This window comes from Kogia breviceps, chromosome 3 (assembly GCF_026419965.1).
Source record: "Kogia breviceps isolate mKogBre1 chromosome 3, mKogBre1 haplotype 1, whole genome shotgun sequence".
NCBI lineage: Eukaryota > Metazoa > Chordata > Mammalia > Artiodactyla > Physeteridae > Kogia > Kogia breviceps.
Window position 1 is genome coordinate 51,280,656 of NC_081312.1, and position 72,089 is coordinate 51,352,744.

Genomic DNA, 72,089 nt, shown 5'->3' on the forward strand with positions numbered 1-72,089 from the left:
CACACCCACACACATACACTCACATGCACCCTACTGGTTCTGTCTCTCTGCAGAACCCTGACTACATATAGGTTAGAGGGTTAATTGGAAGGAAAACAAAAAATAGAATGAGAAAGAAATTTTAGTGAAATTGTCTCTTAATGGAGAAATTAGCAAGTGTTATGTAGAGAGAAAGCAACTGTGTCACCTTTCCCAAGGCTCTTCTACTCTAGAATTGTAGCGAGGAAGATATGAATGAAGGTGCGATAGCTACTATTCAGTTAACTAATTTTTATGCCAATAACTTATATAGTTTGGAAATGATAGAAGAAAGCAAATTACAGGTTGATTTGCAGATGTTTGGCAATACCCGCAACCAAACGGGGGAAGGCATGCAAATAGCAGCAGTTAGTGGGGAAGCCCAGCAGGATGGATGGTCGGGCGGCTGCAGGGCAGGACAACACAATATATTCAGGATCAGCTTCTGCATAAGTGAGAATTGGCCTAATGGTAAAATCTCCTAAATATTTCAAAGAAAATATTAACTACTGGGGAAGCCAAGCTAACTCTTGGGCTTAAGGAAATCGGGAGATAGAGAGAATTAGGAGTTCCCTTTTAAGGGTGGATATTATCTCAGAAATGGTAGCTTAAATGTTTCGGTGTCACTGTTGTTCACATTAGAAACTGCCTTGAAAAACAGGAAATAATTACAATTTTTTTGTGTGTGTGGTTGTGGGAAAAATCGTAGAAATAACGGCTCCAGATTTAATGAAGGAATACACTTAAAGGCAAGTTTTGATGCAGTGAGCACACAGTTATGACAGAGGGCTCTTTTGTTTAATTATCCTGTTCATGGAGAGTGTTTGTGCCTCATATGTAAGATGAATATGGACAGACTTTACAGATTATTTTGGATGTTCCAATAAAGAAAGCTGGAGGACAATGGTGATGAGAAGTTTAATAGAATTTATATAAATGGAGTTTGGAGTTCTTATAATTAAAATATTGATATCATATAAGAAATTTGTTCATATTATAGAAGACTTAAAAATTAGGGGAAAAGGCACCAACAGTCCGAAGACCTCAACTACAATCACTATTACTATTTTGATGTATTTTATTTCTCATATTAAAATGTATTTTTAAGCACAGTTCTAGTTGTAGTCAACTGGCTTTTGTCACTAAACATTCTGTTATAAACATGCAACAGGGATTATAATTTTAAAATATTCAACATCCTTTTCTCTTGTTTTGCTTTAATGGGTACTCAACTTGTGTGCGTAACCTCCCTAGGCACGAGAAAGTCTGAGGTTGCTACAGAATAAATGCCAGGCCCCAAGCCAGGAGGCCAGACGCTTGTTGGTTGCTTACTCCATGTCTATTTCACCAGTCTTCTTTGCTCACAGAACCCTGATTTTGTCCGGGTATTGTCTTCCCTTACATGATTCAGGGGAGGGTGACCCAATCTGTGGCTGACGAGTCAATCCTTAGTATGCCTCATAAGGTGTGATGGTGGGGAGTCTTTTCTTGCTCTTATGAAGATACCAGAAGAAATGGTCCTTTTACATCATGTCCAGCGTTGTACCTGTGGATGGCAGACCCAAGTTATGAAAGAAACCTGGGATGGTGTTGTTGAGCCACTAAATCAATTAGCTCTGAAACCTCTGGCTTCTTCACTGTTGAAGCACATCTGTTTTTTTATTTTATAAATTTATTTATTTATGTATTTTTGGCTGCGTTGGGTCTTCGTTGCTGTGCGTGGACTTTCTCTAGTTGCGGTGAGCGGTGGCTACTCTTTGTTGCGGTGCACGGGCTTCTCATTGAGGTGTCTTCTCTTGTTGCAGAGTATGGGCTCTAGGTGCACAGGCTTCAGTAGTTGTGGCTCGCGGGCTCTAGAGCGCAGGCTCAGTGGTTGTGGCGCATGGCCTTAGTTGCTCTGCGGCATGCGAGATCATCCTGGACCAGGGCTCGAACCCATGTCCCCGGCATTGGCAGATGGATTCTTAACAACTGCACCACCAGGGAAGGCCTGTTGAAGCACATTTGAATTGGGTTTTTGATATTCAAGGATAAAGGATCCTAACTGAAAGCTGAAGGTCATATTTTGGTTTGACATTCAAAATAGAATTTTGCAATAGGTCAAGAACAGTGAGAGACTGATTACATTCTCTAGCTCCCCTCACTCTCTGTGTGTCCACCTCCCCCCCACCCCCCCCACCCCCCCGCCAGCACATCGACAAGTGAATCTGGAAGATTTAGCTCGCAGTGTTCTCCAACTGTATAGTGGAGGCATTCCTGCCAACCCCTAAGCCTTAATTGGGAATTAGAAGAAAGAAGGTATATTTTAGGGACAGTAAAGAAAAAGGTAAACCTTTCTGGGCTCAGGAGCCTGTGAGACTGTGGGAGGTATGAGCAGGAGAGAGAGAGAGAGAGAGAGAGAGAGAGAGAGAGAGAGAGGGAGAGGGAAGGAGCGAAGGAGGGAGAGAAGGGAATGAGAGGACAAAGCGTTTAGATGAGTTTCCTGAGCTCCTTTTTCTAGGTTAGTAGTGGAGATACATTCTTCAGGGTAATCCTGAGCAGAAAGAAGGGGATTATTGCCTTTTCTCCCCTTGGCTATAGCCAGAGAGAAAAGTAGTGCAAGATGCTCCAGCAAAGGGCAGGGAGCTGAGATTAACCTTTGGGGGAATAGTTGCTATGCAGCGCAGATACTGAAACACGACCAGCGGGCTTGCCACAGCCCCACTCAAGGCAGAGGCTGGGATGCAGGCTAGGCCAGTGGGCTGGGTGGGGACCCAGCTGAGGCTCAGAGTTCTGCAGCGGTGCACACTGAGGTGAGGCCAGATTACCCAGGGGGTCCTAATGCACTGAAATAAGAGAGACCAGGCTACGTGTTGTACCATCCATGAATGCAAGCAGGGCAGCGTAGAGAGCAGAGGAGGCGAGGCAGCAGTTAAGGAAGGTCCAGCCAAGGCTAGGGGCCCCATTTGCTCCCTTCATTGCCACCATATACCCCAGTCCATTCTCTTATAGAGAGAAACAGGCTGGCTGAGAGCAAGAAATTTTATCTAAGAAAGCCTGAAAAAAACCTGAAGGGAATATTATCATTGTTATTATTAAATTATTACATTGGACAAAATCTCAGAACTGGACAGAATAGAAAAAAGTTATTTTTTTTCTCATTTTAATCAATGAGTGGGAGTTCAGTAGGATGACCAAATTAATTGTAGACAAAATAAAGATATTGCATTTTCTCTGTATTTCAAAACGAAAGTGTGAGTTAAATTATGTTTTTTCTGTGCTTCAGCATAGTCTTCATCACTGCAGTTTACAACAGTAGCACAATAGTTCATTGATGTTATATTTTATGATTAATTTTAATGACTCCCAAGCACTTAGGTTAATGTAAATAATACGATGACACACATCTTTGAGCATACAGATTTTTCTGCATTTTGGATTAGTTCTTGAATTAGATTTCTGCAATGGGTTTGCCTTTTCCAACAGAATGATCTTTTTCTTTTTATGCCGAATTACTCTCCATAAAAGCAATTCTAATTTACATGGCTATGAGCACCAAAGTGTCAATTACAGTTTCACATCTTCTCTGGCATTTAATATTGTTAAATATATTTTTTTAATATAGTAAATGAAAAACATTGGTGTCATCTTAATTTGTATTTCTTATTAGGTCAGTAGAATATATATTTTAAAAAATTCATTTTCATTTGTGGTGATTATTTAATGCTTTTAATTTATTATTTCCTGATATGCAATATCAAACATTTTGTACCTTTAGAAAGCAATGCTTGTTTACTATAACTTAGTTAGTAGATTCAATCTTAGTACTGTGCACCTGTTGGAGGACTTTAAGAAAGACGGCAAATGGGTAGAGCTTTTCAGAAGCCCATGGTGCAGCTCAGTTTGGGAAGGGTTCACTTGGTCTTGTTCTAAAGCCCATCCATGAGCTTTAGAACATTTCTATCCTGAGTTGCCCCAGTAGCCTGGCACCGTATTCTCATTTTTAAGTTTCCTGGTCACAACTTATAAGAAGGAAGTTTTATAAGACAAACAGTATAAGCTCCCAGTCTTGAAAATCATCCAACAGCCAATATTGTAAAGTTTCATGGCTTTGATCTCTTTTCCTTTGCTTCTTTGCCTGCAATGAGTGTGTCCCAGCAGGCATGGGCTGCTTATTTGACCTGCTCTGTGTGTTCCTGTTCTTCTTATCACATCACACCACACGGTGTGTGAGGTGCCTGTGTCATCTGACAGTGTCACCACTCTCCTTTGGAAGTCAGCATCTGAGGAGACTATAGGGAAGTCACAAGGGTGACTGAGACCTCTCCCTAACCCTGCCATCCTTCTCAACTTTCCACAAATAGTGTGATGTGACCTGTCCCCACTTATCTCAGCGACCCTCAGATCTCTCTCATTGGACAGTGACAAGAAAAGTAAAGTTGCTGTCAGCGATTGCCAACCAGGGAGCTTACCTGCAGCTTCTTCTGGGACACACCTGCCCTGGGAAAGACCATCCAGATCCCCAGGTATTCAGTGCTGAAGGGAGAGATCAGAGGTCCAAGTTTTGTGTCGAGTTAAACTGGGCTATGTATGGGAATATTGAAGTTTATCAGATAAAACAAATTCTAAAACAATCTTATAATATTAAGGAAGAAAGTGACAAGAAGGAAAAAGAACCTTTATCCTCACCTAACAAAGCTATTTTAATTAGTGTATATTCCAGGTCTTTTTTTTGGCCAACTTTTATAAATCTGAATTATAATATACACAGAACCTTGCAGCTTGCATTTTTGTTTCTGTGTCTATATAAACAAGATTTCATGCTGTTACGCAGTGTGTTACACAGATGTGGGTGAGTTCACAGATCTGACATGGTGACCCTGCTGTGGCCAATGTGATGTGACAGGGGTCTGCTGGGTGTGCTTTTAGGAAAGTGGAGATGCAGAGGAAGAGCCAGGCCTTCTTCTGCAGGGCACAGTTGTGTTTGCAAGTGGTGTTAGTTACCGAAAAACCATTTGTTACCACGAGGCCAACTACAAAGCCAGCAAACACACTGAAGATGGCAACTATTTCCTAAGCAGTGTTATGTCCAAGATGTGCTGCTGTGATTAAAACGAACACACCATGGTCCCCTCTTTCCCGAATGTTACAATCTACTGGCAAGACAAAGAGTCCCAGAGAAAGATAATACAAAGCCAGTGTGACGCTTCCTTTAGTGCTGTTATTATTGACTGGTGCATGGAAATAAAATTTTCCAATGCTTTGCCGTTAGCAGTTCTAGGTTAGTTAGAGCCACCTCTCTGTGATCTGATTGGGTCACCATATATCACTGGCTTAGTCATCTACTTATTTGTAGAATGAGGAAGCTGTGATATTTGAGCTCTAAGTCTCTTTTAATTATTAATAAAATAGTATTTTATATTTCTCCCAGACTGGTAATAATAACCTGGCATGTGAACAATTGAATGATTGACTCCCCAGAGGTTTTTTTTTTGGGGGGGGAGGTGTTGTTTTTTGAGTGGGTCAGGAAATTATATAAATGTAAAACAGAACAATGAGAGAAAAAAATGTAAGGTGCATAGATGTTTGGTAGGCAGGTGGAATTAGATATACTTTGCAAATCGATAGAACAAAACCCAGCCAGTTTTATTTTGGATTATAAAAATAAGATAGACAATGTGTTCGGTAATAGAAAAATTATGTGTCCGGGAAGAGAGAGGAATTGGAGCGTGTCCTGACTGACATCTTTTTTTTGTGTGTGTGTGTGGTATGCGGGCCTCTCACTGCTGTGGCCTCTCCCGTTGCGGAGCACAGGCTCCGGACGCGCAGGCCCAGCGGCCATGGCTCACGGGCCTAGTCGCTCCGTGGCACGTGGGATCTTCCTGGACCAGGGCACGAACCCGTGACCCCTGCATCGGCAGGCGGACTCTCAACCACTGCGCCACCAGGGAAGTCCCTGACTGACATCTTTAGGATCATGAAGGGCACAGAGCTAACTGATCGTCTTCTTCGTTTTGCGTTCCCTCCCATCAGTTCAGTAGGTCAGTGGTGCTGATTGGATGGTGAGTCGGAGCAAATGGAAGGAAAACGATTTCTACTCTGGGCTCTCAGCACATAGATTTGTTGTCCCTGTATTTATTTCAGCAACAAACATAGAACCCAGACTCAAAATGACAAGTTTACAAGCCGAGCAGGGCCTATAGTTGAACGCATACCCCAGAATAATGAAATTTCCTCCTTGGAAACCAGCTGTTACCCAGAGGGTTAAGGAAGAAAACCTCTGTGCAGCTTTGTCCGGTTGGCTGGATACACACGTTAGATGTATAAACATGGCTTTGACATACTCTAGTTTCAGATCTTTTGATGTATCAGCTGTCGTAAGACTATCCCAAATTGCCTGACCTTGCTTTGAGAACACCGCATTCCTCAAATTACTTATTGGTAATTTATTAGAATAAAGAAAGTAAACCAATCAAACACTCACCATAAAAGCAGAAACAGAAGGAAGAGAATTTAAACTTACATTTGAAGATAGCCTTCTCTCTGTGGTGGCATGGTGGCATTTATCAGGTCAGATACTACTCTGTGCTGAAGTATGTTTCTTTTTTGGTGGAAAGTTTGGAAGTTGATGACTGACATTTGGAAGATTTCCCTTATTGAATGTTTTATGATAAGCCCTAACCAAACCCTGCTGCTCTCTGGCAAAATGGAGGGTCTTTCCCTCTACAGAGCTGTTAGAACGTTTAAGCCCTTTTAGGCCACAATATATCGACCAATGAAATTTGTGCTTCAGTTATGATTGGGTTAAGAGTGAGCTTGAGTGCTCATCTGGATTGGAAACATTAAGACAGACTGAATTTAAATCATTGGATGTGACTAGAGATGAACAAAATGACAACATTTAAAGTACCACGGGGAAAAAAAAAGTACCATGGAGAAAGCATCTTGCTCTATGCCAATACTGCCGTGCATTTTCAAACTGCCCTGAAAAAGTAGCTTTTTTCATTTAAAGAAAGCAAATGCAAAGACACGTGAAATAAAACAAAATGTTAAAATAAATGCTAATCAGAACAATAATGCTTCAAGGCCCCCAAAATGCCCTTTAAATTATGGCCACTTTTTTGGAAACAGTGTTTTGTTTAGTCTCTGTATTCACTAGAAAACAAAACAATATAAAACAGAACTTATTTTTTTCAAATTATAAAAATAACTCATGCCTGTATAAAATTTATATTACACAAATACATAATGGAGGAATGAAAATACCTCATGTCCTCCCCTCGGAGGTAATCGTGATTGTCAATTTGCTGTGTATTCCCTCATAATTTATTATTATGTATTCTTTTCACACTTTGTTTTTCAACATATATGTTTCTTTTCTTTGTTTTATCTTTTGTTCAACTCTCAGTTTTTTTCATGTAATTCTTCTTTTTAATGGCTGAAACTATTTCATGGTAAGTGGTCTGTCAGTTTTGGTAGCATATATGAAATTGTTTGTTTACTTTTAAAAATAAAACAGGGGAGGGAATTTATGGAAATATGGAGGTAAGTTCATGGGTCTAGGAAGAATAGTCTACAATGCAGTGTCCTCTTTCTCATTGCTCTTTGTGTTCCCACCTGGTTTTTGCTAGAGTTGCTAGTGACTGTGCAGAAGCCAATGAAACGTTTTTCCAATGTCTGGTTACTTGCCTTCCACCTAGTTGTTTGTGCCTTCCTTCTCATAAAATTCTCCTTCCTTGGGTTTTGTGACACCACCACCCTTTCCTGATTTTCTGCCTTCCTAGCTGGCCTCTCTGCTCTAATCAACCCCTACTGGAGGTCCTCAGGGCTGGATCCTGGATCTTCTTCATGTCTTTACTCTCTCCCTTGATGATGTGATCCTTTCCATGATTTTAAGTATCATCTCTATGCTGATGACTCCAAACTTTTTATCTTTAGTTGGATATTTCTTCAGGGCTCGGGGTTCATATGTAACTGCCTTCTTGTCATCTCCCTTTGAATGTCTCACAGGCAACTTAAACTTAGCATCAACACTGAGCTCTTGAGACTCCCCTCCAAACCTGGCTCTATCCAGTCTTCTCCATCCTGGCAAACGGTTTCCTTATCCACCCGGTCACTAGAGCAGAAATCTGGTGGTCGTCCTTGACTCTTCCTCTAAAATGTCTTGGATCCATCTACTTTTCCTGTACCAACCCCACGTGGTCCCAGTCACCATAACTCTCTACTTGTCCTTTATATTCTGTCCTAACTCTATTCTAATTCTAACTGTGGTTATCAGAGTTAAAGCACAAATCAAGTCATTGTACTGCTACAAATCCATCAGAAGCTTCCCAATGTTACCAAGAGTACAGTTCACCTCTTTACCCTGGCGCACAGGATGCTGGGTTACCCGGTTCTTGTTTCCACCTTCACCCTTGTCTCACAGTACTCTCTCCCTTGCTCACTCTGCTTTGTAAAAAGGAACCTCCCCAGCTCCTTTCATTCAGAGGGCCTTTGCAAGCATTCGTTTACTTATTCATTCACTCAAATCATCCATTCAGTCAACAAATATTTACTAAGCCTTTCCTAAGAAGTGCCAACCACTGTTTTAGTTGTGGCCACATAGGGTGTGCACCCTGAGATGAATTTATCTACAGAGACTGCAGAAATATCTTTCTATCACTCCAAGTTTGTCAATTCATTTTAAGATAATAAAGAATTGGCATATCCTGTTACCCTTGGTTTTGTGGTATTAGAGTCATAACTCTATTGTCGAAAAAAATTGCTTTCACAAAAACTGTGATTTCAAGAGGTAACCTATTTTCATGCCAGTTTTCTGTGCTTTAACATATGATACATATATCATAATGGCTCATGTTTATGTTTTCTGCATTTTTAGGAAGTTTTCATTAGGGGGAGAGGGACATTTTCTGTTTATCTTCAAGGGGACATCTTGATTCTGTGCTTCACAGTCACCAACAGAAAGTCACTGTTACACTAAGAAAGCAAATGAGCCAGGGCCAATGTAGAATTTTGGCAGAATCTGAATACAATAATTACACATTCAAACCTCATCGGCTGCTGAGGTATCATCTAATAATGCCCAACAGTTGGCTCCCCGTCAGGTGCACTCCAAATGCAATGATGTTCTTTAAGCTTCTCTTTATAGAATCATTTCTCAAATGTGTACAAATTGCCTTGTGCCAGCATGGAGAGCCCTTTTAGCATTTCAACTCAGATTTCAGAGAAAGACTCATTAATTGGGACTTTTTCAGACAAATTCCCTCACTGACAGGGAAAATTGTTGACACATTACTGAGATGATACTAAAGTTCAAACCTCGTGTGTGTGTGTGCGTGTGCGTGTGTGTGTGATCTCTCTGAAGCTGAAATTTTCATTCAGAAGTTTATGATCTTTCATTTTTGTTGATTTTATGTCTGTGTCTCCAACTAGGTTGAAAAAATCTTGAGGTCAGGACAATATCATGGTGCATTATTTTTTCCTTCCTTCCTCCCTCTCTTCCTCTCTTTCTGCATCTCCTCAACTAATGCACCCACAGTTTTTAGCATGTAACAGGAAAGAACAGATACTTGATGTAATTTTTCCTGTTAGACTATAACCTTGAGAGGAAGTACTGATTATATTTTTCATCATTATAACCTCAGTGTCCAGTGCCTGTATATAGTGGATACTTATGAAATTTTCTGAATAAATAAGTGAAGAAGTAAATTCTGTTGGTTAGTTGACTGATTAGCTGTTTATCATAAATATTGCTTAAAAAGCACTTACTAAAACCCCTAGAAACCCTGGAGAAGCCCCAAAGAAGTGGATACTAAATACATAAATGGCTGCTTCTATTTTACAGGGAAGACAGATTCTGGCTCAGTTGAACAATTAAATTAAGACATTTGGGTATAATTACCTTCTGGCCCAACTATTTGTATAGAACTCCCCTGGAGAGAGCCAGGAAGCATCACCATATATGGGTTAGATTGGGAAGCTGTTTTTATCCTGAAGCTCTTTCAGACTCTAACACTGGACCTACCTATGCTGACACTTTCCCTTCTTATGCCCCTTACCTTGGCAATGAGCTTGCTGTGCTGGTCTCTGAATGTTCTTGGGCATGTGGATCTGGCATAAAACTGTGCATGTTCTTAACCTGGGTGCAACCTGTTGCCAAAATGAGCTGCCCTATGAGAATAAAATGGGGTTGTCTGCTGCAGCATCACTTTTGTGTCAAGTTAATGTATCCCTGGTTTTGTTCCTCAGGTCAATTGAGTTTCTATTAAAATTAGCTAAGCTAATACACCAAAAATTTAAAAACATATAATATGGTGAGCTCATTGAGACTGGTACTATGAACATCTCCTATGTGGATTTTAAAGGCCATTCAGTATGTGTATAAACATAGTTCATCAGAGTTTTGGTGGAATTTTTGGTGGTTCTTTTCTTCAATCATCAGTCTTTTTTTTTTTTTATAAAGTAACATTTATACATTTAGTTACCTTAAAAAGAATGTTTGCTATGAGTAAAAAATACAAACAAATAAAAACCTGGAAAAAAATCTAAGGCTCTCATAGGGGTAAACCACAGGGAATTCATGTAAATTTGATTGAAGTTTATTACATGGCATTAGACCCATTTTTTTAAACATAGAAAGTTAAGTTCCTCATGTTATAATCATATTTTAATGTTGAATTTCTTAGCTATGGTTCATAAAATAATGTCCAAATTCCTCACTTTTAAAATCTGGGCTCTTTAAGATTGGGTCCAAACCTATCTCTAGAAACTTATTTCTCATTACTCTCACTCATGTACTTTTCATTTTAGCCCAAACCTTTACTCTCCATACATATACCTTTGACCATGCTATTTTCCCTACCTGGAGCTGTGTCTTTCTTGGCTTTCCTTTTTCCTATTCCTGGACCTGGAAGCACTCTTACCTTTTCCAGCTTCTCTTTTGCTGTCTGTGCTGTTTTACCTTTATTCAGTTCCTTGCATATATCTTATCCCCACTAGACTGTAATGAGCCTTTTCAGGGGAAGATGCATGTCTTGTTCTGACTGAGGCCTCCCAAGACCCAGCACAGCATCCTGCACTTAGTAGGTTCTCAATGAATCTTTGTAAATAGATTAAACTTCTGAGCAGTTGGAATTAATGTCATGTGCAGGAAGCATCCAGGGAGCTGCCTGAGCATGAGGAATCTGAGCTGGAAATGACAGTACAAATTCCTATATTTCCCATTATCCAAATCCCAAACTATAAACAGCTCTGAATTAGTGACATAGTTTCATCACTGACCAATTCACCTTTTGGAAGAGGTATTTAGTATAGAGTTTGGTGTCAGAAAGCCCTGGGTTAGCCTCTTGGCTTTGTGAAAATTACTGAAACCTCATTCCTCTTATCTGTGAAACTGGAAAATAGTAGTTCCCACCTAACAGAGTTCTTGTGATGACTAAATACATATGTAAAGACTTTCACAGTGTCTGCCATTGTAAACAGTAAATGTCAAATAGACAAGACTTAGAATAACAGTTCAATCTAGTCCTTGGAGAGACACTAATGTCTTTGGGGCTTCTACATCATCATCTGAACTTTGACTAGAGTTTTCATGGATAACATCCAGAGCTTCATGGGCTACTTTTACCTTGGTTTGGATTGGGGATCAATCTGATGACCAGCTGTTTTTCACTTAGAAGTGTTACCTTTTATCCCTGTTTAGGATCAGTGCCCTAGGGAATGACTGTGGTCTTTCTCAGTGGGCACACAAAGCTCTGCAGTCTGGTGCTTCTGTCTGGTGGGATCATGGGACTCTGACCTTGATCCACTGCACCCTACTTGTTCGCCCAACCCTGTGCAAGAGAACTCATGGGACATAGGGAACTCTTCCTGACAAAGGACCACACTCTTCTAGGGGATGCTGAAATGTGCGTATGGTGTTTTCATGAGGCACTGTTATGTAGCAATCACATACACAGAAACAATCATAATGGCTGATGTATGGTTCTATATGGGCTTATTTTATTAATATTATTCTATATTATTATATAGAATACATATTATATCATATATTATGAATAATATGTATTCTGTTAGCATTATAATATTATTCTCTTTCTTCTTATTTTATTATTTCCTATCCTATAACATTATTTATTGTGCTAACAAAATATACTTTATTATAGTTTAATATATTCTAGTTAAATAGTATCATTTATTATTATTATTCATCCTTATATTTGTGAGAGATAAGTTGGTATTCCATTCATTCTCAAAAGATGAAACAGAGTCACAGTAGTGAGATGAATTTTTGTGTGAGAAAAACTCCTTCTGAAAGGATTATAGCTAGGAGCCTCCTCAGCTGAAGGACCATGCAGTTCCCAAATCCTCAAGCTAACTTTCTTTGTCATGAATTAGATCTGGAACATGGACAAGAGGCTGTTATTACTACAGTGTGGAAACATGAGAGAATTATCACTTTAAGTGACATTCACTTCTCATGCACTCAACATTTTCATAACAATTTCTTCAAACTCTACAGAAAAAAATGCTGAAATGTGAATGCTCTGAATAAGTCATGCTGCACTCAAGGGAATTCAGTTATCCTTATTTCTGTGGGTTATAGAACCCAAGCATTTGATTTATTTGCTGTCATCTGTTCTGTATATTGGAGTGAGTCAGGGGAGTAAATTTTCATAACACCTTAGAGTTGGAAAGAACATTAGGGATTGTCCCCAATACAAGAAGCCCTGCTATACTCTTCCTGACAGGTGGACCTGAGCTGCACTTTGCACATTTTCAATGATGAGCTAGCTTACCACTTTGACCTATTCAGTTTTCAAAAAGTTGGAATTGTTAGGAGATTCTTTTCCTTCTTTCCCTCCTTCCCTTTCTCTATCTTTTCCTCCTATTCCTTCTTCTGTTGTAAGTGAAAATCTCGACTTATTTATACTTCCATTCACTGGTTCTCTAAAGCTATATAGAATGATCCAGATCTTTTTTTTCCCACAAGTTAGCCCTTTTTGTGATCGATGCCAACCACCATGCTGGCCCCATGGGGTCTGGTGTCAGGGATAAATATCTCAGTTTCATCAGTCGTTCCTCAAGGACAGGATTCTTGGCCATTCGCGCTCCTGGGAACACTTCTCTAGATGAGCTTTAGTTTATCAATGTCACGCTCAACACTTGGAATCCAGACTGGAAGTTAGTGTTGTGAACAATGAGCTATGCCTTCCAAGTCCTCAGTACTATATTCTATTAACTAGTGATAGAACTATTAAGCACTATACTACTAGATTTACATTTGCATCACTTACATCATAGTATGATGGCAACTGAAATCCATGGGTCTCTTTCTTTAAGAAATAACTTCATTCTTATAAAAGATATAGAATACTGTTATTGTAGAAACCTTAGGACATGTAGGTAAAAAAATAGAAAAAAAAATCACCTCATTAAGTTCTTCATACTTTTAGAATGTATATTTTCTTAAATATATCCACACAAATTTGTATATTTTACAAAAGTGAATAATACTAGACATATCAATTTATAATCTTCTTTTTCAACTTTTATATCATAAAAAATCTTTCTGTTCGAGTCAATATGAAATTACTTTATTATATTTAATGTCTTTATAGGATTCCATTATGCAGATGTACCATGGTTTATTTAAACTTTTCCCTATTGATGGCTATTTAAGTTGTTAAAATTTTTATTTTTGTAATAAACAATGTTGTAATGGGTATTCTTGTACATACATGTTTGCATATTTATTTGAAAATTCCTGGCAGGGGCATTGCTAATTCAGAATATGCACAACTCCAGAAACGGTCCACCAGTTTACACTTCCTCTAGCAGCACAGGGGATTGGGGTCCCGGTGATTCTGATGATAAGAAGGGTTGTTGGGGGCCAAGCATACTACAGGAACTTGGAAATGTGGAAATGGGGACAATGTGTTTGACAAATGCTCAGGTTCACTGTTGTTGGTGTGTGTGCGTGTGCATGTGTGTGTGTGCATGTGTGTGTGCGTGTATCTGGCAGATTTCCATGCACGTGGAAATAGGCAAACACCTAGCTAAGTACATGCAAATGAGAGACAGATATGTACCACGGTTTAGGGGAGGAAAGGAGAAAGAGGACAGGGTTGGTGATGCCATGTGGAGAGCATGGATAAAAACCACTTTGATACAAAAGAGAAATAGACTCACAGACATAGAGAACAGGAGGGGAGAGAGAGGAATGTACTGGGAGTTAGGGCTCAGTAGATGCAAACTATTACATTTAGAATGGATAAACAACAAGGTCCTCCTGTATAGCATGGGGAACTATATTCGATATCCTGTGATAAACCATAATGGAAAAGAATATATAAAAGAATGTACATATGCATATAACTGAATCACTTTGCCGCACAGCAGGGACACAACATTCTAAATCAGCTATATTTCAGTTAATAAAATGAAAAAGAAGAGCACTCTGAGGGGATTCTTTTAGGTGTGGGCAAGTGTCCCGTAGGATCTAGTTTGTGCATCTGGATTCCTTGGTCAGTCTTAGGCTATAGGGTTAAAGAGCTTTTCTGATATTAACATCTCTGCTCAGTTCCTTCTGTTGTTCCAACGGCTTTAGCGGCCACAACTACTGGAGAGCCACCTGCCACTAGCCAGGCCATTTATCAGCCTGCCTAGCTGAACTTGCTCCTGAAAACTGGTATCCTGTTTTCAATACCATGTTCTGGACTCCTGGATTTCTGCAGATGACCATAACTTCTTGATGTGAGGTTTTACTCCCATGTTCTTTTAAAAATTGGAGTTTTGTCTCTGGGGACAAGAACTATCTTTCCATTGTCACATTCCAGAAATTAATATGGTATCTGTATCACAGATTTTTTTAGGGTATCCCTAAGGATATGAGAAACAAATATGACATTAAAAAATATTTGTAAATATTTTGTAGCAATTGATTTAAAAAACAGGAAAAATTCTTTGTTAGGCTTTCCAAGAGGCAATCCTTTGTCAGGCTAAGTAAAGCACATTCTTAGTTTGTTTAGCATAACCTGTTATTCTTAAGTTTAACACCCCTCAGTAGCATGCTATCACTCTTAGGGGAAAATACACACTGCTCAGTGCCCTCTTCAGTCCTATGTCCCAGCAAACCCTGCCTTGTTTTTATTCCTGGTTACTCCATACTCCCTTTATCTCAAATATGTACCTTTTCTCTGTCTGGATGCTCTGCTCTTCTTTCTTTGCCTGCAAATTATTACTTAGCCTTCTAGATTGGGTTTCGACATTACCTCCTCCAGGAAGGCTTCCCTGATTTCCCCCTTACTCCAGGCCAAAGGCATCAAGTGGTCCAGGGTGTCTAGTGAGACCGAACTGAGCACACACTCCTCTGAGTTGCCTTAGCTGCATGGTCTCCCCCACTCCACCATGACGATGAAATCATGGTAAGAAAAACCACAAGTAAGTAAAGTGAATATTTTTTTTTTTTTTTTTGTGGTACGCGGGCCTCTCACTGCTGTGGCCTCTCCCGTTGCGGGGCACAGGCTCCAGACGCGCAGGCTCAGCGGCCATGGCTCACGGGCCCAGCCACTCCGCGGCATGTGGGATCTTCCCGTACCGGGGCACGAACCCGTATCCCCTGCATCGGCAGGCGTATTCTCAACCACTGCGCCACCAGGGAAGCCCCGTAAAGTGAATATTAATCAGAGGAGGAGCGGCTGTGGTTTAGCTAGCTCCAACCAGTGGTAAGGTCTGGGAAGGAGTTTTGGAGGGGTTTGAGCAGCAGACAAATGAAATCACAAGGGAAGGGGTATTGGTTGTGTGTATAAAATGATAAAACAATCCTGCTGGACTTAGTTGTGGTCAGTGCATGTTCTGACCACATGTACCACCATTTAGTTGTGAATATGTGTGTGTTCACATTACCTCACATGCTCTGTCTGATGCCACTGTGCCTGGTGGGGAATCTGGAGGGAGAGGGGTCGTGAATCAGCACTGCTAAGGCCTGGCTGTGACATACAGTAGGCTCTCCTAGAGGACTGGGGATCCCAGAGGGCTAGCTCAGAACAGAATGGGAAACTATTTCATATTGGTTTCAAATGTCTGTGTTGCTAAATATGTTGCCATCATTCCCCACAACAGGCATTCTTTCTCCTAAGTCCTTTCTTGGGCTCTGCCATGTTGCTGGACCCCTTCTCTCTTTCCATGCTGATTTTTCCTCTCCTTTTGTCCTTTAAGTCTGGACACTTCAAACTTTCACTCCTTTCTTATCCTTCTGAGCTTGCCAGTGAAAAGCTCATAATTCCTCTCAATCTGTACCCTAGACTGGTGTCCTATCTTTGCACAACCAGAAAAGATCATTAATGAGCTTTCTCAAACAAAGGACTTGGTTCTCCTGTTAACCTATACAGCTGCTTCAGAAGCAATTGTAGTAATTTATTTCTAAAGGCAAATTTTCTTGGGCCCATTAGAGTGTTTTTAGGGGTGGGGTATACAGAGAAATGGGAGAGGAATCTGGTATAGGAGAAAGAACCTTGGTTTCTGAGTCGGAAGACTTGGTTTTAAATGCCCATTGAACTGTTTGCAGTTGTGTGACCCCAGGCGCACCATTTAATCTCTCTGAGCTGTAGTTGCCTTATACTGGTTACAAAGTGGGATAACAATAATGGTTGTCACAAGGATTAAAGAAGATACGGCACGTTAGGGTGAGCAGGACAGGGGCTGACTCAGAGCAGGTGCTCAAAATTGCAGTAAAAAAAAAATGTCTAATTTCTATGATATCATTAGCCATTTTTGTGGCGATAGTCTTATTTATCTTTTTTTAAATCTCTTTTGGGTCTCATAGTCTCACACCCCAGCCAACATTTGGCATTATCCAGCTTTCTAAATTTTAGCAGTCTCATTGTAAAGTTGCATTTCATTGTTGTTTTAACTTTCCTTTCTGATTACTTGTGGATTTGAGTGTCTATCCTTATGCTCGTTAGCCTTCAGGGTTTACTTTCCTGTAAATTGAATTTTGTAATCTTTGCCTATTTTTCCTTTGAGACTGCTGTCTTTTTATTTTGGATTTAGGAGTTTTTTAGACATTCTAGGTATTAGTCTAGAACAGGTAAAGCTTTGTGAGTGTCTTCTCCTATTCTGTCAGTGCTCTATTAATTTTGCCCATGGTATTTTTTTTAAACATCTTTATTGGAGTATAATTGCTTTACATTTTTGTGCTAGCTTCTGCTGTACAACAAAGTGAATCAGCTATATGTATACCTATATCCCCATATCCCCTCCCTCTTGAGCCTCCCTCCCTCCCTCCCTATCCCACCCTTCTAGGTGGTCACAAAACACAGAGCTGATCTCCCTGTGTTATGCAGCAGTTTCCCACTAGCTGGCTATTCTACATTTGGTAGTGTATATATGTCAATGCTGCTCTCTCACTTCATCCTAGCTTACCCTTCCCCTTCCCCGTGTCCTCAAGTCCATCCTCTACATCTGCGTCTTTATTCCTGTCTTGCTCCTAGGTTCATTAGAACCAATTTTTTTTTTTTAGATTCCATATATATGGGTTAGTATATGGTATTTGTTTTTCTCTTTCTGACTTATTTCACTCTGTATGACAGACCCTAGGTCCATCCACCTCACTACAAATAACTCAATTTCGTTTCTTTTTATGGCTGAGTAATATTCCATTGTATATATGTGCCACATCTTCTTTACCCATTCATCTGTCGATGGACACTTAGGTTGCTTCCATGTCCTGGCTAATGTAAATAGAGCTGCAATGAACATTGTGGTACATGACTCTTTTTGAATTATGGTTTTCTCAGGGTATATGCCCAGTAGTGGGATTGCTGGGTCATATGGTAGTTCTATTTGTAGTTTTTTAAGGAACTTCCATACTGTTCTCCATAGTGGCTGTATCAATTTACATTCCCAACAGTGCATGAGGGTTCCCTTTTCTCCATACCCTCTCCAGTATTTATTGTTTGTAGATTTTTTGATGATGGCCATTCTGACTGGTGTGAGGTGATACCTCATTGTAGTTTTGATTTGCATTTCTCTGATGATTAGTGACGTTGAGCATTCTTTCATATGTTTGTTGGCAATCTGTATATCTTCTTTGGAGAAATGTCTATTTAGGTCTTCTGCCCATTTTTGGATTGGGTTGTTTGTGTTTTTGATATTGAGCTGCATGAGCTGCTTGTAAATTTTGGAGCTTAATCCTTTGTCAGTTGCTTCATTTGAAAATATTTTCTCCCATTCTGAGGGTTGTCTTTTCATGTTGTTTATGGTTTCTTTTGTTGTGCAAAATCTTTTAGGTTTCATTAGGTCCCTTGTTTATTTTTGTTTTTATTTCCATTTCTCTAGGAGGTGGGTAAAAAAGGATCTTGCTGTGCTGTGATTTATGTCATAGAATGTTCTGCCTATGTTTTCCTCTGAGAGTTTTATATTATCTTGCCCATGGTATTCTTTGATGAACTGAAAAGCTTAATTTTGATGAAGCCTAATTAGTCAATGTTTTGCCTCTTGGTTTGTGCTTTTGCACTTTGTTTAAGAAGTCCTCTCCCATCCTTATGTCATTTTAGGTATTCTACATTTTCTTCTACTAGCCATTGTAGCATTTAGGTAATTGTTATGGGATGAATGTTTTTGTCTCCCCAAAATTCATATGTTAAAGCCCTAATGCCAATGTGATGGTATTCAGAAGTGGGGCCTTTGAGAGATAATTAGGTCATGAGGGTGGAGCCCTCATGAATAGGATTAGTGCCCTCATAAGAAGAGACATGAGGGAGGTTGCCTCTTCTCTCTCTACTCTCCACCACGTGAAAATGCAGTGAGAAGATGACCATCTGTAAACCAGAAGTAGGCCCTCACTCAAACACCAGATTTGCCAGCACCTTGATATTGGACTTCCCAGCCTCCAGAACTGTGAGAAATACATATTTGTTGTTTAAGTCAGGCAGTCTATGGTATTCTATTATAGCAGCCTGAATTAAGACAGTTCAGTTTGTGGAGGGCTTTGCATGTGGTATTAAGTACGGATCAAGTTTTATTTTCCTCCTTATTATCCTCTTTATATTTCTAGAACTTAACTGGTACACAGTAGTATTCAGTAAGATCTGTTGAATGAAGGAATGGAGGTTTCCTCAAATGTAAGGGAAAGAAGTGTGTGTGTGTGTGTGTGTGTGTGTGTGTGTGTGTGTGTGTGTGTGGTGAGTGTGTGTGACTGTGTGAATGTATGTGTGTGTACATCCTGTGAAAGATATTTCCCTCTGACTGAAGAGGAACATGGTTAGAGCTGGTGGGCAGAATCCTTCCTCCCTGCTCCAGCCCAAATATTGACTTAGGGTGTGTGTAGGAGGATGGAATGGGAGGATAGATTTAAGGAAATACTTATCTGTTGATTGACATTTACTCAGATTTCTCCTTTCAATTCAGTTTTATTGGAATCAGAATGTGATAATCAAGGTTTATATTAAAAATGCCTAACAGATGGTACCGCACAGACACTTACCAATTAGAATGACTGCTTTTAGTATGTCTTACTGGTGTGTTCTGGCTAGATATTAACCATGGAAACAGTAGTTTCCTAGTTATTATTAAATATTATTAAATAATAATACATATAAAAGTGCTTCGTGAACTAAAGATTCACACAAATGTTAGGCAATACTATTTTTACCTCTATTTGACTGTTTAGAAATATAATTTTAAGAACCCTGTTTTTCTATATAATGTGGATTCTGGTTGCTAAAATACAACTCTTTGGACCAGTGGTTGAAAGAAGGTAATTAACTAAAAAAGTTTCCTTTGATTTTCCTGAAAAATTCCCTGCACCTCAATGTTACCTGACATCAGGGTCAACCAGCACCTGTTCTTTGACCTCTGTTGCTGTTGAAGTTTTAGTTCAGAAATGTTTGAGGCACCTTTGTGGTTCTTCAGTCTGATCTATGAGTGTTTTCCTATTTTTAGCTGGATTTAGGGAAACCGGTTCCAGTAGGTGGAGCTCTTTCTCAATGTTTGTTCAGTTTTCACCAAGGTGGGGACTTGATTCTTTTTCACCTTGCTTTTCTGCACTGGCTTAGTCATAACTTGGTACAGATACTTAAAACAGCATCTGAAATTAGCATCAAATGTAGGTTATGTGTTTCTGTAAAGTGAGTTTTTCCCCAAGATGTTTAATGGAACAGCTAGGGTTAATTTCCTTCTGAGCTCTGATCAAACACCATTGGCTTTTTTTTTTTTCCCCTTTGATTATCTGCATCAAAGACCCAAAATATCTACACTTTGCTCTGAGGCTGTGTCCAGGTCCAAGATCAAATATGGCATCTTTTGATGTGAATTCTAGTTGTGCATATCAATGCTCTTGTCTTACATGGTCTGTGTTGCCTCACTCCTCCTGTATATTAACAGTTTTGAGTGTGGGGTTTAGAAGCTGCAAATGTATTTGATCATAAATATGCATATAGCAAGAGAGTTCTTTCTGGTCTGGATAATGCATTTAGTGCCACATCTACAGGCCTCTCTATCAACTGGGAATTATTCATTGAAAACAGAATTAAAAAAAGAAATGTCTAGAGGTGGTCACTTTAAAAGCAATAGTCTAAGTTGTAAAATGGACATCCATGAAATAATGAGCCAGTTTCAGGGCTTAGTAGAATTTTAATTTTTTGAAAAAGATAGTAATGTATTTACTTTAAGAAATGTCATCTGAACTCTAGACTTTGGAATGTAGCTTGGACTAATTTATTAGTAAACATTAACAAAATTTAAAACTTATGTATGGAAATCTATAGAAAAGTTATGATATTGTTTCTTCAGTGAACCTTCAGGAATTTTGTGCAGGAATAAAAAAAAAAACCTCTAGCTAAAGTATCCAGCATCTATGACCACAGATGTGATGTGAGACCAGAAAATGTAACACATTCTGTTTTCATTTGTCCTGTTTTCTTTTTTCCCCTTTCCTGCTGTTTGACTTGTGGGCAATACAGAAAGCACATCTCAAATATGTGGTATTTTTCTACTATTAACCTTGAAGCATGATGAGTAGATAGTAACAACGCATTAGTGGGGTGTAGTGGATCAGGTATATTAGGCTGTCTGCTAAGATGCTGAGAGATGTTTAAGGAGATTAAGATAAGGAGGAGTAACTGCTGCTGTAATGCACTGAAGTTTCTGGATATTAGGCAGGAAGACTGGATAACACCCCAATAATCTCACTGCTGCTGTCCACTCTTCCTGCTTCAAGGCTAATAGTAGGAAATACAAGTAAAACTAATTCAACAGTTACTAAGCACTCAAAAAACAATGATAGTAGCAAGACACAGGAATAAACATGGATTTTGCCTTTATGAAGGGTACACACAAATGCATAATTATAATTGTAACTATTGTGATAAGTGTTATAATAAAGATCTCTATCTCTATCTGTATCTATATATATGTATAAAATTAATTCATTTCCCTGACTCTTGGTCTTCTCATATACTCTTCCCCACCTCATATGCATCTATTATGTTCCAACCAATATGCCAGAGACTTTTCACATATTTTAAAAATAACTTAATTTAATCTCCACAACAAGCTTTGGGGAGGATATTATTAATCATAGTTTACAGATGAGGTTTGAAGCAGCTAGAAAAGCAGTGTTCCATTGACCACATCTTATTATCTGTAATGTTCTTTTCCAGTGTCACATACTGGGACCTAGAGAGTCAGAGGCTTGAGTATTCAAGACACAGTAGGAGCTGCCCCAAATTTTGGGTCTCTAATTCCCATGAAATTTTTGAGTGTAAGACTGTCCTTTTCCTTCAGTGAATTTATCAGAAGGACTTCCATAAACATATCAAAAGAGCAGTGATCTCCCATTTCTTTTTTTTAATTGAAATAGATATGACGTTATAATATTGTGTAAATTTAAGGTGTATAATCCCTTTTTCTTTTGGATATTGCAAGAGTGTTATTGCATTGGGGTGGCATGGGGAGCTGCAAAAATCCCTCAGGAAAAAGTTTCCTCTCCTTTCTTCCTTAGCCTGAAACTGCTACATCCAGGGACAATCATGTCTGTGGGAGTTCCAGCTGAGGGTCCTGTCCCATGATTCATTGGCACTTGTTCCCAGTGACAGCAGCTCAGTGGTGAGTGGTGGTGGCACTTTTTGATCATGGCTCCTTTTGGAAACCTCTGTGGACTATAACAGCAACTACTCCTCCTTATCTCCCATCTCTTTCAACATTGCTTTTGTGTCTTGGCATGCAGCTCTCATATTTCAGCACCACCAGTGGAGGACAGCTCATGGCACCTTCAATGCTTACTGAGTTCTCCACGGGCAGATCTGAGAAGGAAGATGGGTTTGCCAGGGAGGCGAGCCTAAGGTACAGATCTACTGTGAGGTTTCCTTTTAGCAGTTTTGAAACTCTGAGGCCAGGCATAGGTCTTCAGATTTCCTTAGTTCAGAGTGAGCTTGTAGGCTGCTCTGGGTTACTATGAAGTATCTACAATTTCCTCCAGGCAGTATCTGAACTAAAATTCCTCTTCATAAGCCTCCTCAGTAGGTCATGAAAGCTGGGAGTAGCCATAGGGAACCTCATAATTCTCCAAACTGGGTGCATAGCACTAAGCTTCAGAAGGGTTTCTGGGTTAGGTAGATGGAAGCGGCTGTCTTTTGATTCTTGGTGTATGACTTCTGAGTTGTTTGCTCTCATTGACTTAGAGAACAAGATTAAAAAGTAGCTTTCTTTTGTAAACAGTTCTGCTGTGAACAGTGGGGTATATGTATCTTTTCAAATAGAGTTTTTATCTTTTCAGGATATATGCCCAGGAATAGGATTACTGGGTCTTATGGTAGCTCTATTTTTAGTTTTTAAAGGAAACTCCATACTGTTTTCCATAGTAGCTGCATCAATTTACATTCCCGCCAACAGTGTAGGAGGGTTACCTTTCCCCCACAGCCTCTCCAGAGTTTACTGTTTGTAGACTTTTTGATGATAGCCATTCTGAATGGTGTGAAGTCATACTTTACTGTGGTTTTGATTTGCATTTCTCTAATAATTAGTGATGTTGAGTACCTTTTCATGTGCCTGTTGGCCATTTGTATGTCTTCTTTGGATAAATATCTATTTAGGTCTTTCTGTGCATTTTTTTTTGATTGAATTGTTTGTGTTTTTTTGATACTGAGTTGTAGGAGCTGTTTATATATTTTGGATATTAACCTTTTGTTGATCATACCATTAGCAAATATTTTCTCCCAATCTGTAGGTTGTTTTTTTGTTTTGTTTATGGTTTCCTTTTGCTTAAAAGCAAAAGCTTTTAAGTTTGATTAGGTCCCATTTGTTTATTTTTGCTTTTATTTCTATTGCCTTGGGAGACTGACCTAAGAAAACATTGGTACGATTTATGTCAGAGAATGTTTCGCCTATGTTCTCTTCTAGGAGTTTTATGGTATCAGGTCTTATGTTTAGATCTTTAAACCATTTGGAATTTATTTTTGTATGTGGTGTGAGGGAGTGTTCTTCTAATTACATTGGTTTATATATAGAGGTCTAGCTTTGCAAACACCACTTGTTGAAGAGACTATCTTTTCTCAATTGTATATTCTTGCCTTCTTTGTTATAGGTTAATTGACCATAGGTGTGTGAGTTTATTTCTAGTCTCTCTATTCTGTTCCATTGATCTTTATGTCTGTTTTTGTGCCAAGATGTGGCAATAACCCAGTGTCCATCAATACACAGTTGGTTTAAGGTTGGTATACAAATGCAATGGAATATTACTCAGTCATAAAAAGAGTGAAATACTGCCATTTGCAGCAACATGGGTGACCTAGAGTATATCATACTAAGTGAAGTAAGTCAGACAGAGAAAGACAAATATTATATGATATCACTTATATGTGGAATCTAAAAAATAATACAAATGAATCTATGTACAAAACGGAAACAGACTCACAGACATAGAAAACATACATGGTTACCAAAGCGGAAAGGGAAGGGGTAGGGCTAAATCAGGAGTATGGGATTACCAGTTACAAACTACTATACATAAAATAGAGAAGCAGCAAGGATTTACTGTATAGCACAGGAAACTATATTCAATATCTTGTAATAAAATATAATGAAAAATAATCTGGAAAAAATTAACTGAATTACTTTGCTGTATACCTGAAACTAACACAATATTGTAAATCAACTGTATCTCAAAAAAAACCCCAAACAACCAAAAAACCAGAAACTAGCTTTCTGTTGGTGCAGCTCTGGCTTTTCCTCCTCTCTCTTCTCTCCTTTATCCACCAGCTCAAAAGTTTGAAAGACATGGCTTTTTCTTAGGAGTTTATCTGTGATGTTCTTGTTTAGCCCTCCTCCTCTTCATTCCTGGGGAGGAACTTCTTTTTCTCTTCAGTTTAGCTGAAGAGATTAATTTTCATGTTATTGTTTTATTCCATAGTATTGCTAGAACCCAGTAAATAGTAGGTAACTATTTAACCATTTCATGTTAAAAACTATTTAACTATATAACTATTCCATGTTAAGAAACCCCACAAAGTGAATATGGCAGTTTCATACAGTGTTACCTGTAGATCCATATATAATTGCACTTTGTCAATTCCAAATGAACAGGTAGCTGTGTGAGGTGTTGCTAATAGCATTGGCCCTGCGGCAATTCCACTGGTCAACTTCTACAGGCCATTTAAGTTTGGGATTATTTATAAGGCAGAGGGAAAGTCGTCACAAACAGTCTTTCAAAAAGCCTTGTGAACCTAAGGCTCTGTGGCTCCAGAATCTGCTATCTGAATTAGGTTTTAAATTAATATTCAAATTGAAGAGGTATGTGCATCTGTCATGAGGCAGGACATAGACCATAGGAGATTAGGGGTTGTTTGCTTAAGTTTTGGTTATTTGAGAAAAGGTGACCCCAATGGGTTCAACTATATTCACACATTTGGTCAATCTTACAGTTAAGTTCCCTTATTGGTAAAGTAGAGAGAATCAGTGCCCCCAGGGAGCTTTGGGACAGAACCCAATGCAGAGCTCTCCTCTGCTAGTGCCATAATTTTTAGTGGGAGTTTTGAATTCTGCTGTATAATATATCTAGGATTGTTTTAAAATAAAAATAGCACTTGAGTTATCCACCTAGGACTATTGGTATTCTATGTGCCATGTTTATCTTGGGGTTTTGTATATTCCTTGGCACACCAGGCACACAAACACAATTTGAGAGTGTAATGTTGGGCCAGTCCTGGGCTGCATCCCTTGGCCTAAGCCTCTTGGGAGGGGACCCAACCTGCATGGTTCCTAGGAACCACCATGGTTGGACCATATGAAAACAGCACTTCTGTGGTTCCTGAGCTTAGTTATGATCCTTCACTCTGGCCCATCTCAGACTTAACTTGTTGACTTGCTCTTATCACTGCTGGCTTTTGTTGAGTCATTTGTCTTCCTGGTTTCGTCCTTGCCTCTGTCTTCTTGCCTGGGTTTAGGACTGCTTCCTAAGCTTGGCCTTTTCAGCTCTCTCATTGACTTCAGTCTTTCCTTTGCATACCATTCATTGGGCAACTAGGCAGTCCATCCCTGCCCCCAGGATACCCTATTTCCACATAGCTCACTCCCAGCAACATCTCCTTCAGATTGGCTAATGTCCCAGGTAGAGGGCCAAGGGTGGGTTCCACTCTCTCAACTAGGAAGTGGACACACAGGACAAGAATTTGTGATTGGGTAATGCATTTTAGCCACAGTTTCTTTCAATATGTCCTGGAGCATTGAACTAGACTAACTTTTATATCATTTTTTCCAATTAGAATACTGTTCTCAACCAAACATTAGTCTGTGATAGTTTTAAATTACCATGCCTGATTCACAGTGATTTAATATTAACAAAATTCCTGCCATCTTACTATGTTCTGGAATAGGAAGTTGATTGGGAGTCATTTCATGAGTGGTGGAGAGCAATTTAAAATTGTTAGAACGCTTCACGTATCTTAACACTTGGTTTGGAATGGTTTGGTGCCTGCTTAATATAGAAGAATGTGAAATTTCTGGGCAATGAAATTTCAGTCAGGGGCTCTGTATCTGAGGAGAACTCTCCAGCAAACAGGCAGTGAGTTTTCTCACCAACGGCTCTCTTTGGGAAATCTCTGGCCCTCCCTTTCACCTTGTTTGGGTGTTTTGTGCACATTTCCAGCCAACATTTAACTAGGCTTAGAATCAATCATAACAAGCTCCACAGTGATCTAGTCTCTCAGTTTTCAAACCTCAATTCCCTCTGTATTTTCTGTTATTTCAGAAATGGAAAAGGTCATAACCTACAATTTTGCCAAAAACCAACTCCATTTCCCAAACTGCAGAATAATTATTTATTTCTCTGAAAATTTAAGCCTTTTTTTTGGGGTAGTATGTTGAGCATCAGTGGTATAAAGGTGTTTACACAACACCTGGGAAGCAAAGGGTGGGCAAGCATGAGATTTTCTTCAGCTTGCACATTACTAAACATTTTGATATCAGTTTTAAGTTTATCACAGTGAGCTAAAGATTTCCACATAGCTCCAAACTGTGTGAAAGGTAGATTCCTGTAGACTTGAAAACTAAGGGGCTTGTTTCTCAGTGGCCTTTGAGAAATAAATCCCTGACTTCAAAACAAAGTTCTCCCCCTGGCAGCTCATCTCTGTCTGGTATGTTAAGACCTACCCGGGTGGAAGTATTAGCACCTTAGGTAAAATTGAAAAATAGATGAGGATATTTTTAAGATGTCTCCATTCCCTCTTCTTTTCCCTCCCCTCCAGTTTTAACCCTAACCCTAACCCCTCGCCAACTTCTCTGCCCTTTGAAATGTCATCTCAATCTTTCCTCTTTAAGTCAGTCCTCCTTCGTTCCTGTCAAAATATTTGGTTCAATACTTGTCTTCTAGGAATTCTGATTCCTCTTAGTACATTCATGGGTACTAATGGATTAATCTCTAGTCTGTAACAGCCCACTTGTCTATTTTATTATTATTTTTAGATTTTATTTATTTACTTATTTTTAAAAAGGTATACAATGTGATGAATTAATATATGTATACATTTGGAAATGATTACCATAATCAAGTTAACAGACCTATTACCTGGTTACCAATTTTTTTTTTCATAGTGAAAACACAAGATTTACTTGCTTAACGAATTTCAAGTTTCAGTGTTATTAACTATAGTCACCATGCTATACATTAGATCCCCAGAATTTATTCATCTCATCACTGAAAGTTTATAACCTTTCACCAATATCTCCTCATTTCCCCCACCCCTCAGTCCCTGGTAACCACCATTCTCTCTGGTTCTATGAGTTCAACTTTCTCAGATTCCACATATAAGTGAGATCATACAGTATTTGTCTTTCTGTGTTTGGCTTATTACACTTAGTATAACGTTCTCCAGCTTCATCCATGTTGGTACAGCCATTATGGGAAATGATATGGAGGTTCCTCAAAAAATTAATAATAGAACTACCATATGACCCAACAAATTTGCTTCTGGATATGTGTCCAAAGGAAAAGAAATTAGTATTTCAAAGAGATATTGAGCTATTTGCACCCCCAGGTTCATTGCAGCATTATTCACAATAGCCTAGATATGGAAACTACCTCAGTGTCCATCGATGGTTGTCCATCATGAAAATGTGATATATTGATATATATATATGTGTATATATATATATATATATACATACACACATATATATACTCACATATACAAACACATACACAATGAAATATTATTCAGCCATGAAAAAAAGGAAATCCTGGTGTTTGCCACATGTTTACTTTTTACAGTCCTTTGGAGACAAGGTGTTAATTCCCAGCAGTGACTCTGACCCTAGTAGTGGATATTCCTGCCCCACAGTAGTTTGAGTGATATTTTTGGGAAGGTGGTCTTTTCCTGTGCCTTCCAAAGCCTTTGAAAAGGTCTTTACCCTTCACTGTTGACCTCAAATAAAGTCTGCAGGGACTACTAGTGTTTCTCCTATGTTTACTGAAGGACAAATCTCAGAGTACATTAACTTGTAAGAAATGCATGATAGGGCAGGCATGTATTGTTTATTAACTTGTTTCAAAGGCAATTTAAGAAAGCTCAAGTCTGATTAAATGATACAGAAATGATGTTTCTGGAGAGAAGATCTAGTTCATTAATTTTTAAAATCTCTGCCGCCTCCCCCATCTTTTAAACTGCAATGTTTAAAAAAATTCAATTATTTATTTATTTTTCCCCAAAGCTGTTTTGAAGTCTCTGAATTTTCCTCTTGGGTACATTTCACTCCTATTTCAGTCCCTCAACACTATTATTCAGATGTGACTAATATTATTCAAATGTGATTTAGAATCACTAAATGTCTTTCCTGGGATTATAACTTTTATTACCAATTATCTAATGAATGCAAATCAAATATTTATCACATGATTGTGATTAAAATATATAAACCCCCAAAGATGTTTATATTAAAGCAGTTCTTCCTGAAAAATATTCTTGTGTTTTTAACTGTTACTGAACAATTGTGAAGTGCATATTTTGATGTACATTGATATTGATAAAATTAAATCTCTATAAAAAATGATTTCTCATTAAACCCCAGGAAGCTATTTATGTACATCAAGATTTCCTCATTTTAGTGTTGAAGACACATTTATTTATTTATTTATTTTTGGCTGCGTTGGGTCTTTGTTGCTGTGCGCGGGCTTTCTCTAGTTGTGGCGAGCAGGGGCTACTCTTAGTTGTGGTGAGCGGGCTTCTCATCGCAGTGGCTTCTCTTGTTGTGGAGCACAGGCTCTAGGCACACGGGCTTTAGTAGTTGTGGCACATGGGCTTCAGTAGTTGTGGCTCGCTGGCTCTAGAGCGCAAGCTCAGTAGTTATGGCACACGGGCTTAGTTGCTCCGTGGCATGTGGGATCTTCCTGGACCAGGGCTCGAACCCATGTCCCCTGCATTGGCAGGCGATTCTTAACCACTGAGCTGCCAACGAAGCTCCAGTGTTGAAGACATTTTTAAGTGACCTGAGGCCAAGTACCTGCTTGGGGTCTCACTGTGAATTAAGGAGGGTGCCGTTGGAACACACAGCCCCTGATGACACCTCGCATTCTGAGCCACATGCAGGAACTACACATAATGATTCTTGAAAGGAGCTGCGGTGAACACAAGCACTGGCTACACAGTTGCAGCAAAGTGGAATGTTTGTGTTATTTAAGACAAAAGACATTCTATCAATGAAAAAATATTTTATTTGTCAAGATTAGTTATAGTGCATTGATCTGGTGTTTGAGAAACTGCTCTGGGAAGCTAGGGAGACCCAGAGGTTCAGATGTTTAAAGTGTGATGCCAGGAGCTGCCTTGACTTTATGTGGGACAGTGGGCTTCTCGGGGCTCTTTGAGGAAACAAAGTTGAGTGCATCCAAGTTTAGGTGAAGCTGTGGAGAAAACCAAAGAGCAGAATAGATGTTGAAAGGAAGGGAGATAAGGGAAAGTGTGGCACATGTTTGCTGGAAAGAAGGGAGGAGAGGTAAAGCTATGGGAGTGAAGGAGGTGCTGAGGCTTTGGGGTGCAGGGAGGACCCCATGTCTGAGCACTGGGTTAACACTCTACATCAGGCCACCATTCAGTCTCACAGCATCCGCAGGAGGCAGGTGTTATTGCCCCAACTGACATGTGGGGAAAATGAGACACAAGAAGAGGTTAAAAGCAGCTGCAGGTCACACAGCTAGAATGTTTCAGAATTAGAATTCTGACCCAAGATTTTCAATTCATGATTCTGCTGATTCATAACAGAAAGGTACCAGAGAAGTTTCTTTTCCTTAATTTGACCACATCTCCAAAGGATGCTTTTCTCCTTTACCTATTTATCCCTTGAGATGTTCACACATAGTGACCAGGTCTTATCTATGGGCTGTTCATGGAGCAGTTTCCTGATTTCTGTTCATCATGATGCAGGTTTTAGCTCACCTGGACTGTACTGTTCCTCATTTAGATTCCAGGGAGAGGAGGCATCTAGCTTTTGGCAACCCCAGATTGGCAGAAGCTCTGAGGGGCTTCTGGAGAGAGACAACTTCAGAAACATCAGCCATTCTCCCAGAGGTTCAGGGAAGGTGACGTGAGGAGGTCTAGAATGTGCATTCCTGTGACCAGCTGTGACTTCTCCTGCAGCTTCTTTCTTCCCCTTGCTGCTGCTTCCTGCAACAGGCAGGAGCCATGGAAAGCCAGCTTGTGCCTGCCGCTCTTGACAGGGTGAGTCTCTCCATGAGGTGGGGCAGCCAGAGCAGATCCACCAGGCTGCAGGCTCCTACTGCCACTGGTGTCCTGCTCCCAGAGCTCTCCAGAGAGGGAAGGGTGGGAAGAGAGCAGCTGATGTACTAACGAGTTCTGATCTTGCAATTTCTGTTTGGAAAAGGCCACTAGGGGATGAACATGTTTAGAGCTATACATGTTCTCCCAGGTGGGATGGTTTCAGTGCTGCGGTTGCCACCACTTTACCATGGGCTTCTGCTCTCTCCAAGAGCTAACATTGTGGACTTTGGTCTTTGTGGTTATAGGACTGTGAGGGGAATAAGGACTCAGGGACTGAGTCTTGTTTCTGTGTCCATAATGTCTGGGTCATTGTCAGGCACATGCAGGAGTCAGGGAGAATAGTAAATATTTGTTGAATGAATGAATCAAAAATGAATGGCAAACACCATTCATTGGGATTTATTAAGAAGTGTTCTTGCAAAAAATCTTGTAAGAGAATAGTGGGGGAGGTTGGACAGGGAATAGAAGGAAACCAAGCAAGCAAGGTCCCACAGAAACTGGCTAACTTTGGCTCAGTCCCACGGAAGAGCTCTTGAGACAGCATCAGACAAGCATTGGTCATTCATCAGCGTTGTCCATATCAGGGCTGAGGTCACTGAGGTATTTATACCTGTATCACTGATTAAGAGCTGCCCCCAGGGCATAAAGTCTCATGCCCTCAAGGTCTCAGTGTGCTCCTGCAGCTCAAGGGAAGTCTGCTGATAATGAGACACAGGTACTGGCTGTTGGAAGGGAGTGTGCTAGGGTTTGGTGTGCACAGAAGACTCGATACTTAAAGTTTTGTCCCTGGACTAGCAGCACCAATACCACTTGGGAGTGTGTTCGAAATGCAGAGCTTCGCCCCACCCCAGAGTTATGAAATCATAAGATACAATATACCAAGATTCCCCAGGTGGTTTTAAAGCATAAAGAAGCTTGAAAAGTGCTATGGTAAAGGGATCTGAGAGACTGAATGGAATGCCAACTTTGCATGCTATAAAGCTAGGCTTAACAATTCTCCAAACTTTGAGAAATTCCCTGCCAACTTCCTCCTAAGGGGAGAAAATATGCTCCACACGTGCCTCCTCCCATGGTACTAGCAGTAGAAGAGGGGTTGATGCTTAAAAACCAACCAGCCAACTAACCAACCACCCCAACAAAATTCTTATCCTTGAATTGCAGTTACTAGGAAATCAGGGTTCAGGTCTCTAGGAAACAGAATACTATATGTGTAGCAAGTTTTACTTGTCTGAAGACCATAAACTCTATAGAGGCTAACCCATTCAATCCTCATAAGAACCTTGAGGTGGGTACTTTTATAATGATTACCTACATTTTACAGGTAAGAAAATAAAAATACAGAGAAGAAACTTGCTCTAGTCACCTGGCATGTGGTGGAACTTGTGTTACCAAGTCCAAACTCATACTGCTCGCTGCACGTCAGGCCAGTAAATTAAGAGATGAGTTGTTGGGGCAAGGAATAGCACTTTATTCAGAAAGCCAGCAGACGGAGAAGATGGTGGACTCATGTCCCAAAGAACCATCTTGCCTGAGTTAGAATTCAAACTTCTTTTATACTAAAAGGGGAGGGAGTAAAGTCCAACATTTCCTGGTTCCAGTCACCCTCTGGAGGAGATGTGTTCATTTCTTCTTTGCTACAGTCATTCACAGGTGGGCCTGGTTAGGATATTTCCTGTGAGCTAAACAAAGGGATTTTAGCTTAATGCTCATTACCTGGGAGGCAGGGTTCCCAGAGATGGGCCATTATGTATAATTTAAGCTTATAGGCAACATCCCCTTAGTGATTAACTTGTAATACTGATAGAATATAAAGGTACTTTCCTGTTACACTTGGAATCAAATTTAGGTCTTCTGGCTCTAAAGTCTATTTTTTGGCCACTAATCTATGCTGCCTCTTGGAGGAGGGTGGGGGCTGACAGCAACCTCTTCTAGAATCCTTATGGTCACATACACTAGTTACCTTGGCTGCCTATGGAGAGTCAGTCTTGAATTTTACTATACATTCCCTTTCAATGGCTTCATTTCAGGAGGTATTGCTCCACTTTTGAAAATTCTCGAAAGTTCTTGAAATGGAAAATCATTCAAGGCTAAGATGACTGACATTGATGCCGTTGCAGCTGGAGCCTTTTTATGCTGCACCTGGAGGTCAGGCTCATGCGTTCATCTGGTCAGATCCTTCTGGGCAGAAATGACCTGTCTCCAAGCCTTGGTGGCTCCCAGGGGAAGCTGTCAGCGGAGGGATTCAAGTCCTTGTGGAAAGGTAGGCTCATCACCCTCACCCCTCCTTTCAGAGCTCCAACGCAGCTCCCCCACCAGGTGCCCCAGAGGCATAGCATTCTTCAAAACACCATGGGACAGACATAGAGAACAGACTCATGGTTGCCAAGGGGGAGGAGAAGTGGGGGAGGGATGGAATGGGAGTTTGGGGTTAGCAGATGCAAATTATTATATATAGAATGGATAAACGACAAGACCCTACTGTATAGCATGAGGAACTATATTCAATATCCTGTGATAAAACATAATGGAAAATAATATGAAAAAGAATGGATGTATGCATAACTGAATCACTCTGCTGAAATTAATACAACATTGTAAATCAACTATACTGCAATAAAATAAATTAAGAAAAAAATCATGGGAGAGGCTCCCTGACTGTGTAGGCATGAGCCATTTCCTCATGGGCCAGGCTGACTTGCAGCTGGCCTGGGTGGCTACAAACCTAAATGGGAAACACAGGTAAAGGGAGTAAAGCACCCGCTGACGGGGGTGGTGATGGGAGCCTCTCCTGTCACCTTGGTTTAATTAAGTGTGGCTAGAGGAGGACTTTCTTAAAGGAGATGCTGTGAGTGTCTAAGGGATTTTTGAAGTAGGCAGCTCATTTGCAGCGTAAGGAAGGATGATTTCATTCCATTGAGCAAATAGGCAGGGACATGAAGAGCGGTGGTGACTTTTAATTTCCTTTCAGGAGATTATGGAAAGCAATATGGTAATGATTCCTGATAGGCAGCCATGAGCCAGCAGACTCACTGTTAATGTCAGGTACTTTTGCTTACATTTAAGTCTTGTTATTTGTCTCTGTTCTTCCACTTATGGGTTGTGCAGCCTTGATCCCATTCCATTGCCTCCGTTCTTCCATGAGGAAGATGGAATTATTTCAGTTCCTGGGGATCTGGTGATTCATGGGGTTCATCTGGGGAAGAAACTGGAGAATGTTCCTTCATAAACATTTCCTGAGCCTTGCAAATATAGTAGGTTGTGGCCTTTGGTCTGGAGGCACTCCCAATCCAGCCTTGCCCACTTGTTTGATTTTGAAGACAGGAAGCTAATTTTAATTAGTATTCTTTTTTCAATTAAATTTTTGCTGCTTGGCTTAAGGATCCACCCTGTTGATGAAAATCTATGCTTTCTTTAGAGTATGTGGAAATCCCGGAGATGCTTCTAACTCTTCTCCATGAATGGGGAGAAGAGGTTCTATTGCCTACATAGTTTTCTATCAGTAGAATAGCTCTCTCAATAGTCTTCTCAAGTCTTCTCTGGAGGGAAAGGAAAGTGGAAGGGCTTTGATTTTACAGCTGTTTTCTTCCCCAAAGGCCTGCCTGGGAAGGGTATTGCTCCTAGTTTTCTTGAGTTCCTAGGTTGCTGGATGGATAATAATGCTGTGAATTCATGTAAATCTGGGCACCTGGATCTTCAGTCACTTTTCCATAATGAATTACCTCCCCCCAACACAATTCATTGGTAAGAGTGAATTATTCTGTTATATAGATTCCTGAGGGCTTTCACCTGTGGCCTCTCCAGCTCTTATTTCCTATGTCACTCAAAGTCCAAAAAGGAAAACATAAATCACTCTAAGTATCAATATTTAAAATAAAACTAATTTAGTACAAGGTATTAGTTATTATGTGTTAGGGAAGACATGGGTAGTCAAGTGGAGGACAGTAGGTATTCAAGGGATTAGAAACAACCAGAAGCTTCCCTATCCTTATGTGGAGAAACAAAGGGAGAAGGTGATGGTATTGGAGCCCGTGGGCTGGGGTCACCCATAGCTGTCTGTCCAGTGTGAGCCGGGATCAAGGCAAAAGCATAGCTTCTGCTGGAGATGCTTCTTAAGACAGACAGGGAGTGGGAGAACTTCTCTGGCTTCTCCCTTCCCCCTGCCTTCCAGTATTTTTAGTGTTCCTGTTGGCCAAATCCAGCTGGAAGCCAGTTGATGAGGAGGCATGGGAAACAGCCTACAGGGACTGGTCCCTCTGCATCAGAGTAGAGCAGAGGAAGGCTGAAAAGGGTCTCACCCATAGGGTCTTCCCAAAGTCCCTAAGCAGTTCCAGCCCTCTGGATTTTGCACATGCTTACTTATATGTGTTTGGGAACTTGACGTAAATGTCTGTGTGAGATCTTCCTGGTTGCTTGTTTGGAGAAATTACAGGGTCTGTCACCTCCCCAAGCACTTTCACGTTCTATTTCCTATTTAGTCTTATCTTCCACTCCACCTCCACATCTTCCTGCTTACTCTGGCCACACACTTCCTACTAACTAACCCAGAGCTGATCTGCCAGTCTTTAGAGGATTCAATTTCATCCTGACTAATTTGGCCCTGATTTCTCTCTGTACTCCCCTATCCCCTCCTTGGTCATTAGGAATTATTTTCTTTGATAAGGTAATTGAGATGCTGGGCATAATTTATCAGCTAACATAGTTATATAAGGATTTCATATTAATGAAGACACAGTGGTAAGACTGTGATTCTGGTTCCTATTAAATACAAATGCATCCATGGCATTGACACTGACTGGCAGTAAACTACCATTCATTAAACACACCAAGCTTATATTATTCTCTGTAGAGACAGCTGGAAAATTATCCTTGGGTGCCACAACACTAATTTTAATTTTAAAGAAATGAGTCATGAACTACTGAAAATAATAATTCTCAATGATGACACCTGAGAGGTTGTTGTGGGTATCAAACAATATATTAATTTTATCTCTGGTTTCCAAACTGCAGAAATCCTCTTGTGCTATTACGCAAAAAATGTGTTAAGGCATAGTCCACACAGCTATAAGCACAAAAAGGTTTTTTTTTTTTTTTTTTTTTTTTTCTTTTTTAAAAACAGCTCTCCACCTTGCTGAACAAATCTCTGCTTCTCCTTTATGGGGTCTTCCCATTTGGGATGGTAGGGAATTGACCGGGTACCTGTCTTTCTGATAAGCATGTTACAGTAACAGTGCTAATATTCTTGTTACAGGAGAAATGTATTTTTAAAAGATGCCATTCCTATTTAGAGAACTGTGTTTCTTTGTTTGGTTGACTCGAGCAGTTGCTCTTAGAGACTGAAAGAATCTGTTTTGCAACCAAAATGAATATCCCACAATATGTTACTACCAAGTGCTATCCACTTCTAGTCTCTGAAATAGTTTGAGATACAAAAGCTAAAAAGAAAACAACTTCTGAATTCCAAAGGAAAATGAGTCTGCCTTACATTTTAATTTCAACTCATCATCACCATCAGCATCCAAACTCATTTGCTTCTCTTTTTACAACTCCTATCAGAATTTGCCCTTTTTTCAGACTCAACATATTGGAATGGTTTCTTCAATTATCCTCAGGGTAATGAATCCTGGTACCAATGTCTATAGCTCCCTGTTCAACTGAACCATAAACTACAAGATGGATCTTATTAGGGAGTCAGTGCAAGCCCTAAACAGTGAGAGATGGGCCCTGAATGGTTGCAGTCTTGGTGTACCCCATGTGGCTGCTTCCGAGGCAGGAAGGCTGAAAATCGAATAAGCGAATCCCCTAGGGCTGAAGGAGAAGAAGCTGCAACTGCTTGTTCTCTTCATTAGTTAAATGTCTGACTTTTCCCATCTTGGAAGCACCATCCATGGGACTAACAGTTGAACCACCAAGGAGAACATTTATTTCTCTTCCCAAAGATCAGGTGGTTTACTCAGAAGCAAGTGGCCACTGGAGATTTGGATGAGTTTGGTCAAAAGCTCCCCTTTGAAATCAGTGCTTTGGTCCTCCTGCTTCCCTGCAAAGTTGCACTGAAGAGATGGGATTTTGCATGCAGAGTTTGATTTGCTTCAGAAATCATGACTTTGCAGCTATAGATGATCTTATAAGAGTTCCTTTGATTACCCTTTATTCAGCCCAGCAAATAGTTCTAGAAACATGACTTTTTTTTTCCATATTAGGAGGCCAAAATCTATGCTAATGCCCAAGATAACTATGATCAAAAAATTTCCACCCTAACACAATTTTTATCTCTTTGCTTGAAAACATGCTTTTTAAAAAAATAAATAAACCAGACAAAAAGGATATATATTATTAGTGTGCTAACTTACTTCAAATCTCTCATGCCCTGTTTCTTTTAGATTCCATAGGTCAGAGTTTTAAAACTGTTATTTTATAAGTTTTTTCAGGATACAGGGAATCTAACAATTATTAATATCCTCTATAGTACCCAGGACAGTTCTGGGTAGAGTGGACCTTGAACTATGTTGATTCACTAATTGGATCTGATTTCATTGCAATGATGCAGATTAGTGAGAATGCCTCCTTCTTGGAGATCAGGATTCAGTTGGTTAGTGTGCTTCATTTCGTATGTAAGAAAAGATCCAACTCAAGTTAGCTTAGAGAATAATGAGGCTTTTATCAGCTTTCATCCTTGAAAAGGCCGGAGTCAGGTGGGCAGGGGCTTTAGCTCTGAGATTCTCTGCTCTGTTTCTAGTTGGTCTTGTAAGATGGCTGCCAGCCTCAACTGGGACTACAAGGAAGAGAGAGAAAGCACTGCTTCCCATAGTCACTGAACAGAGTCCTGAGTTCACCAAGTCATCACCCCAGAGATTCAGTTTCAGTTGATCTTAGGTGAGGCTCTGGAGTTTGGATGCTTGAAAAGCTTCCCACGTGATTCTAATGTGCAACTTGTAAGCCACTCTCTAGTAGAGGTATATACCCGAGTCAAGGTGGCTTAAAAAGATTTTTGTCTCCTTGGAATTTGACATATGGCATGGAAATACCCAGAAACTTAATGTTGCTGGGACTGAGTCATGTTGATGATAGTGATAAATTCTCCTGTTGAGGTTTCTGGATTTACTGTGGTACCTGCTTTTCTCAGTTCTTTCTCATTCTTTGGTCCTACTTTCTTCAGTTAAAAAAGTATTAACTTCTCCCTTTGATTCTGTGAGATACCCTAGTTTTCTTCCTTCCATCCATCATCTGTCTATCCATCCATCCATCTACCCATCTATCGATCTGTCTATTCATTTTCTGTCCAACCATTATCCATCTACTCATTTATCCATCTACTCCTCCATCCATCCATCCATCCATCCATCCACCCATCCACACATCAAACATTTATTCAGTACCTAGCTAGTTGTTCTCTCTTTCCTGGATTTCATGCAAGGAATCTATGAAAGTGGTTTAAGGTTTGACTTGAGTAAAAATTTACAGCCTGCTCTCCAAGCTCTTGTCTTGATTAACCCCAATACTTTCTCATCCTTTGGTCCTACTTTCTCCAGTTAAAAAATGACATTCCTTATTTTGTTTTGCACTATGTCCTCCCGAGGTCCAATTTCTTGCCTACCAGAGTATTAGCATCCCCAAATCTGGAGACAGCTTGGAGAAGTGGTTATTAGTGTGTGCTCTTGAGCTGGTCTGTCTAGGTTTGACTCTGGCTGCTCTTACAAGATACGTAGTGTGTTTGTTTCATTTCAACTTTATTGAGGTATAGTTATATTGACACATAAAATTGTAAGATATTTAAAGCATACATCATGGTGATTTGATATAGGTATATACTGTACCTAGCTTCTTTCTTAAAATGAAATAATAAAAGTGATTATAACTCATACGTTGGTTGTGACAATTAAATGAGATAATACGTGTAAATCATCGAGCATCTTTTCATGGTAAATATTCAGTGAGTAATAGCAATTGTTGGTATAATCATCAGGTGTTGTATTGCTTAGAGCAGGTGTATCTATTGTTTCTGTAAAGGGTAAAACAGCCTCTGTGGCAATTACTCAGTTCTGCCATTGCAGCACAAAAGCAGCCACAGACAATATGTAAACAAATGGGCATGGCTATGTCCCATTGAAACTTTTACAAAAATATCCACCTTTTACATAGGTGGATATGGCCCTTGAGCCATAGTTTTCCAGCCTGTGGTTTGTAGCAATAGGAGCTACAGGTGTGAGCTAATATAGTTGTGGAGGGAAGCTGTTATTCTGGATAGTGGTGGCTTATAGAAACCTGTAAGAAAACGTCTATTATTTTTAAGAACTAATAAAATTCTGGAAGAGAAAAGATGGGTCAGGACTCCAGTCTTGGCAGGACTTTAGGCCATAAAATACAGGCTTCATCATTACCAGTACACAGTTATTGCTTATGCTGTGCCGGCCAGTGGGGATGGAAAGGTCTACAGGACCCAGTGCTCGCCGGGTAGGGCTGCTCATCTTCCCCCCGCCGATATACTTCTTATCACAGACATGGGTTCTAATCTCGGTGGTATAACTAGGATTCCTGGGGCAGGTAGTTGTAGAACCAAAGTTGTCTTGTGGGAAATCATTTAATAACGATAAATATTTTTCCTTTGAAACACTGGTTTAGCTATGTGGAAGCTACTCTGGGGCTGTACCTAGAAAGGAATTCTTTAAGGACCTTCCTGTATGTATAGTTTCATTTTTCAGTGCAGTGGAGCAAGGCTGTAAAAGTTTACCCTGCATTTAGAGGGGAAAAATGTGACACCTTGCTGTCCCATTTACCAGAAGCTTGGCACTTTTGTGGGCAGCAAGGGGACTTGTAAAAAAGACAAATAAAACCACTGGGAACAATAGTGATTGACTCCCAGAGAACTCCTTGCCCAGCTGTATCATCTCATTTCCTGGAGTGTAAAATCAGTACTGTTCCTGGTAAAGCAAGAAAACCCAAATTAAAATACCAAGGTGAGACAAGAAGAGAAGGAGAGACACTTGAGGGATAGAAACAGGGGAAGTGAGACCAGGGTAAGGAGATAGAAGGAGAAAGAATTCTTCCCCTTGTTCCAGCATTCACCATCCACAGATGGAGACACGGAGAAAAGATACCCAGAAAGAAAGTGGGGGGGGGGAGAGAGAGAGAGAGAGAGAGAGACAGAGGGGAGAGGGGAGAGGGGAGAGGGGAGAAGGGAGAAGGGAGAGGGAAGGAGAGGAGAGGAGAGGAGAGGGAGGGAGGGAGAGAGAGAGAGAGAATGCTATTGGTCTTCAGGGGTGGGATAAAACAGGGCATGGTTCACTGTGACACTTGAAACTAATTTTCATCATTTATGGCTTCATCTTACAGAGCTGCAGTTTAGTTTGCTACTTTGTGTCTCAGAGAGAGATGCACAGACAGTTAAAGTCTGTAGGATGGCATCTCTAATGTGAGTATATACTCATCCATCCTATTTAAAAAGCTAGTTCATTGGTTAAAATAACGGTTGCCCTGGGGGCCCTAAAGTTCATAAAATAATATTTATTGGCTACTCATAGTTAATTCTTCTCTCTGACCAGCAGGTATCACTTCTTAAAGAAAATGCATAGCATTGAAACTTAAAATACCTTTTGCTTCTCTGGCAGCAGGTGAGAACCAGGGCTATGTGTGTACTACTTATAAATCATGGACTTTTCATAAAAGCCTTGACTGAGTGTGGGGAGGGCTATACTGTTTGTTTCAAGTTGTCTTTCTTTTCCTGTAACTTCATTTATGGAAGAAAATGTTTGTGCTGTATTGCTTTAACCAATAGAAACATATTGTTTTTTTTTCCCCTTATAGATCTTAGAATTTAATAGGAGCTAGCCTTTGGGGTTTTGCATTCGTAAGGGGTAGCGGTTAGGGTGATGAGAGGGGAGAATTTTCTCCAAGGGAAGTGTAGAGAAATCTGAGATAAACATTGCTTTGTTTTTCAGATATATTTTGGGAGTTTTAAAAAGCTTTTGATGAAAATTTTTGGATTGACAGTTTTGAAGGTCAGAAAGTTTTGTTTACTCATGGAATAGATCAGCCATAATATCAATAGTTGCACAGGTTCATAGGCCATAGCATTTGAAAGACATTTGCCTAAACCTAAAAGGAGCTAGCCCTTAGCCAATAAAGGATTTCAATAAAAATTGATGGTGGTATTTCCTCGGGCTACAGATTTTACTTCTCTTAGAGCCGTGTCCCACATTTGATCCTAAAGGGTGGTTGTGGCCTGATTTTCACATTGGAATGAATTAACTAAGAGCTACTGAATAACTCACTTGTGTCCGTGTGCTGCATTTCCTGTGGTCTGTGCCTTAGGATGTGTCAAGGCTATTTCTATGAGGTGGCAAGAGGATAAAGAGCCTGAATGGAAACAAGTTTTCATGGACACTGTTCATGGACAGAAGCCAAAGTCTGATGCTTGTTTGGGACTAGAATAACTGTTTGGCTGGAATTGCTACTGTGCACTGAGTTTCATACACAATCAAAAAGGAGTGGTAGGGGAGAGGCAAGGAGCATTTCCACACTTGGGGATATGGTATAAAAGCTCTTGGAGGTGAGAAAATAAACAAAAGCAGGTTTGAATCTCTTCTTCTCTAGGGACTCAGAATATTTCAAATTTCCGCTGTGAGCTGTGTTGTCTCATTAGACTGCTATAGAATATCCATTCCGGATATTCACTTCATTAACAGTGAAATGAAGATCAGATCTTTCTTCTGCCTTTCATCATCCCCGTGGGCCACTGGGGGAGATGTTTATCTCTTCCTGGAAATGGAAGGCACACTACCTGCTTAATAATTAACCCCTTGAGTGTCATTTAAAACATGAGACTCAACTCCTTGGCTCTGGAAATCAGCGTTTATCCAAAGGATATCCTGAACTGAGCAATATACTCTTCATTGATTCTGAATCAGTAAGAAAGTACAAACAGGAGCCTGGTTCCAAAAGGGGTTGGTGAACCAAATGAATTTTTGGGGGGCTTTGTGGTGGTCTGTATAGCGTCTACCCCTGCCTTTCTTCTGAAGGACATTTTGTAGATGTGACATTCATGACTACTGATGAAATCCTTGTCACAGAATCAAAGTATTACCCCGAAGACTTTTTTCTTCATTGCTTTACATATTCTAAATACTTAAGAAAAGTATTCAAGCAGGAAATATAATTTTATACTTGATTAAAACCTGTGGATGTTTATTTATAATGGGAAGAGTTTCCTACTTTTAATAGTTTTGTGTTCATACTCCATTTCAAACTAAAATATTTCTTTGGGGACCAATATTCATCTCTATCTCTGTGGTCATTATGGAAATAATGCTGGAGTTCTTTGTTCTTAGAACTCACTCATCATCACACAGCTGTTTGTACTGTTGTAAAGAAAATGATCCCATTATGGCTTCTGGGAAGTCAATTTTGATGCCATGTTTGATATAAACCATCAGCAATGAAGAACACACCCCAGTTATACCCTAACAGTGCCTATGGGTTGCCATCCTCTTTACCCACTGGCCCACCCTCACCCGGTTGCTGGAAGGTTATATATTTTTAACAGCATGGAAGACATTTTTGCTTTTCTCTTTTAAGCAGAAGTCTCTTCTGTCCATATACCTACTTTAGTCCAGCAACTAAACAGTTACAAGAGCTCTTGAACCTGGTCTTTTGGTGCTTCTGAACCAGCAGGTGCTATGATCACAGATATGTAATAACAGAATGAGATAAAAATGCTAGCAAGTATAAATCTGGTAATCCTGGATTCGTATCTCTTCTTCCCATTTGGCATAAAAGAACTTGAGTTCTTGGGGGAAAAAAGACTGAAAGATATCACATCTGATGTCCTGATCCTCTAGGTGATGTTTGAATGAAAGATATTAGCGATTCAGGGGACTTTGACTTTTCCTTGTTATCCTCTTTAAGTGTAAAAATGACATAATAAGAAACATAAATCTGCCAGGAATGTGGCATTTGCTGAAAGAAACTATTGGTGTTAAAATCAAACAAACACCCTGTCTTCCCCCATTCACATCAGGGTGCATCCCAGTGACTTTAGCTCACCCATATCCTCCTCTGGTGTCACAATGTCCCCTTGCTCTGGTGGGTCAAATTTCTCTGTTTCTGAATGAAAAAACTTCTGTTAAAATTCTAATAATTCCTTTTTTTTTTTCCGGTACGCGGGCCTCTCACTGTTGTGGCCTCTCCTGTTGCGGAGCACAGGCTCCGGACGCGCAGGCTCAGCGGCCATGGTTCACGGGCCCAGCCGCTCTGCGGCATGTGGGATCTTCCTGGACCGGGGCACGAACCCGTGTCCCCTGCATCGGCAGGCGGACTCCCAACCACTGTGCCACCAGGGAAGCCCCAGTTCCTATTCTTATAAGAAGCTCTAGGCTCCTTGAGGGTGAATATAAGTTCATTTTATTTACCCCTTTGTGAAGTGAAAAAAGGGAAAAACTGAAAATAATCATAGAGAAAATTAATCATTTTATGTAATGGGTGACTTGTTTAAAGCCATGGACATAATTTTACCTTTGAGAGTTTATTTTCTTCTCTGATGTCATTCCTGATATTCCACATCCCTGACTTTCCCTCTCTGATCAGAAAGAAGTGGATTCTCTCTCCCTGACTCTTCCTCATGCCAGCAGCTCGTTAGTGGTGTTTAAGCATCTATAGTCCATTAGGTACTGTAATTTTTTGTGTTTGTATCTCCTATTGAGTTGTAAACTTCACGAGGGAGTTTTATTTATCTCTGCATTTCCTCAAACAATCAAAAAGAGTGCTTTATACCTAGTAAGCGCACAATAAATGTTGAATGAATTAACGGAGGTGGTTTCTCCTTGTCTGTTTGAGCATTTTTTTTTTTTAACATCTTTATTGGAGTATAATTGTTTTACAATAGTGTGTTAGTTTTTCCTTTACAACAAACTGAATCAGTTATACATATACATATGTTCCCATATCTCTTCCCTCTTGCATCACCCTCTCTCCCACCCTCCCTATCCCACCCCTCTAGGGGGTCACAAAGCACAGAGGTGATCTCCCTGTGCTATGCAGCAGCTTCCCACTAGCTATCTAATTTACATTTGATAGTGTATATATGTCCCTGCCACTCTCTCACTTCGTCACAGCCCACCCTTTCCCCTCCCCATATCCTCAAGTCCATGCTCGAGTAAGTCTGTGTTTTTTTCCCGTCCTACCACTAACCTCTTCATGACATTTTTTTCCCTTAGAGTCCATATATATGTGTTAGCATACGGTATTTGTTTTTCTCCTTCTGACTTACTTCACTCTGTATGACAGACTCCAGGTCCATCCACCTCATTATAAATAACTCAGTTTCATTTCTTTTTATGGCTGAGTAATATTCCATTGTATATATGTGCCACATCTTCTTTATCCATTCATCTGTTGATGGACACTTAGGTTGCTTCCATGTCCTGGCTATTGTAAATAGAGCTGCAATGAACATTTTGGTACATGAGTCTTTCTGAATTATGGTTTTCTCAGGGTATATGCCCAGTAGTGGGACTGTGGGGTCGTATGGTAGTTCTATTTGTAGTTTTTTAAGGAACCTCCATACGGTTCTCCATAGTGGCTGTATCAATTTACATTCCCACCAGCAGTGCAAGAGGGTTCCCTTTTCTCCACACCCTCTCCAGCATTTATTCTTTCTAGAGTTTTTGATGATGGCCAATCTGACCGGTGTGAGATGATATCTCATTGTAGTTTTGATTTGCATTTCTCTAATGATTAATGAGGTTGAGCATTCTTTCATGTGTTTGTTAGCAATCTGTATATCTTCTTTGGAGAAATGTCTATTTAGTTCTTCTGCCCATTTTTGGATTGGGTTGTTTGTTTTTTTGTTATTGAGCTGCATGAGTTGCTTATAAATTTTGGAAATTAATCCTTTGTCAGTTGCTTCATTTGCAACTATTTTCTCCCATTCTGAGGGTTGTCTTTTGGTCTTGTTTATGGTATCCTTTGCTGTGCAAAAGCTTTTAAGTTTCATTAGGTCCCATTTGTTTATTTGTGTTTTTATTTCCATTTCTCTAGGAGATGGGTCAAAAAGGATCTTGCTGTGATTTATGTCGTATAGTGTTCTGCCTATGTTTTCCTCTAAGAGTTTGATAGTGTCTGGCCTTACATTTAGGTCTTTAACCCATTTTGAGTTTATTTTTGTGTGTGGTGTTAGGGATTGTTCTAATTTCATACTTTTACATGTAGCTGTCCAGTTTTCCCAGCACCACTTATTGAAGAGGCTGTCTTTTCTCCACTGTATATCCTTCCCTCCTTTATCAAAGATAAGGTGACCATATGTGTGTGGGTTTATCTCTGGGCTCTCTATCCTGTTCCATTGATCTATATTTCTGTTTTTGTGCCAGTACCATATTGTCTTGATTACTGTAGCCTTGTAGTAGAGTCTGAAGTCAGGGAGCCTAATTCCTCCAGCTCCATTTCTCGTTCTCAAGATTGCTTTGGCTATTCGGGGTCTTTTGTGTTTCTATACAAATTGTGAAATTTTTTGTTCTAGTTCTGTAAAAAATGCCAGTGGTAATTTGATAGGGATTGCATTGAATCGGTAGATTGCTTTGGGTAGTATAGTCATTTTCACAATGTTGATTCTTCCAATCCAAGAACATGGTATATTTCTCCACCTATTTGTATCATCTTTAATTTCTTTCATCAGTGTCTTATAGTTTTCTGCATACAAGTCTTTTGTCTCCTTAGGTAGGTTTATTCCTAGATATTTTATTCTTTTTGTTGCAATGGTAAATGGGAGTGTTTTCTTAATTTCACTCTCAGATTTTTCATCATTAGTGTATAAGAATGCCAGAGATTTCTGTGCATTAATTTTGTATCCTGCAACTTTACCAAATTCATTGATTAGCTCAAGTAGTTTTCTGGTAGCATCCTTAGGATTCTCTATGTATAGTATCATGTCATCTGCAAACAGTGACAGCTTTACTTCTTCTTTTCCTATTTGGATTCCTTTTATTTCTTTTTCTTCTCTGATTGCTGTGGCTAGAACTTCCAAAACTATGTTGAATAAGAGTGGTGAGAGTGGGCAACCTTGTCTTGTTCCTGATCTTAGTGGAAATGGTTTCAGTTTTTCACCATTGAGAACAATGCTAGCTGTGGGTCTGTCATATATGGCCTTTATTATGTTGAGGAAAGTTCCCTGTATGCCTACTTTCTGCAAGGTTTTTTATCATAAATGAGTGTTGAATTTTGTCAAAAGCTTTCTCTGCATCTATTGAGATGATCATATGGTTTTTCTCCTTCAGTTTGTTGATATGGTGTATCACGTTGATTGATTTGCATATATTGAAGAATCCTTGCATTCCTGGGATAAACCCCACTTGATCATGGTGTATGATCCTTTTAATGTGCTGTTGGATTCTGTTTGCTAATATTTTGTTGAGGATTTTTGCATCTATGTTCATCAGTGATATTGGCCTGTAGTTTTCTTTCTTTGTGACGTCTTTGTCTGGTTTTGGTATCAGGGTGATGTTGGCCTCATAGAATGAGTTTGGGAGTGTTCCTCCCTCTGCTATCTGTTGGAAGAGTTTGAGAAGGATAGGTGTTAGCTCTTCTCTAAATGTTTGATAGAATTCGCCTGTGAAGCCATCTGGTCCTGGGCTTTTGTTTGCTGGAAGATTTTTAATCACAGTTTCAATTTCAGTGCTTGTGATTGGTCTGTTCATATTTTCTATTTCTTCCTGGTTCAGTCTTGGCAGGTTATGCATTTCTAAGAATTTGTCCATTTCTTCCAGGTTGTCCATTTTATTGGCATACAGTTGCTTGTAGTAATCTCTAATAATCTTTTGTATTTCTGCAGTGTCAGTTGTTACATCTCCTTTTTCATTTCTAATTCTATTGATTTGAGTCTTCTCCCTTTTATTCTTGATGAGTCTGGCTAATGGTTTATCAATTTTATTTATCTTCTCAAAGAACCAGCTTTTACTTTTATTGATCTTTGCTATTGTTTCCTTCACTTCTTTTTCATTTATTTCTGATCTGATCTTTATAATTTCTTTCCTTCTGCTAAATTTGGGGTTTTTTTGTTCTTCTTTCTCTAATTGCTTTAAGTGCAAAGTTAGGTTGTTTATTCGAGATGTTTCCTGTTTCTTAAGGTATGATTGTATTGCTATAAACTTGCCTCTTAGAACTGCTTTTGCTGTATCCCATAGGTTTTGGGTCGTTGTGTGTCCATTGTCATTTGTTTCTAAGTATTTTTTGATTTCCTCTTTGATTTCTTCAGTGATCACTTCGTTATTAAGTAGTGTATTGTTTAGCCTCCATGTGTTTGTATTTTATACAGATCTTTTCCTGTAATTGATATCTAGTCTCATAGCGTTGTGGTCGGAAAAGATTCTTGATACGATTTCAATTTTCTTAAATTTGCCAAGGCTAGATTTGTGACCCAAGATATGATCTATCCTGGAGAATGTTCCATGAGCACTTGAGAAAAATGTGTATTCTGTTGTTTTTGGATGGAATGTCCTATAAATATCAATTAAGTCCATCTTGTGTAATGTATCATTTAAAGCTTGTGTTTCCTTATTTATTTTCATTTTGGATGATCTGTCCATTGGTGAAAGTGGGGTGTTAAAGTCCCCCATTATAATTGTGTTACTGTTGATTTCCCCTTTTAAGGCTGTTAGTATTTGCCTTATGTATTGAGGTGCTCCTATGTTGGGTGCATAAATATTTACAATTGTTATATCTTCTTCATGGATTGATCCCTTGATCATTATGTAGTGTCCTTCTTTGTCTCTTGTAATAGTCTTTATTTTAAAGTCTATTTTGTCTGATATGAGAATTGCTACTCCAGCTTTCTTCTGATTTCCATTTGCATGGAATATCTTTTTCCATCCCCTTACTTTCAGTCTGTATGTGTCCCTAGGTCTGAAGTGGGTCTCTTGTAGACAGCATATATATGGGTCTTGTTTTTGTATCCATTCAGCCAGTCTGTGTCTTTTGGTGGGAGCATTTAATCCATTTACATTTAAGGTAATTATCGATATGTATGTTCCTATTACCATTTACTTAATTGTTTCGGGTTGTTCTTGTAGGTCTTTTCCTTCTCTTTGTTTGAGCATTTTGAAACGATGCCTCAGTTTTCTTCTTAAGATGAATACTTATTCAAAGATATTATATTATGTGCCAGATACTGTCATATGTCCTGTGCATGAATAAAGCACAGAAATCATCCCTGTGGCTAAATAAAAAAGAACAAGTATATATATATATATATATATATATATATATATATATATATATATATATATAAATTTGAGATGGTGGTAGGATTTAAGGAGAAGAATAAGTTTGGGGAAGGGGATAGGGTTGCAGGGGGGCATTTTGGGAAGTCCTCCTTGGGAAGGTGACAGTCAAGGAGAGACTTGAGGGGACTAATGGGAGAAAGGTCTTCTAGGCTGAGGTGACAGCAAGTGCAGCCTGAGGTGGCCGTGGGCCTGGAATGTTCAAGAAAGAACAAGGGGACCAGTGTGTAGCTACAGCCTAGTGACTGAGGACAGACGGATTGGGAGCCAAGGCCAGGGAAGTAGCATGGGGTGAGATGAGCCCTACTGTCCTGGGCTTTTGCACTGAGATGGAATTTGGGCTTTTGCTCTGTGGTGGAAGTCTCACTGGCTGAATATTGAAGTGACATGATATGACATATGAGATTAAGAAAAATGTTGTCAGCAATGAAGGTTGTGCTTTAATTATTAGAAATTTTGACTTCACCTGTGAACATGATATTTCACTCTAGCATGGAAGGTGGTTAAACGGCTTTAGGAACCTTTGAATTGAAAGCATACTTTAGACATATCCAGAGTTTCTAAATGCAGTTAAAGTAGAGTACTGGAAACATCATGGGCATCCTGTTGTGATTCTGCACATGCATACTTAAAGCATATATTTCGTGGCCCATGTTTTAGTGTGTCTTATTTGTCTTAATTGAAGCTTGATTGATGCACTACTCTGAATATGTTTTTACTGCTCTCTTACTTACCTGCCAAGGTGCTTCTTCTATTTGGTGTCTATGGTAGGCACCATAATATGTTGGAAGTAAATTCTCACCAGGCCAGAAGCCATTGTAGACCAGTGGTCCCAAAACTTTTCAGATCTTGTGCCTCTATCAGTAAAATATTTTTTCAACAATCACTCATAATCTGCATATATTTACCATTTACATGTACTACAATAGCCATATGTTTATTATAAAACATACACTTAAAGGAATTTAAAAAGATGATATAAATAAATACCTTAAACTGATATTTAATTTGTTTTTGGTTACAAAATATTTTTGCTCTCATTAAAATATTATTACCATTTTAAAATGAGAGCAATGTACTTGAATATGTTTTATTAGTTTTTAGACTGTTAGTAATAAAACTTTGTGATGAAGTAATTGGAAGGGGTGTTTCAAATTCAAGTTTGAGACTTGGTTTTCAATTGTCGTCATAGTTGAAAAACATTCCCCAAAGTATTGAATAGAAGGAATTCATCACAGACCTCACTCACTTCATCATGTAAATCAATTTTCAACCCCAAATTCATCTTGCAATGGTTTTCGTTGAAATATGGCTAGCAAATTTCCATATTCTGTGATCTCAATCAGATGTTTTTGCAAAGCTAATTTGAAGGTAATGCATTTTAATGTTTTGAACAAAGGTATTCAAAACCCACTGAAACTTTCCACTTGGAAGATTTAAAAACTGTCTTCAGACAGGAGAGTGTTTTTTTTTTTTTTTTTTTTTGAGTACGCGGGCCTCTCACTGTTGTGGCCTCTCCCGCTGCGGAGCACAGGCTCCGGACGCACAGGCTCAGCGGCCATGGCTCACGGGCCCAGCCGCTCCGCGGCATGTGGGATCCTCCCGGACCGGGGCACAAACCCGCGTCCCCTGCATCGGCAGGCGGACCCCCCAACCACTGCACCACCAGGGAAGTCCCAGGAGAGTGTTCATAGTGATATGCTGACAGTATTTTCTTCAACAAAATCATATAATGATGGAAAGATGTTCAAACATTCATTTTCACAATGCTCTTTCCAGACATGAATTTCTTTTTTTTTTTTTTTTTTTGCGGTACGTGGGCCTCTCACTGTTGTGGCCTCTCCAGTTGCGGAGCACAGGCTCCGGACGCGCAGGCCCAGCGGCCATGGCTCACGGGCCCAGCTGCTCCGCGGCATGTGGGATCTTCCCGGACCGGGGCACGAACCCGTGTCCCCTGCATCGGCCGGCGGATTCTCAACCACTGCGCCACCAGGGAAGCCCCATGAATTTCTTTTGAAAAGCAGTTGCTTTCTTGCTTATTGTTGAAGCATCTAATTTACCTTGAAGGGACGGCTTAAGTATGTAGCTGACAAACAGCTAGTACTGGAAGCTGGAGAAGTGTTGGCTTTGTTAGTGCCATCTTCTTATGTTTTTACTTTCATTATTAGTATGTTGGTTTCTTTGCACAAATATCTTAAAGCCATCAGAGCATTTGAAGAGGATCAGTTTGATTAAAATTAGATAATATGATCTGTGAGTATACGTAATTGGGCATATGTGAAGTGCAATATGGAGAAAAAATTCTGAAAAGCAAGGAACAAGCAAGGGCAGGGCTGACTGCTCCTCCCACACCTCTTTTAGATACATCTCCTAGAAAGGTGACATCAGATGTCCTGGTAGTCGGACATCTGTGCCGAGTGAGGATGCCAGAGCTGATCCACAGATTAGATGTCAGTATATCTTGATTTCTTTCTTCTTAAGGATTAAACATATTAAAATATAGAAGTCCTAATATTTTTTTCAGCACCCTAGAGGATCACCTGGCACACCCCTGGGGGTTTGTGCAGGCCACGAGAGAGAACCTGTCCTTGGTGCTGGCATTTTCAATGGAGGGCTTGAAAGTCCTGAGGAGCCACAAAGCATTAAAGAGTTTTGCTGTCCCATTGTTTGTAAGATCCCATCAACAGAAGCTCAAGCAAAAAAAAAAAAAAATGGTTTTGGGGACAGAGATAATTAATTGCATCACACTGGTAATTGAAAGCAAAGTTAATTAAACTCTTTGGCTAGTCATTGCTTACCTTCAAATGCAAATTGAGTGTCTACAGCTGTCCAAAAAGTCCTTGTGTCACTTATGCTTCTAATAGCTTAGGCACCATGGGGATGGCTTCCAGTAAGCCTTCTTCCTTTTATAAATTCCATTTTCTGGCTAGTTTCTGTCTTGTCTCTTTTTGAAACAGGAGGGAAGGAGGCAGGGTACAACCTTTAAAAGAATGACATAGCCATAGTATATGATGAAAACTAGTGAGAACCAACTGGGTCCAAGATGGCGGAAGATTCGACTTCCAGTAGACCTTGAGCCTCATTATACCATCAATGTAATACATTAGCATGCTAAATGACACACCCACCAGTGCCATGACAGACCTGAGGCTGACCATAAAAGGCCAGAAAGTGGGTGGTGGCCCAATTCCTGGAAATCCCTGCCCCTCCCCCCAAATAGTTGGAATAATCCTCCCACTCATTAGCTTATGAGATCACCCACCCCATAAAAGCTATCGATGCCATATTTTGAGGCCTCTTGCCTCTTGCCTTCCAAGATGGCCCACACTCTGTCTGTGGAGTGTGTTTCTCTCTAAATACATCTGATTCTTACTTATCACTTTATCTCCGAATTCTTTCTCGATGAAGAAAGAACCTCAGATTCACTGTGAACACTTTTACTTTTCCCAGATTGGGTATGCCATTGCCCAGGGAGATGGTAGGTTCATTCATTCCTTCCATGCTTTTGGTATCAAGCTGTCAGTGTCATCTCAGGAAGGAGAGTGGTTGGAGCCCAATCTACCAGTCATCTTAAATTAATGATATGTTTTCAGTGACACTGAATTCTGTGATGCTTTTGTTTTTTCTTTCTTTCTTTCTTTTTTATGGGCTCTGGGAAAACAAAGCTTTTCTTGTTTGTTTGCAAGCTTAATGGTGTGAATGTATCTCACAGAGTTTAAAATTCCCAGGGCTGCTGCAGAGCCAAAAATTTTAACCTTTTCTTTTTCCCTTTTCCTGAAAAATATCTTGGGAGAAGAATAAACTGTTAAGAGGTAGAGGAATTGCAAATGGTGTGTGTCTGCTGTGTTGATGTGTTGCCACAGCTGAATAATGTTGGCAGTCCAGGGACACAAAAAGGCAGTAGAAGGAAAAACATTTATTTTATGAGCATGAAGAGGTGTGTGGGCAGAAAATGTCCCTGGACATTTCCACCCTCCCCACTTCTTCCCTCCTTCCTTCCTCCCATCCTCCCTTCCTTCCCTCCTCACCTCCTCACTTCCTTCCTTCCCTACTTTCTTTCTATAGAACATAGTAAAAATTTACAGCAAATTCTGTTCTGGGGGGAGAAAGAAACTATTCCAGATATGAGGAGTTTCAAGGAACCCAAGAACCCCAGAGATATTAGAACCTGAGTGAGGTTAGAAGGGTGATCCCATGACAGGGCAGCCCAGGGTGTGTATCAGAGCCGTAGAAGGTTTTAGGTGGACATCCATACAGGTGGGAGACTGGTGGCCTGACCTAGTGTGCCAGAGCCTGATTGGGGTTATGGGGCATCCATAAATGATGTTTGTGGGCAGTCAGCGCAGGGTAGCAGAGCCCTAAGCAGGCTAAGAAAAGTATTCACATGGGCAGAGTGTGACAGCCTTTTGTAAAACTCAATTTTCTACCTTTATGCCTTGTAAGGGACAGGAAACATTTTTCTACCTCTCCAAGCCCAGGGAAGCATTGCTAAATCAATGAAGGGTTGCCCTGCTGCACCTTTACTTTAGACTGTCACAAAAAGGGATGTGAAAGATTAGGAGGGAAGCACTGGACACATAAAGCATATGCTGGGGAAAAAAATAGGAAACTGATATTTCGAAACGTTTGGATAAAAACATAAACAGAAACCTACAGTTCAGGACTCCCAGTAATTTTGTGTTCATGCTTTACAAAGCATGAACAAAAATAGAAAATCTCTTACCTTGAACATCACCTTCAGAATGGGAAACAAGAAGCTACCTTTTTTTTTTTTTTTTTTTTTCCCCTCTCCTCAGCATGACTTTAGTATGACAGAGAGAAAAGGCTTTGGAATCAAATTTTGTATTTATATTTTATGAAGGGCATCGTTGTGGAACTGTGGAAAGGAAAGACATTCTGGCCTGTGAAACTGGGTAGATCTCATATAGAAAATGTCGGGTCCTTCTTGGGAACCTAGTATATGGTCCTTTCTACCTGACTTACATATGGCACCATGTGGAGATGGTGCAAGTGGAGAGGGCGAGGGGTCTGTTGTGCCTTCACCAAAATTTCTCTGTGAGCCTCCAGAGTGTCAACCTCTTTCCATACTATGGCTTCATTTGTGCTCCTCCCCTTTAAAGAGGCATCTATTTTGAGCTGAAATACAGAGCATTTTTTATTCCTTCCTCTTCTATCACTGTGGTAGGAAACATTTTGCAATCTCTGCTCCTTTGGCCATTTCACTGATTGTAATCCTTGAGACTCTTATTTTTCTGATCCAGAATTTATCTTTTATTTATTTATTTTAAAAAAATAGGTGGTGGGTTAGAACAAGTGTTGTGCTGGTAAATATTTAACAACAAGCTTTCAAACTAACTAACTGACTAAACAGTTCTCATTTCTAATGCCAATTTCTGTAGTGTAAATACTTCCACCATGACTGATTTCAACCTACAAATGTGACACATGCAGCTCACAAAATTTAACAATCAGCCATTGCAAACTGGTACAAGCCAGCTCCCCACACCCCTGGAATCTCTACCCAGAAATGCTTCCTGTTTAAACTGAGCTAATTTCACTTTTATCCATTTCTCAGTGAGAAATAAAAGAAGAAATAGAACTTAAATATTCTTAGGTATCTTTTAAGCCTGATGTGGTGATGAGTTATTCTTTTTTTTTTTTTTTTTCCTGGAGTGAAATAAAAATAGGGAAAAAGGGAGAGCTATTTAGATTAGACTTTCTGATTAGATTTTAAAATAAAATGAAAACTGAATGAGCCTATAATTACCTTTTCTGGAGAATTTATAAAAATAAGATTTGAACCTATACAAAATCAACCATATCAAGTCTGCCTAGTGGCTGAGAATGTTTTAGAATGAATGCTGAAACTTTTATCCAATTCTTTTTGATGTTTGATTTTATTAAAAGAGAGGTCTGTATTTTATTTTCTTATGCAGTTCTGAGATTACCTTTTCTCTTCATTGTTTTCAAGTCTTATTCAATGTACCTTGACCCATCAGACCACCATATGTGCTATTTTTATTTTTTGCTTTTCTTAAGAAAAGGTTAACAAGAGAGGGTTATTAATAGTATAATGAGCTCAAATTCCAAAATGAAGGCAAATTACTAGTCAAATAGCTTCCTTTAGCTCAGATGTATTCTGGGCTTTATTATGGTCATTGACCTTGGATTTTCTAGGAGCTTTAAGTGAGTGGTTTTGAATCAGCTTATCTGCCCTGATTTTTAAAATTTAGAACTAAAATATTTTCTGAAGTGATGCATGAAGAAATAGCTCTTTAAAAGTACATGTGGAAGTTTCTTTGTTCTTCTAGTATTACATTTTTATTTTGAGCAGATATGTATCATATTTTCCTAAAAAGGTTAAAGTTCAAAGTTAAAATCTACACATCTCCAAAATCTACAAATTTATTCTCCTGGCCTACTTTTTAATCTACTCCTTTATTTCTGTTTCCCTTGGCTCTTTCCTTTTTCTTCCTGGGCTGTTATAGTGCTAGTGGACTGTGAACACCCTGAATGTAAGCCTCTCTTCTTATTCATCTTTGATCCACAACATTTGAAACTGCTTGGCATGTAGTAGGCTTTTAATAAATTTCATTGAAATCCATTTTTAACTTTTTCAGATAATCTCTCTGCTCGTGAGTCAATATCCCCTGTGTCTTAGATATTTTTCCTGGAATACTTTGGATAGGAAATGAGATGTAGAATAAAGAGCATATGTGGAGAAGGTGAGAAATAGTGGATTTTGATTTGAGATGGTTCATCACTGGCAAGTGTAAGAAGCAGTAGAAAAATACCTCTTTTTGATAGGGCTGAAAACTAAGTATTGAAAAAATTGTGTTCAGTATGAGATTGATCAACTGTCCTGGTTTGTTTGGGACTGAAGGGGTTCTGGGATGTGGAAATTTCAGTGCTAAAACTGAGAAGGTTGCAGGCAAACCTGGATAAATTGGTCATCCTAGGACTAAACTCATATAGTAGGATGGAAATGTACTCGGCTATAGTGGTTCTCAACCTTGAGTACACTTTGAAATCACCTAGGGAGACTTGAAATGTAATGACACACCCTTGGAATTCTGACTTAGTTAGGATGCTGCCTGGGTATCTGGATTTTAGGAGCTCCCCAGGTGATCCTAATGTGTAGCCAGGATGGAGACCCGCTTATGTCAGGCAATGTTTGGTGTGGGACAAAATTGTTCTCATGGCTTTGACAATGTACACATTGTCTGGACTTGGTGAGCTAGGCCTGATGACAAACTTTAGTTTGGGTTTGAAGATTGGTGAGAATGGTGACTTGGACTATGTTAAAGCTTGCCTTGACTTTTACCACTATTCACTACTGAAGCAACAAAAAAGAAATCCAAAGCTATACTCTAGATCAGGAGACAGAAGAGTGGATGTAGGTCATCAACCTCTTCATATGCTCCTCTTGGGAGGCCTCTTGACATGGTCCATGTGGCCCTGGTGGACTAGGAAATTCTCATCAGAAGGGGTCAGAGCTGCGGGTTAGCCACTTGGGTACTGTAAGGGTGGATAAATAGTCACCTCAACACTATAAGTCCACTGAACATGTAAGGATGTTTCTAAGGATAACCCTTAGAAACAAACTTACGGCATTCTTTTTCATACTGAATCATTGTCTTTAACAGGCTTGGCCATGGCTAGAAAACAAGAGAAAAATATAGCTGTGGATTCTTTTTGTACATTTTTCTTATGGTGCATACCAACATCATTAACCTGATAAAGACTCTGTTGAAGATGGGTTGTTAGAGCGGGAGTTTCTGTTTTACATCTTCAGAAATGGAAGTGTGTCAAGGTTAAATTTACCAAACCCAGCCAGTGAAGATGAGGATCAAATCTGCTCTCCTGGTTGCTCTGCGAAATTCTGCCCAGCTCTTTCTTCATAAAAGCTTTATGTAAGGTTGAGCTATTCTGTACTGTGTTTGTAAAGGGGCCAACCCCTTCCTAATGAATGAGGGATGGAGATAGCACACTCATTATTCATAGGCTACTGGAGTCATTATGTGGAAATGACTTTCACTCACTTTTGATCTGGGTGGTATGGAGATATATAAATCTAGTAATAAAAGGCCTTAGCTCTTGTGGATAAACCCAGAGGTGTTCATTCCCCTAATGGTTTGCCCTTTTCAATTAAATTAGAATTATCCCTTTATCATTTAGGCAGCAACATTGCTTTCTGGTCAAGCTCTGTGAATTTTTCTAGAGGTGTGGGCCTAAAAGCCTGTCCAAACGCTGCCCTCTTTCAATTTATTGAAAACTAATTGAACAGCTAAAAGTTGAAAGGGGTTGTGATGTTTTGCAGCACTCCAAATTGTACTGCTTTCAGGGTCTCTTTAGGACAAGTGGCAGGAGGAAGGGACATGTTTGTCTCTGTGTAGCCTGGCTTCTTTCCTGTGGCCCATCTTCCACCCAGCATGGTTTTTCTGCTTTGGCATCCGTTAATGGGGCTGTTACTCAATATGGCCACGTGGACACAGTTTTACTGTAAATACAATTATCTTGGCTTCAATGCATGATTAAAATTTGGATTTGAAGGCTACTTAATGTTTGTCAATATTTTATGTCCCTCTTTAAGCATCTAGCCTTTTTAGTCTGTCATCTAGTTTCTTTTTCATATTGGAAACACAGATTTCCTACAGTGTAGAGTTTAATAGAAAAATCAACCAGCTTTTCCTGAACTTTGACGTCTCCAGGGATGGCCACCTTTCTCTAGGATCTGTCCAGCAGTAGCAGCATCTGGGTTTTTCCATAGCAAAGCTCCTTAGTAGAGGCCCAAGCTGTCTCCTGCATATCATTTGCTTTCGCACAATGCAGCTGGGGCTCTGCCTCTGATGTGGAGGGTCAGCTGTCAGAAAATTCCTAGAAAATGATCTGATTGTCTTTAATTCTTCTGGAGAGGGGCATGGGGTCTTCTCCCCTCTTAAGGGCATCGCCCCCTGCCAACCACAAAAAAGGTGTAGAAGGAGAGTATTTTGCTTTAGAAATCTTCAAGAGTGATGGAGGAAAGTGTGTCTTAGACAGGAAAAATAATCTCTTACATGGCGAGGGTGACATAGGTTCAAACTGAGAAATGATTATAAATTGTGTCAGTCTTCAAGCTATTAAAACCCTGCCCTCCTCAGTGGGTGAGTTTTCTGGAGCTTCTCTTTAGATAGGGTCACAGAAAGCACCTACCATGCCAATAACGAACTTTGCCTTTCTGATGAGATGACGAGTAGCAGGCAGTGGGCTCGTGACTTCTATATCTGTTGTATAGGAGGAAGGAAGTTTTCTCTCATGTTGAATATGTTTACTATATTGTCACAATAGAAATGTCAAAACCTGAAGGACCAGGCTCTAGTCTGAAAACCAATTTTCCCTTCCAACTGCAAATCTTTATTACAAAATGTAGTCTCCAAGGAGGATTGACTTCTCTGAGGGACTTACCTGGGTTTAGAATGAAAGCCTTAATGAATATGTTGTGATGATTCAAAGGAAAACTAGAATGTGGTAAGTGGTGAAAATTTGGGAACTATTTAAAAGGACCTTGGCTTTGCCCATCCTGTCATACAGCCAGCCCTTGAGTGTTAGGCAACTTAGAAATGGAGAAATATGTGACTAGTGATTTAGAGAATTTGCTAAGATGTTTAAAAAACTGATTATTATTTATTGAACACTGATTATTTATAAGCACTTGTTATTTATAAAAAATTATTATAATATTTGCACATGATTTTTGCTATCAAGAAACTTACAGACCAGTAGGACAGATGAATTCTATCTCCACATCAGCAGAGTTAAATTTGGTTTGTGCAAAGCACCATGGGGTGGGTATAGACTGAGTGCTGTGACTGGTGGAGAGAAGACTCATCACTGTGTTGATCTGGAAAGTTCGTAGAGGAGGTGGCATTTGAATTGGGCCTTGAAGGATGAGTAGGTTTGACTAGGTGGAGATGAAGGAAACCAGTCTAGGCAAAGGTGACAGCATCAGTGAAATGCAGCATGAGACAGAGTGAGGGACATGTTTGGGAAATGGCCAGTAGCTAATAAATGAGATTGTAATGTTTCTATGAGGGAGATGTGGAAGATGAAATGGGCACATGGTAGGAAACCTTACTTCAACATGTAAGAATTTGTTCTTAATTCAGTAGTCATCACCTGGTTTCCAGCTGGTGTGGGTCAGGACAAAAATGATCCCTTTAAGAGGGCAAGTCTTGACTCGCTCTATGTACTGAGTCTGGCTTGGTTGTGAAGAGAGTCAAAAGTAGTTTGTAAAAACTATTAAAGTACTAACTAATTTACTCTAAAAAAGTACAGTAGGTTTGATTAAACATTTAACTCTGAAAAGATGTCCTTTTTATTCACAGCGTTTTGAATGCGTTCTGGAGGGGAGGAGGAGGGAGAGGGGAGGGGAGAGGGGGAGGGAGGGGGAGGGGCAGAAGGTTTTGATTTCTTGGATAAGCCCAGAGACAATCACTGATTGTGCTGAGAGAGTTTGGGAGATGACCATGGCCTTAGGACAAGCCTCCTCTGAAGATTGGAGAGATTGATATCAGAGCATCCCAGCTGACCTTGAGATTTAGAGAAATGACCTGTAGTTCAAAATCTGGGATAATGGATAAGGAAACAGAATACAGGCCTACTAATCACCAAATCATTGAATGAAATGAAATAAAAAAAATGTTTCCTACAATGTAAAATCCTTTTTTTTTTTAGAAAAAACCAAACAGTTGTTTAACTGTGGTTCTGAAATTGGGCATGTACAAGTGGGAAAATCCCATTAGTTTTCTGTGTTAAGAAGGATATTAGTGACAAAATCTCCTAATGTCGGGAGGGAACTATACTAGAGGTTACCGTAACCTCATTCTTTTCTGGAAAGTCTGAAACAAGAGTGACACTGGCTGTCTGTTTTATTCACCCATCTGTCAGATAATAATCACTTGTGTGATTTCGGGATTTCTCTAACTCCTTCAGAATATGTTGCCATATTAACTTGCTTGGTCTTCTAATTTTCACATTGATTCTTTTTGCTGAAATATTCAGTGCTAGCACACACCTCCCATTCATGCTATTTAATGCACATTTAAAGGACATTTTGACCAAAGAGTCAGAAGGATCAGAAGCCTCTCGTCAGAAGAAATGAACATTCGTTAACTATCTATAACTATTAAATGCCAGACAGCTGAGTGAGCACTTTCCATCCTAAGCATTATCCCATTTAATTTCCACCACAAAACTGTAAGGGAGATCGATATTAGACACCCTTTTTTTTTGGATGAAGAAACTGAGGCTTACCCTATGGAAGTGATTTACCCAAGGACATCCAGCAGTAATTAAGAACACCAGGGTTTAAATCCAGGCAGATCTGAGATCCAGCTTCTTTTTTCCACCATGCTGTCTTTCAAGGTTTCGAAATGCATGAAAACGGTCTTTTCTGACCACAGGGCTTCTCACTGCAGTGGCTTCTCTTGTTGCGGAGCACGGGCTCTAGGTGCGCGGGCCTCAGTAGTTGTGGTGCATGGGCTTAGTTGCTCCACGGCATGTGGGATCTTCCCGGACAAGGGCTCGAACCCATGTCCCCTGCATTGGCAGACAGACTCTTAACCACTGTGCCACCAGGGAAGCCCATGATTCAGTTTTATGCCATCTCTCTTTCTCCATCATCTGCGTCTCACTGACCTGCCTGCAGATATTTTTATCCCCAGTGGTTCTGAAGGTAGGAAAATAGGGAATAATGATGATCACCACATGCCGGGGTAGACTTACACGTGTGCAGTTGTGTAGCCTGGAAGTTCCTTAGCAACAGAAGGATGTTTTAGGAAAATCTACTCACCACAGTGCAAATTCTTTTACACTTGGGGGTTCCTTGAAAAGGAAGCATCTTTTGGTGACAAACAATCACCTCGTAATATTTAGTTGCTTCCCCCGCTCTGGGGATTATGTTTGCTTGGCTTCAGCTGCAGACAGATCTTCTGTGTGTAGTTATAACTATGCGTGTGTCAGCGCTGATTTTATGGTGGGTCATTGACAGATAGAAGCAGGATAACGGAGAATAGAGAATGGGGATGAGGTTACTGCCTTGACTCCCATCTTCCTGTCGTAACCAGATTGTCCGAGTTGTCAAGCATGCTGTCTCAACTTCCTGATCCTGTAGCCCCACCAGTCCATGGGAGCTGCTCTTACAATGTTGTCTGACTTGTAAGTCCAGTGGACAGCTCTTACCTCTTGTCTTCCTTTACTTTTTTACATGATTTTCACATATTCACCACTCACTCCTTCCCAGAGAAAACTCTTTTCTTGGCTTTCCTGTGCTGCCATTGTTCTGTATTTTTGTCCTCTGACTTCCCTGGACACATTGTAGCCACGTTGGGATCCTTTTGAACTCTTCAGTCTTTTCATGATGAAGATTCTCAGGACCAAGCTCTCTGTTCTTTGCACTGGACATTTGGACACTAGGTGATTTCATTTGTTTCTGTGGCTTTAGATCTTTTGGCCACTGATCCCTAAAGTTAAAATTTTAGCTCTGACCTCTCTCCAGGTCCAGGTCTAAATGATATTTCCTCTTGGATGTATAATAGACACCTCAGCATGAACATGTTCAAAATGGAACTCATGTTCTTCCACCTCAAACTCGCTCTTCCATGATATCTCCAGCTCATCACATGGGTCTATCATTTACCTGGTTGCTCATGTCAGAAACCTAGCTGGCATCCTTCTCCCTCACTACTCACATCCAACTTAATCATTGGCATCATATCCTACTGAGTCTACATCCTAGATATTTCTGTCATCTCTCTCCACCATCCTATTTTGAGACACCGCCATTTTTTTCCCTTAGCTGTTGCTGAAGCCCCCTACTTGATCTCCAAAAAATTACTCTCTGTAACCTTCTTTTTTTTTTTTTTTTTTAAAGAAGAGGTTGGGGGTAGGAGTTTATTAATTAATTAATTAATTAATTTTTTCTGTGTTGGGTCTTCGTTTCTGTGTGAGGGCTTTCTCTAGCTGTGGCAAGTGGAGGCCACTCTTCATCGCGGTGTGCGGGCCTTTCACTATCGCAGCCTCTCTTGTTGTGGAGCACAGGCTCCAGACGCACAGGCTCAGTAGTTGTGGCTCACGGGCCTACTTGCTCTGTGGCATGTGGGATCCTCCCAGGCCAGGGCTTGAACCCGTGTCTCCTGCATTAGCAGTCAGACTCTCAACCACTGCGCCACCAGGGAAGCCCTCTGTAGCCTTCTTAATATGCCATCTGATCATGTCACACCTCTCTCTAACATTATCTCCAAGCTTCCATGTGCTATTATGATAAAAGCCTATATTCTTGATGGGCTTGATTTCTCCTACCTCTTGGACCTCGTTTTTTTGTTACACTCCCCCTTATGCACTACGCCTTCAACTCATGGGCTTTCGTTCAGTTCCTTGTCCTCATCTGGTCCTCAAGTGCTGCCTGGACCACTTTTCTCCCGTTTCCACCCTTCTCCCAGCCTCCAAGCTTGATCAAATTTGATTTATCCTTCTAATCTCAGATTAGACATCGATTTCTTCATTCCTTTCTAGCTGATAGGTTCACACTATTCTATACTCTTGCAACACTTTATGCATTTCTCTTATCACACTCTATCATAAACATTTGCTTAATATCTGTGTTCCTGCTAAGATGATAAACTCCAACCTCTATTTGAGAAGAGATGTGTTAATTCTTAACTCCTTGCACAGTATTCAGCACAGAATAGGCACTTACTATATAGTAACTGAATGAATGAAGGAATGTTCTTGGGGGGCCTACAGAGCTATAGTGTCTAGTAAAGTAACCACTAGCCACATGTGGCTATTGAGCAGTTGAAATGTGACTAGCCAGAATTGAGATGTGCTATAAGTGTAATATACACATTAGATTTCAAAGACTTAGTAAGAAAAAAATGTAGAATACCTCATTAATACATTTTTCTATTTACTGCATATTTACATGATAATATGTTGGGCATATTGGGTTAAATAAAATGTAGTATTAAAATTAATCTCATCTGTTTTTTTTTTTTTACCCTTTTAAATGGGGCTTCTAGAAAATTTAAATTACATGTGTGGCTTGTTTTATATTTCTGTCTGACAGTGCTGTTACAGAATATCACTTGGAACTGAAATCGAACATCAATGCTTTTAAGCTCCCTTGTATTAAAATGTTAAAACCTCCATTTTAAAACTTTTTACATTGATCATACTGCAACCTCATTCTTTCCCTTTCCAGTGTGCTTGGTTACCAGGCTTGTGGGGTCATCAATCTCCCTGTCTTGCACCTCCCCGCTCAGTTGCTGATTTCTCTGTGGTCACAAGGGTGCTTGAGAAAGATCTGTAACTGGTAGTCCCCTTAACAGTGACTGTGGGGAAAATTTGCCCTTGGTGCAGTGATAGTGCCCACTTGTCAAGGGATCTCTGTACTCTTAAGTCTAAAGACTACGTAACTGGAATGTGAGGAAGAAATAAAAGGTGGCGTTTGTCCTTGCAACATTTCTTTCTCTGAGTCTGACTAAAGCCATGTAGGAATGGTTTTGGCATCTGATAATAAACCCTCCCTCCTCCACCCCTCCACACCATTGCTTAGACTGTTAAAAGAGTTATTTGAAAATATCTGTTTGATTTTTCTCTATTTTCCCTTAAAAATGTGAAGACTCTCTGTTGGGATGCTTTAAATTTATTAAACACATCATATTGTTTTTGCCTTCGCTGCATTTGTGTGAGTGATCTATTTTGAACATTTGCCGTACTTTTTTTTTTAATGAAACAGTCTAGTAGCTTGACTTAGTTTGAACATTGCAGGGAGAAAGTATAATTTTCCAGTTATTTATTACCTCAATGGTATTTATTATATTTGAACACAATGTGTATTAGTTAGAGTTCTCTAGAGAAACAGAACCAATATATATCTACATATGTATATAGATATATGTAGATATATAAAGGTATAGATATATATGAGGAGATTTATTATAGGAATTGGCTCATGTGATTACAGAGGCTGAGAAGATCACAGTCTGCTGTCTAAAAGCTGGAAACCCAGGAAAACTAGTAATATAATTCAGTCTGAGTCTGAAGGCCTAAGAACAAGGGGAGCTGATGGTGTTATGCCCTAGTTTGAGTCCGAAGGCCCAAGAACCAGCAGTGCTGATGTCTGTGTGTAGAAGATGAATGTCTCATCTCAGGCAAAGAGAGGAAACTCTCCCTTCCTCTGCCCTTTTGTTGTATGCAGGACCTCCACAGATTAGATGATGTCCATCCACATTGGGGAGGGCACTCTTCTTTACTCAGTCTACGTATTCACATGCTAATTTCTTCCAGAAACACCTCTTAGGCACACCCAGAAACAATGTTTTATCAGCTATCTGGAGGCCCCTTAATCCAGTCAAGTTGATACATAAAATTAACCATCACACTATGGATGCTATATAGCATTCACAAAATAGAACAGAAATGCTTTGTCTTTGTCTTCAAGGAATTTATACTCAGATTCATTACGCTATCAGTCTGGACATTTCATATAATCCTAGATAGGCCTTGCCCAGGATGGGATGCATTGCACAAGAGAAGTACACTGACAGAAATTATCTGGGTTTCAATTGGCTCTGTATTTGTGTCCAGCAATGTCTGATTAGGCTCATCATGAATGTTTGCATTTTAACTCTGATCATGATCAGAAAAAGTTATCCTTGGTCCCTATTAATTGCCCGATTAGCAGGGCTGCTTTTTCAATCTTCAGTTGATCAACATCCAGGACATGCATAATCAGGTTGTCTCCTTTCTGTGACTGTTGCCAGCATGAAGCTATAAGAATGGAATGTTCTAAGCCTGAAGTGGTGTAAGAGAACCTCCTTTACAGGTCCCTTTGCTCTTTGTGTAATATGCTTATGAGAAATAGTTGAGTTGTTTTTAACTCTGTAGGTGTTCTGGCTGAGTGAGCTGTTTCCCTGGAGAGTTACTATCCATGTTGCCTGAGCAGAACCCAGGTGAGGCATGGGCCAGGGCTTCATGTTTATTGGCCCTTCAGGTTTATTGGTCTCAGACTCACTGACTTATCTAGGTTGTCACAGTGTGAAGAGCCACCTGAAGAAAGTTCTTGCAAGCTAAGTCCCTCAGCATGCATCCCTTTTGTCATTGGGTATGTCAAGAAGATAAATGCTACTTGGGTATTTAGGTACTTCAGGGGTCAGTAGCACCTGTGCAGGACTCAATGGGGCCATTGTGCTCTGCATGCCTGGGTAGAGGGGGGGCCTGTAGCAGATTTTTGTGGGTTGAGGTGTTGGTAGGCAAGTAGCACCTGACTCTTAAGGAGATAAGAATGACCATAGAGAAAAGAATTTCCTCCAATAGAAGTGAAAATTTATGGCTTGCTACAAACTTCTAAAATATGCCAAAGACAAAATATTCTAAGTAATACACACACACATGTGTATATGTTCATTTTAAAGCTTTGAAGTGTAGTATATGTGCTCTTTGAAGATCTCCGCAGTGTTCAGTAAGTTTAGGGAGAATGTCTGAACTACCATGTAGATGTCATTAGTGATGCAGAATTGATTTTGAAAAAAGAAATGGAAATGGATGTAATGAATGATTAAAAGTGAAGGTATAGAAAATCAGTACAGGTATATTTAACAAGTGAATGAGGAGAGATTTATCTATCCTAGTGTACTTTCTGATTATTAATATTATTGCAGTACAGAGTATATCGAGAATTTTTAGTTGCAGAGATTTTTCTTGTCTGTGTATTTATTTAGCCTGTCTCAGAAAAGCGAGAGAGAAAATAACTCAAGCAAGCATATGAGCCCACTGATTTGTGGGCTAGTTGACTATGAATTTTAGGGCATCTGTTGACCCATTTTGCCTTACAATGTCCCATGTAGAAATATGACTTATTTATCAAGTATTTTAATTTATTTTTAAATTCAATTTGTTTAAACCGAAACAAAGCAAGACAAGAACAGTTCACCCATTTCTCTCATCCCCCACCCCCCTGCCTGTATTTTGATTGTACTTTTCTCCCTCTGATGCTTTATTTGCAAAGAATAAAACATGCCAGTTTCCGGAAGTAACTTGTTTGATTCTTTTTCTCCCCTTGAAAATGCAGTTTTTTCTCATATCCTGAAGAAAGTAGGAGTTGTGATTTCAAGTAGGTGAAAACAGAATAAACCTTATTTATTTATTTATTTTTAAACATCTTTATTGGAGTATAATTGCTTTACTAAACCTTATTTTTAAAATGTCCATCATTAATTTGATTAAACCCATGAAACGAAAGGCAAAGTGATATCAAAGATTTGGAGTCAGGCCTGAAAAAATTAAAACAAAGCAATTAAAAAATGTCAGGAGTTTGAGAAAATAATCCCCCCCCCCCAAAGGCTCTTTTGATCTTTACTATGCAATGGAATCAGACTGTTTTTTTGGACTTCTCATCCCTCTCTCTTTTGTTGGAAACTCTTTTTTTTCCCTCAGGGCAGAATCCTGTGGTAGGTGTGATGTGCTTTCAAAATCCCTGGCCACACTTGGCCTCCTGACCTGAGCCTGGGCATTCATTTCTTCCTGGGATTTTTATATTTGTAAAGTGAGAGCTGGTGAGCTGTTCTCACCCTGGTGGTAGAAGTCATAGGAAGTCACAAGAGATAAAGCACACATGTGGCCCAGAACTTGCGATTTGGAGAAGTTAGTAGGCAGTGAGAGGGGATTAAGGGGGAAAAAAAAAGGGGAGGGGGATTTTTCTCCAGGCTCTGGCCAAGCTGCTGGGGTTAGCTCTAGCCCTGCATATTCTGCTGTTTGATGGGATGATCTCCTTGGATTTCATGAGCTGGTCTACTTAATCAGGCTTGAATTGTCTTTTTCCCTTTTGCAATCAAGATAGCCCTGATTCACACACAGTCTTTAAAACTATTTTCAAAAGACAGTAGGGATTTGACAACATATCTTTCAAATTGCTTATCTATCAAAGTAAAAGACTTGCAAATTTAACTTTCTTTGGGAGTAATTTCCAGTTATAGGTACTCATATGTTTCACTTTAACATAACACATTACACGATAGCAAATATTCTCTCATGTACATTTTGGTATGATGTTTAGTAGAAAGTGCCAGCTAGTGTAGATGAGAAATCTCTTTCATATAAAGTCCAATTTTATGACTGGCCTTGGATATTAAATTAAATTTAGACATTAAATCATGAAGCCATTAAATCACTAAATCTTTACATCACATTGATTCCATCTTTGCTGTAAAAATGAGAGAGTTTTTGTTTCCTGAATCTTTCTGTTGCAGCTGGTGCAGGTAGAGTGAAGAATGTCTTAGTGTTGCAGTAGTTGAGGTGGAGAATGCTGCCCAAGTAAAGCCTCAGAGAAGAAGAGAATCCCAGAAGAGATTGTACTTCCAGTTCCCCAAACCCCGGACCCACCATTTTAGTGACCTCACAGGTAAGACTGGTCCACTCTCCTGATGGGGGTCTCAAGTTAGAAGAAAAATTATCTGCAGTGGTTGGTGGAGAATCAGTGTCTGGTTTGTTTCTTGATTTTATTTATTCTGAAAGAAAATGGCTCTGATCCGAAATTTCAAAAGATGTCTTTATTTCAACTGAAGCAAACGTGATCAATTTGACTGAGCTCAAGATGAGCAATATATAATTCATAACATCTGAGACAATTTTTTTTCCTGCAACTTCCTGAGGGTAGGGGACAGTTGCTATTTAAAGATACATTTATCATTAGCATTCAGACCTTTACCAGAACATGAGGATAAGCGTAATAGTTCTGTCATATATCATCTTTCGGTTGTATATCATCGACACATTGAACTGATGTCAAAAGACTTTTCTTAGCATTAAATACTTCCGTACTGTTTTTTTTTTTTTAACTTATACCTACAGTTTACTTGCTGAAAGCTATTTTTCTAAGTATAAGTTGTAGCATACTTAGACAAGATTCAGCCTGCCTAAGACTTTGCTCATTAAGGATCCTCCTTAACTGGGTTTGCCAGGCCTTGAGAAACAATAGTGAGAGCAAGGCCCATCCACTATACGACTCTGTGGATCATGATATCTGGTGGAAGTGCTCTTTAAATCAGGTAATAAAATATTTGTAGAGACTTGCTGAATTAATGTGATCTACAAACAGTCTACTATATACACTTATATATGACAAAATATAAGGTTAAATAGTGTTTTCGAAACAAATTTCCAACTCCTTCAAAGAGGGGGTGATAGTCCAAAACCATAGAGTTAAAAATATAATTTCTATTATGTTGTTCAAATCCTTTTCTTTGTGCCCCAATGCTTGTGTCTTGGAGTATGTGCCCTGGCTGTCCACCTCTTGTCACTGTGTCCTGGGCTTTTCTTAAACACTCATGAGGGAGTTCCCTGGCAGTCCAGTGGTGAGGACTCTGAGCTTCCACTGCAGGGGGCATGGGTTCAATCCCTGGTCAGGGAACTAAGATCCCACAAGCCTCAAGCCAGGAAAGAAAAGAAAAGAAAAGAAAACAAAACAAAAACAAAGACACTCATGAATCACTTATTAATCAATTGATTCCTGTAAAAGATTTTACTTCCCTCAAATAGGCTACAGAAAAAACTAACTGCTTTGTTTCAGCACATTGTGGCTATTCTCTCTGAGGTCTTTGTTCTCTTTGTGGAAAATAAGAACTTTCTGTGTTGAGGGACTGAGAAAGAAAATTAAAAATCTTCATTGGTAAGAAGAGTCATTTCCTTCCTTGAGCCTGGGCCAGAAATAGATTTGCCCCACTTTGCATACCACTCTGATACGTTTTCTAAAGCCCCAGAAAGCCTTCTCCAAACAGCAGCACCTCAAAATCATTGCTTAATTATTTCATGACCCATATTATGTGGGCTTTAAAAATGAACTTTTTGGGGCTTCCCTGGTGGTGCAGTGGTTAAGAATCTGCCTGCCAATGCAAGGAACATGGGTTCTAGCCCTGGTCTGGGAAGATCCCACATGCCGTGGAGCAACTAAGCCCATGCACCACAACTACTGAGCCTGTGCTCTAGAGCCTGCAAGCCACAACTGCTGAGCCCATGGGCCACAACTACTGAAGCCCGTGCGCCTAGAGCCCGTGATCCACAAGAGAAGCCACCGCAATGAGAAGTCCGCGCACCACAACGAAGAGTAGCCCCCGCTCGCCGCAACTAGAGAAAGCCTGCATGCAGCAATGAAGCTGCAACACAGCCAAAAATAAATAAATAAAAAGAAAATGAACTTTTTTTTTCCTGTGAAAAATAGCCATACCCAGCATTTTTTTCTGTGTAGTGTATGTTGACATTTGGTTTATGCTGGTTGTTTAAACTTTTTTTTTTAAAAAAGACTCTTTAGAAGTCAAATAGCCTTTATTTATCCATAACCTTTTTGGGGGTGAGAGTGCCTCAGGAAACTTCCAGAAGGCTTGACTGAAGTATAGCAATGGTGGAGATGGTCAAGGAGCACATACATTCACAGCACATACAAGAATGTAAAATGGTACAGCCATTATGGAAAACAATATGGAAGTTTCTCAAAAAATTAAAAATACTCCTGACATGTGATCCAGCAATTCCCTGGGTATGTATCCAAAGGAAATGAAATTAGTACCTCAAAGAGGTATCTGCACTCTCATGTTCATTGCAGCATTATTCACAATGGCCATGATATGGAAACACCCTAAATGTCCACTGATGGATGAATGGATAAAGGTGGTATATACATATAGTGGCAGAGTATTCAGTCATAAAAAGAAGGAAATCCTGCCATTTGCAACAATAGTGCTAAGCCTAGAAGTCACTATGCTAGGTGAAATAAGCCTAGAAAAGACAAATACTGTATTATCTCATTTCCATGTGGAATCTAAAATAGTTGAGCTCATAGAAGCAGAAAGTAGAATGGTGATTGCCAGGGGTTGGGGTGTGGAGGAAATTTGGAGATGGTGGTCAAAGGCTACAAACTGCCACTTATAAGATGAACAAGTTCTGGGGATCTAATCTATAGCATGGTGATTATAGTTAACAATACAGTATTCTATACTTGAAATCTTCTAAGAGAGTATGTCTCAAGTGTTCTCACCACACACAAAAAATAGTAACTATGTGAAGTGATGGATGTGCTAATTAATTTGACTGTGATAATCGTTTCACAATCTACGTGTATAGCTAATCATCCCACTGTGTACCTTAAATATACACAATTTTTATTTGTTAATCATACCTCAGTAAAGCTGGGCAGAAACCAGCAGTGACTGTGGTGCAGTTTCAGCTGTTTCAAAGTTAGCAGCAGCAGGTACTGGCAGCACTCGGCATGATGTGTGCAGACAGTGATGTGGGATAAATGATACTTTCTGAGGCCAACGGCATGTGGTGATACCCTTAGGGCACTGCAAAAGGATGTAAACGTAAGGTTGAGTGGCTTTCTTTGTCTCCTTGAATTTGTTTAAGCCATAAGATAGCCTGTCTGAAATGTCTTGTAGACTGAAAAGTATGAGGGACTGAGGCAAATGGGAAAATTCAGAGGAGTTTGATGGATCTAAATTTAGATGGTAATGAATAATTACTTTGGACGGGGTTTTTGTATGAGACCAGGTGACAAAGGACATAGTGGGAAGGTTGATGGAGAGCTTGGATGGAGAGTCTATTGAGCGATCCTGGAAAATATTCCACAGTGTTAGTTAGTTCTGTTAGTTGAGAAATGGATTTTCTAAATATTCATTGTTTAGGAAAAGATGGTACCAATGGAAAGGATAGAAAGTGGTGAAAATAAATAAGACATTTTGAGATGGAACTGAGGACAATACCATGGAGGGTCATGACCATTTTCTCTAGAATGGTTCTGGAAAGTGTAGAGTTTAGATTCCAGGATGATGGGTCCATTGAATTGACCTCATATTGACCTCATATGGTTCTTAGGTACTTGAGTGTTTTTATTTTGTTGTTTGGTTTGAGGTATTCTAGTGACCTGCCCTTTTCTTATAATACTTACATGGTCCTTCTTACATGCAATTCAATATTAAGTAATATCAATTATTAGTATATTGGTTATTTCCATTTGTATGTTGAGAATTACTCCTGTGTACATTGTGGGAGAGGGAGTGGTTAGGGTTCATGTAGAAAATATTAGAACTTTCATTTAAATTTATTATATGTATATTATATATATGAGAAAGAAATTAATATTTAATATGCAGACTGGCATTGGCTCCTTTCCTTAGCATATATGTCACACGTCAGGTGTCACAAACAGATGTGATAAGAGACTCGGGGGCTCCACAGGTCAGTGCTCTAACCCTTGTGTTCATTTGCTCCTGGTTAAGTAGATCTATGGGTTATCATCTACATGTAAATAAAAACTCTCACAAAATGGGCAAGTGGTTTAAAAAGATTCTAACCAAAGAATTTTGGCTCAAGATAAACTAGAAATGCCAGGAACTACAGGGAAATCACTGCACGGACACTCCTTGACCTATTTTAACCCTTTATCAATCACTTCACAAAACAACCACAGTTTAAAAGCATCAAGAAGAGTTTCAAAAGTAAACTACCACGTAATCTCAATTGTTAATGATCTTATTTGAAATGTGTATTATGCCAAGTAATAGTAGGGAAGAACTACTATGTACTTCCATACTATTACATGCATATATCTATATGAATAAATAGTACATACATATATGTATACAAATAAATAAAATACATGTCCTGGGAGTGAATACTCAAAATTTTTTCCTGAGGGGATAGATATGTGATTAAAAAGTTTGGAGACTGCTGCTCTGTTTTATTTCTATGTAGCATTAATACTACAAGCATGTTTTCAATCCTCTACCACCTGTTTAAAGTTATTAAGATACTTAGATGTACTTAGAACTTGCGGTTCTATTACAGAAAGTTACACGTATGTTATGAAGCCTTGACTATAATGAGGCTAGGGTGATTATTGCTCCTTTGAGCTTCTAGGCACTGGATCAGTTACATTTTACTTTAACAGTTTATACTGTTCAGCTGTGTCTGGTCTTCCCAAGAGGCCTCCTTGCCGATAACAGCCCTCTGTTTTATGTTATCATTAGGAAGACTGCATTTTTTTTTTCCCATCTAAAAAGCAGCACAGGGCGTGTAATAATGGAACACTTAAAATCAGACATGTTTTGAAAATCTGAGATGTATGATAGCCATGATTAAAGTGTTATGTATAATAAAAGTTAGGCAAATAAAAGCTCAGAGTTACTCTGTTGATTGAGACAAAGACTCTTTATGTATTAGTCTATGTGGAAGGATTGGGTATCTGTGTTTTGTTCAACACTGCATGCACTCAAACTACAGTGCAGTAATCCCCCAGCTTTTCAGGGCTTGAGTTCAGTTGGAATATGACTCACACTATGTAAATGAGTAAGTAATCATGTCTGCACTTTAAAAGGTGCTGGATCTGAGATCAAGACAAATTTGGTATGTTTTACGTCCTATGTTCTTAATTATTTGATTAGAGCTAATTACTCTACAGTTCCACTAGGGAATGTAATTGGGTAGGCATCTGTATTTTGGTTTCGTGTGTTTGTTTTGGTGCATGTGTTTTTATGTAGATATTTGTGTTTTCAGTTTTCCTTCCAATACTTGTGTAGAAGCAGACACTAAAAAAGAAGATAATTTCCATTCTGCCATGATGGCTCAGTATGGATGTAAGTAGTTTCTACAACTCATATTTCTCCCAGTTCTCAGCTATTTATTGTAGTCGTTTCAGTAGCTTTTTTGTTGTTTATTTTATAACCCGTCTTCCACATCCACATTAAAAGTCATACTTTGCTTTTAGGATGGCTTAGAAAGAATATTATTTTAAAAATATTTTCTCCAGAGATTATTTTATGCAGTGAAAGGTTTTTTTTTTTGTTAAACAAAATTTGTGTCACTTAATAAATTCTATAATAGAAAAATATAATGAATTATACTAGATAGGTAATAAGCCCGAGGCATATCTTTGAAAGAACTCAGAATCCTTAGTTCAAAGAGAAGTGTCAATTTTAATTTAATAAAGACTTTCTATCTTAAAACCAACAGATTGTCTTTTTCATTTTACTTGTTATGAATAATATTACAGACTCACTAAATGGGTTTTCTTCTCTTTGTTACAAATGGAAATTAACCAAATGAACAAATGTCAATTGTAATAGGTTCAGATTGATCAGACACAGATCACATTTGGATAAATCAAACAAGCATTTTAAAATCTAGAGTTTATAGAAAGAGGTCAGAGCAACATTACTCAATGACAGACGGACGTGTAAGTTTCCAGGTCATCTAAAAAGACCTCCCCAGTAGATACACTGCTGTGGGTGAGGAGTCTCAGTGACCAGTGGTTACATTAAAACCTCTGGGAGTTCAGCCTGTTATACTCGTGGCTGGAACAGTTCTGCATGTGTAGTTTAAATGTGAGCTGGGAACGCTCATCTCAGCCAGGTGCGTTTCATCCATGCAGGTATTAAAAAATATACAAAAGGTCTCCTCTGTGTGGTTCAGTAAAGCACACTTAAGCTTGAACACGATGCTCATTTATCACCGTCAGGCTCCCTAGATCCTCACAACCTGG